At 45.6% G+C, this 70174-nt stretch overlaps 5 protein-coding genes, 1 long non-coding RNA gene and 1 other non-coding gene across 12 annotated transcripts; 4 read left to right on the plus strand and 3 right to left on the minus strand.

Annotated features, from left to right (window-relative positions):
- Positions 1-6349: 6349 nt before the first annotated feature.
- On the plus strand, positions 6350-9316 carry LOC123068507 (EKC/KEOPS complex subunit TPRKB). Its single transcript, XM_044491092.1, has 7 exons — positions 6350-6624; positions 6740-6806; positions 6897-7019; positions 7161-7244; positions 8507-8593; positions 8690-8865; positions 9041-9316. Exons 1-6 carry the CDS (start codon positions 6554-6556, stop codon positions 8774-8776), a joined length of 519 nt encoding a protein of 172 aa, XP_044347027.1. The 5' UTR covers positions 6350-6553; the 3' UTR covers positions 8777-8865; positions 9041-9316.
- Positions 9317-10467: 1151 nt separating this feature from the next.
- On the plus strand, positions 10468-14173 carry LOC123068506 (sulfoquinovosyl transferase SQD2). The gene is made up of 11 exons (XM_044491091.1): positions 10468-10805; positions 11097-11163; positions 11297-11367; positions 11769-11886; positions 11993-12066; positions 12448-12503; positions 12597-12680; positions 12861-12948; positions 13050-13127; positions 13217-13273; positions 13358-14173. The coding sequence occupies exons 1-11, from the start codon at positions 10549-10551 to the stop codon at positions 13866-13868; spliced, it is 1461 nt and encodes a 486-aa protein (XP_044347026.1). The 5' UTR covers positions 10468-10548; the 3' UTR covers positions 13869-14173.
- A 623-nt stretch (positions 14174-14796) lies between these two features.
- On the plus strand, positions 14797-18427 carry LOC123068508 (uncharacterized). 6 transcript variants are annotated; one of them, XR_006431798.1, is made up of 7 exons: positions 14797-14919; positions 14989-15385; positions 15682-15995; positions 16124-16222; positions 16886-16952; positions 17388-17627; positions 18136-18427. It is a non-coding gene; the product is annotated as an uncharacterized lncRNA (long non-coding RNA). The 6 variants fall into 6 exon arrangements; XR_006431800.1 differs by lacking the exon at positions 14797-14919 and having other exon boundaries at positions 14926-15385; positions 18136-18190; positions 18230-18427; XR_006431797.1 differs by lacking the exon at positions 14797-14919 and having other exon boundaries at positions 14926-15385; positions 17388-17466; positions 17587-17627.
- Positions 18428-18619: 192 nt separating this feature from the next.
- LOC123068509 (14-3-3-like protein B) lies at positions 18620-22162 on the minus strand. The gene is made up of 6 exons (XM_044491093.1): positions 21858-22162; positions 20009-20458; positions 19840-19918; positions 19580-19702; positions 19143-19259; positions 18620-19049 (listed from the first exon to the last, which is right to left on the minus strand). Exons 2-6 carry the CDS (start codon positions 20416-20418, stop codon positions 18990-18992), a joined length of 789 nt encoding a protein of 262 aa, XP_044347028.1. The 5' UTR covers positions 20419-20458; positions 21858-22162; the 3' UTR covers positions 18620-18989.
- LOC123068510 (F-box protein GID2) lies at positions 20551-21851 on the minus strand. Its single transcript, XM_044491094.1, has one exon. The coding sequence runs from the start codon at positions 21644-21646 to the stop codon at positions 20987-20989; it is 660 nt and encodes a 219-aa protein (XP_044347029.1). The 5' UTR covers positions 21647-21851; the 3' UTR covers positions 20551-20986.
- A 78-nt stretch (positions 22163-22240) lies between the features above and the next one.
- On the plus strand, positions 22241-22343 carry LOC123072995 (U6 spliceosomal RNA). The gene has a single exon (XR_006435524.1). It is a non-coding gene; the product is annotated as a U6 spliceosomal RNA (small nuclear RNA).
- A 3403-nt stretch (positions 22344-25746) lies between these two features.
- On the minus strand, positions 25747-29108 carry LOC123067264 (mitogen-activated protein kinase kinase 3-like). The gene is made up of 3 exons (XM_044490141.1): positions 29098-29108; positions 28856-28933; positions 25747-26389 (listed from the first exon to the last, which is right to left on the minus strand). Exons 1-3 carry the CDS (start codon positions 29106-29108, stop codon positions 25747-25749), a joined length of 732 nt encoding a protein of 243 aa, XP_044346076.1.
- Positions 29109-70174: the final 41066 nt, after the last annotated feature.

Raw genomic sequence — 70174 nt, forward strand, 5'->3', positions numbered from 1 at the left:
AATCGGGGCAATTGCACCATTTTTGTGGTCGGGATCTTTGAGCAATACGGTTGATCTGTTTGGCATTCATGCAGGTGAAATGTTTCTTCCTTTGGGTCAATGCTCTGGCCAAGACTCTGATGAATGAACTGCAAGAAGAGCATGAAGAATGGTTGCCCATGCCACGGATGGCAGTGGCCGCAGCACGAACTCCGGAAGAAGAGACGGAGGGCGAAGCACGCAATGACAGAGAGCTAGATGTTGAGCTTAGGATGTTGAAGAAGAAGATTAGGAAGTTCGAATATCAAGCACAAATACTCATTTGCAATTACTTTTGGGCTTTGTAGGTATGGTTATCGCACTGAGTGTAATGTTGAAATTGTATGGAAAGGCATGAATTATGGAGGAATTTGTAAGCTTGAAATTGTATGAGAAATTTATCTTGTTTAAATGTTGGTCAAAGTTGTTTAAACGTTGAAAAAAGGGAGAAGAAATGACCAACATTTAAATATGTTGAAAAAAGGGAGAAGAAATGAGAAATTCAGAAACTTTGATCAATGAAATGCAGCTCTCTGCTCTGCCTTTCTGTAAAAAAAAAGGTTTCTCTGTGGGCCAAATTTAGAGCGGAGAGCCGAGTGCCGGCTAGACTAATGGGCCAACTTTCAAGGTGGGCAAATGAGACCTCTTGCGTGTTTTTCTGTTTGATTTAGTTTAGGCAGTAAATCATTTTATTTAATCCTAAAACTTTTTGTGGAAGCTAATTGAATTATTCCAAAGCAAAACAATTAAGTTTAGAATTTTTTTTACAGTTGTTAAATATTTAATACCAATTTAATTACTTCAATACAAATACATTGTGATTTAAATCAAAGACCAAAATGTCATGGAAAATGTGCCTCAGTTCTGGTAGAGGTTTACACCTAGTGCCAAAATTAATGAACATTTTTGAAGGCGCGGACGTCGCCGAGCTGAATGTGTGTTGAACGCGGTGGTGCCGTACGTTCGGTACTCGATCGATTGGATCATGAAGAAAGTTCAACTACATCAACCGCGTTGTCAAACGGTTCCGCTTAGGGTCTACGAGTGTACGTAGACACACTTCCCCCCTCGTTGGTATGCATCTCCATGGATAAATCATTGCATGTGCGTAGAAATTTTTTGTTTTCCATGCAACGTTCCCCAACAGAAGGTTCTCTCCGCTGCAGGTCCATTGGTGGAAGAAATAAAGGTTGCTGAAATCCTTTTCAGAGTTCAAGGTTTCGTGGATTAGGCGTTCTGCTAATGTTGCCGTGCATAAGCTAGGTAGAGTAGGTGTGGGAGATGAACCTTTTGTAAGGTTTGGTTAGGGGCTCCCCCGGACTTTATTCTTGATGTTATGTCGGATGAGATTCTGAACTTTGTTTAATAAATAAAGCGGCAACATTGATCCTGAAAAAAGATGACGGAGTTTCGTCTGCTCTTGTAAATGGCTAAACGTACACATGTATGGGTTAATTTTTATGTTAATCGTTAGATCTAATTAGGAGGGCTAGGTCGTGAGGTGTTATTTTGTGTTGGTTATCCTATGTATATGTTTCCGAGTGCTCTTAGAAGAGAATATGTTTGCTCTTTTAGTAATAATAATAATAATAATAATAATAATAATAATAATAATAATAATAATAATAATAATAATAATAGAGATGTTGAACAAGTATTTTAAAAATGGTAATCAAGCTTTTGAAAAATGTTAGATGTGTATAGAAAAATTGTTGACCATGTATTAGAAATGTTAATCTTTTCTTTTAAAAATGTTAATAAAGCATTTAAAAATATTTAAAATGTTGACCATGTATTTTAAAAATGCTAATCTTGTATTTGAAAAATGTTAATCAAAGATTTTAAAATATTAAAAAATGTGTATAGAAAAAATGTTGACCGTGAATTCAAAAAGTTAAACTTGTATTTAAAAAATGTTAAATATGTACTCCCTCCGTCCCAAAATACTTGTCGAAGAAATGGATAAAAATGGATGTATCTAAAACTAAAATACATCTAGATACATCCATTCCTTCGACAAGTATTTCCGGACGGAGGGAGTATTAGATATATACAAAAAAATATATAGAAAACAAAGAAATACCAAGGGAAAACATAAGCAAAACGGATGAAAAACATGAAAGAAAGAAACAATACCAAAGAAAAATGAAAGAACAGAAGAAGAAAAAATGAAAACCAAGAAAGAAACAAATAAAACCAATGTAAAAAGAAAGAAAAAACAGTAAAACTGAGAAAGAAAAGAACAGGTGAAAAACAAGAAAAAACAAAAAACCTTGAAAAGCAGTGGAAATCTCGTCCCACTGTTGAAAAACAGGTGAAAAGTTGCGGACTAGATGCTCACTCTAGCTAGCTATAGCTGGCTCCAGAAGATCTGAAACCCTCTCTGGTGGATGCTGAACAAGCGATAAAATTGGACGAAGGTAGGAATTTTATGGTAAACAATTGGCTGACCAAATAAAAGTCTCTTGTCCAATCCCTATCCTTCGGATCAAACCTTTGCTTCAGGATATCCCTCCCTAAAATATTGCACTCCATACCGGGAGGGTTTTGTGCCAAGTTCCGCATTATGAATTTTATCCTATGAGAAATACACATCTTTCAAAATTCTCGCACTCAGAGAGTTAGGCTCCTGAATAATCCTCCAAAATTGCTTCAGGGACGACACTTTACGCACGATCTGCAAACGATGTTCCTCTCCAACAGCACTAGCATCAGCTAAAAAAAGAAAAACAAATAACCTCCTGTGTGCACGCTCACTGCTGGCCCTCCACGTTGGATCGTGCAGCTATCGGCTGTAATCTTGTCGTGTGTATAGCAACACCGATAATCCTCCATGTCTGCCTTGCAAGCCGGGCTAGATTGAACATTTCCATGTCTCTAAATTCTAGCCTGCCCTATTTAGGCCATGTCATAACTTTTCCAATAAACCCATGCTGGCTTCCTTTGTCCCTCTGTGGATCCCCGCCAAAATTTCCTAATAATGGAATTTAAGTGTTCACACAGTCCTCTTGGTAGTTTAAAACAGACCATCGAATATACCGGGATTGCTTGAGCGATGGCTTACTGTCTTACTTTTTTATCTTTACCTAATATTAAAAGGAGGATTGTTTCTCCATTTTTGGTCCACATAATTGTTTTTTGATTTTGCATACATCCGTCTGCTTTTCCGTACGTCGTCCTTGTTTCATCTTTTCGTTTTCTATATAATTGCATGTAAAAGAAATTCGTGTTGAGAAAAACATTACGTTTGCAAGGACACGAACCGCGGTTGCTGGGAACAAGGCCACATGCATTAACCAGTTCAACTAACATCAAGATGTTTGAGATAGAGAACGAATATGACATTTTATTTGGTATAGACACGAGTTTATGTCGGGATTTTTTTTTGTAGCCCATCCACTTTTATTGCACGGATTGTTTCTCCACTCTTTTTATACAACGGACTTTTTTATTACATCATACATCTTTTTTAATCGGTCGTTTCGTGCCCTCAGAAAAGTTGTGAAAAAATAAATTCTGCCCGGCCCAGGCCCAACGAAGGCAGCCCATCAGGCAAAAATATGATCACTATCAACCGGAATCGAACTGCCCACCTCGCAAACCGTCGTGAAGGCTACGTCCAACTGAACTACCCGTGGTTTCTGTTTTAAAGGAAGGATCGATTTCATATTAATTGTTTCTCCATTTTTTTGGTCCACATAATTGTTTTTTTGATTTTGCGTACGTCCGTCTGCTTTTCCGTACATCGTCCCCGTTTCATCTTTTCGTTTTCTGTATAATTGCATGTAAAAGAAATTCGTGTTGAGAAAAAAATTATGTTTGCAAGGACTCAAACCGCGGCCGCTGGGAACAAGGCCACATGCATTAACCAGTTCAGTTAACATCAAGATGTTTGAGAGAGAGAAGGAATATGACATTTTATTTGGTATAGATACGAGTTTATGTCGGAATTTGTTTTGTAGCCCATCCACTTTTCTTGCGCGGATTGTTTCTCCACTTTTTTTAACACACTACAGAAGCAAGCGCTCATATACACGCGCATACACTCACCCCTATGAATGCACACACGCACATCCTACCCCTATGAGCACCTTCGAAAGACTGAGCCAGCATATCATTTTGAAATTTACGAAGTCACCGTAGGCACCTCATCGTCGACGGGAACGTCTCCTGCCACTGAATGCGCATCACCGGAAATCCTGAAATAAATCCAGGAATAAATGCGAGCACCAGGATTTGAACCCTGATGGGCTGGGGATACCATAGTCCCTCTAACCATCCAACCACAGGTTGGTCCGCATTTCTCCACTTTATTTGTACAACGGACTTTTTTATTACATCGTACATCTTTTTTAATCGGTCGTTTCGTGCCCTGAGAAAAGTTGTGAAAAAATAAATTTCGCCCGGCCCAGGCCCAACGAAGGCAGCCCATGAGGCAAAAATATGATCACTATCAACCGGAATCGAACTGCCCACCTCGCAAACCACAGGAAGGATTCGATTTCATATTAAATAGTACGGCCTCGCTTCTTTACATCATAGTCCACCAATTTATATATGTGTGTGATCTGAAATCAGCAAGGCGCTCCGAGAATCATGGAAGGAAATTAAGGAAGGGGAGAAAACAGAAAGAATGAAAACGGCGCGAATGATAGAACATAATGGAAACGACAAAAAAGGCGCAACGCACTACAAATGAAAAAGAAAAGGACGGGATTGGATGGGAAAATGAAAAAAAGTAAGCGCTGCAAAAACCCAACGGGAGACAGAAACTGACAGGAAGGACCGCGACGGCGCACACCACACACCTTGCCCATGATGGCGCACACCATGCACCTTGCTACCTTGACTTGAAGCATCTCGGGACCCAGCTCCAGGGCCGACACGGCCTCCACGGGAGGCGATGGAGATGAGCAACTTTGTGTCCGTCCTACAGCACGCATTCTTAGGAGCTATTCGGCGGTCCACCCGCTCTGTAGAATTTAAGAATCTGCAACTCCGTCAGCTTCTGAAGCGGCCTCGTGGAGCGGAGGGACTCTGAACAAGCCCTTAATCTCCCAACCCATGAGAACCCACATTTATTCAATTTACTGATTTTGGCGTGATGCAGACCCTCTAGCTTCAACTTTTTGCATGCTTTCATGGATGTAGATGACATTTTCCAAGCTTAGAATATTTGATGCTTGCTTGCATATATGTGCAAGGGAGATGATGTGGAGAAATATTTCTTCCATCATATTTTTGTATGAAAATAGCAGCGGAGGATTCTTCTCTACTAGAGTATAAGTCAATTGTTTTTTGCCTAATAAGAGAGCAAATTAATTATCCATATATTTGAAAAATCATTAAATCCAGAAAATTTCCATACTATAGAAAAAAACAGTATGTATGTACACTCAGGAGTATATTTATGCAACATACATGTACATGTGTTGTACTAGAAAGTATATATGAATCGCCATTTAATGTTGACAAAAATATCTAGGAGTCCCATGATCATCATTAATAAAAACGGGTAGAAATCCAATCTGACTACCCCACGAACGCTAATGAAAAAGTATATTATAAATAACAGGTAACAGAAGGAAAATCAACAATCTTTCTTCATGTTGTCTGTCCTAGATATAAAATAATACATATATTGCAGTTTCCATCCTAAAATGAAAGGGCTCCTCCTGTCTTACATGTAGATCACTTGGTTTTTAACAAGAAACGTCGAGAGCCCCCAATGCTATTTCATTGCTTTTGGAATAGTATTTGTAACATACATATAGTCATATGAAAAAATCTCAAATAGACCACTTCCATTGAACGTGAATGTCCATCCACACTAAGAAGCCCGAAACAATAATAGTTGCCATGAGGCGTATGCTATCTCCCTCTCTCTGAATTTTGTGAGCAGTATCTCTGGTCAACTAGCAATTTCGGATGACTAAATTTTATCATGTTCTTAACTCTATTTTGTTATATGTTTAGGCAGGTAAAGAAATATTTTATAATATTAGCATTTTCTGCTTGGACAAATTTGAATCTTCTGAACAATTTTAATTTTAACTAAATTTTGCATCACCTATGAATGTGTTTATGCACATAAATATCAAAGTAAACTTGAATATAAATTGATTTTTTTCTCCCTTTGCAACGCACGGGCATTTGTGCTAGTATCTAATAACACAAATTGAGGGATGGCTTACTGGCTTACTCTTTTTCTTTGAGACAAGCTTGCTGTCTTGCTTCTTTTTCGATAAAAGGAATATATTAATATCGCGAAAAAAGCTTACTGTCTTACTACTTGCTCCTAATCTCCTATGATGTTTGTTGCTGGGCCAAGCCCACTTGTAGTGGCCCACTGTGAAAGGCCAGCGTCTGGCTCCTCTGCTCCTCCTCATCCCCTCCGCCGCCGCGCTGCTGCTCAACCAGAACGGAGAGCTTGCAAGATCAGCGTTGCGGTCCACACGCTCGGCCCCGCAAGGTCGCCGCCTCTGTGAAGGCCGCCCCACCGAATAAGAAGAAGGGGAAGAAACCAAACCTCGTCATGAAGAGCTTCCCTGTGGCCGGCGGCCGCAGCGTCTCCCTCGCCCTCTTCTCCGATGTCTCCAACAGCCGGTGCGTCTCCTCCCCCCTCTCCCTTCACCCTTGCTTCAGTAACCCATAAGTTGTGCGTCTGGGGACAGAGTTCTTGCTCGCTCATGATTACTGACGATGCTCGATATGAACACAGGGAGCTCCTAGATCTGATGCAGTCAGGGAAGCTGGAGCCGGAGGCCGCTTTTCTCAATGCATCACTGGTACTGTACCACACTCTACCATTCTTTTGATGCTAAATCCCCAGTCGCTGCAATTGAGGATACCAATTAGTTAAGTCGATGCAATGTCAGGTGCCGGGCGTGTTCCCGGTCCTCGCGGCGGCGCACAAAGCGCTGCTCTCCAAGTCGAGGGAGTCGCTGACCACGAGAACCCTGCACTCGGAGCTTGTCTATAATTGCTCTGGCTCGAAGCATGTGGGTTTCTCTAGTTGTTATTATTTCCTTCTCTTTCAGAGAATTATTGTTACTTTGGATGTACTTGATCTTGCATTACATGATGATGACATTGTTCTACCACAGTTTGCTGACAGTTTGCTTGGTTCTGTGTTTTTTTAGATAACTGAGTCCCTAAAGCGGTGCGGTATCGCTGATGACACGCAGTATATCCTTGCGGCTCGGTTTGATGCTTCAGATGAAGAGGTATAATGTTCAGGATGCACCCCTTGTTCAGTCATGGTTTTGAACCTGTCAGTTTCTTGCGAATAACCCTGCTTGATCAGTTTCTTGCTAATTGCCTGAGCTTGAGTACCACAAATTTGAAGTTTCGAACTTTCTTGCCCTGACGGTTGTAGTGTAAAACTGAAAAATCTTTCAAAACCTAGCTGAAACTTTCTTGCTTTGGACATTTAGTGTTGGTACTCTAATTATGGGCCTTGAATCAAGAGCTTCTTGTGATGACTCAAGATTTCAGTAAATAACTTTTAAGCGTTTTATGTGCATCAGTCTGGTTCCTATTACCAATTATTGGGATATCTGAAGAAAAAAAACATTATACGAAACCGAAATTCTCATGGCAAACTGATATCTTTGATTCCATATCTGGGTAAAAGAAAAATTGTGGGACCATCTTTCAGTTACTACAAAATATGAAGTTCAAAAGGAACAGTTTGAAATGAAAGTGTCTTCTTATATATGTTTGATCATAATATACCAAAATCACCTATCCTAGTAATGTGCATAGCAGTGTGGAAGAACTGCAGAACATGCCTGCAAACATTTTCTGAAGAACTGATGGGGCTCATCTCCCTCTCCTGCTCAATGCAGACCACTCTAGTGTTAGTACTCTAAGTATGGGGCCTTGAGTTAAGAGATTCTTGTAATTGTAATCACTCAAGATTTTAGTAAATAACTTGAAGCGTTTTATGTGCGCCACAATCTGGTTCCTGTTACCAATTATTGGGATATATGAAAAAAAAACATTATATGAAACCAAAAGTATACTTATATCTTTGATTCCATATCTGGGTAAAAAGAAATTGTGGGGCCAATGGGCCATCTCTGAGTTACTACAAAACATGAAGTTCAAAAGGAACATTTGGAGATGCAAGTGTCTTCTCATAGATGTTTGATCATAATATACCAAAATCACCTATCCTAGTAATGTGCATAGCAGTGTGGAAGAACTGCAGAACATGCCTGCAAACATTTTCTGAAGAACCAATACGAAAGAACTGATGGAGCTCATCTCCCTCTCCTGCTCTATGCAGACCACTCTAAATGTGTCAGAAGCACTATGAGATGAATTGAACAAGCAGTGTTACTGTATATGGTGCTCTTGAAATAAAATGTTACTTTCAGCGTGCACCCCCAGCTTCATACCATTTATATTCCTTATATACATCATTATCATTCTGAATGGAGGAATTCGAACAACCATCAAGTGTGAACTGGTTACATTGCAGATGAAAGCTCTGGAAAAGCTCATCAGCGGAACCGAGATTGATCTGTCGGAATTGGAGACAAGAGCAGACCAACCAAAGATTCTGAAGGTTTTTCAGCTGGACACTAGCTATATGACTCTTGAGTATCATAATTATTTTATCTTTCCTTTTCCTTGACTGAATATCCCTTTTCCCTACTGGCAGCAATACAAAATAACTCCACAAGAATTATCAATATCTACACTGCCAGAGGCAATCGTGTGCAGGATTGCTGCTCGAGACGCCCTCTGAGGTCTTAAAAACGATGGCCAGGACGTTCTGCAGCTGTGTGTGTCAAATTCTTTGGACGATCACCGCATCTGCCGCACCTCCTGTCGATGGTCAACAGTGGCGTATCTAGGGGGTGGACAGGGTGGTCCATGGACCACCCTGGAATTTCCCCATAATATATATAGCATAGAGAAAAATATATTTTTATAATAAATAAATATATTTATGTGAATATTTTGCATTGGTGGACCACCCTGGCATGTTGGGCTAGCTACGCCACTGATGGTCAAGCTCGTGGCGGCAGGATGTTTCAACTCATGAACTTAGGAATTGCATTACGGTAACATTCAGTCCTGGATGCTGTAGCGACAACTGAATAATATGTATGGTCACAGGCTCACGGCTTGAGTGTTTCTAAGATCACTTCATCAAGATTTAATGCAAGCAACCTTCAGTTGATATCGCGATGTTGACTCGGATCTGTTGTTTCGGTGACACTGCAGAACATGAGTAAAATCAGCGAAATATGTGTGGCCTGGGTCCATTGGTTTTATGGCTTTATCATGAACATAATGATGCGGTACTACTGGGATGATGTTTGCCTCCATCTTCATGTAATGGTTCACGTGTGTGTGTTCTGTCCAATGATGATGTTCCTGCAAGTTTGCCAGCATATCCTCGACTGTTTCTTTCAAAATTTACATGGATATCCTGCATCCCAAGGATCTGGTCGCTCACTGGCTTGGCTTGGCTGTGTCAGTGTCACTTGGCTGTTGCTAATTCTTCAGCTAGGCAACAAGATCTGATCTCTGCGGCTGAATTCTTCCCACTAGCAGCTCACCACACTTTCAGGCTTCTTTGTAGGCCATGGTAGCAGTTATTGTCAGTTAGTTTTTATTTTATACTATTACTGGCTGCTCCATGGTTGCCAAAAAACCTCCTTGGAATATACCCAGCACAACAATCATAGACCACATGACTGGGTGAAAATGACTCAGATCTGATTTCTCAGCCAAACCAATCCAAGAAAAACAAAAACAAATTTATGCATTATTGTACTAGCCTTGTAAGAGGGCTCACTTGACCAGGTAAATCCATTTTTACACACAAGATTTGGACTTCCGAATTCTGATATTGTTGTGCTCTAGTAGTAGGGGCAGTGCGTATTTCAGAAAAAGAAAGTAGGGGCCAGTTTTCCAAAAAATAAGGAAGTAGGGGCGATGCCCAAAGCTAAAAAATAATCCATTGTTTTCAACCCTACCCTATTTTTAATTCTTGTGCAAGCACAGTTATTTTCTCTGGGTCACTCTCGTGAGTCTTATCGCAAAATTTCGCTCTCTCACTTATCACTGCACTGAAAGCACACTGGCATTATTGACCTCTTCTTCTACACCAATTACTACTACTAAGACTCCAAGCATTTTTTTTTCCAAGTTATTCTCAACACTGCCTGTACATTTAGCTTGGCGGGCAGTGTTAAATAAACAAATCCCAGCTGCACACTTGCACATCACCAGAGATTTATTGGATTATGTGCGAAAGATTTGGGTTTTTGCCACAGCCAATCATGCATCAACCATTCATTTACTATCTCAGGCATCCTTGAAAGATATACTACTAGTATCTCAGAAGAAGAAATTATTAGAGAAAGAGAGAGGCGATCTTGGAGGCAAACGGAAGCATATGCTTTGCAAAGTTCCCTCCAATATCCCCAACGGAATATCCCCTCGAATTCTCCCACTTCTCTTCTCTCTCTCTCTCTCTCTCTCTCTCTCTCTCTCTCTCTACCTCATATGCCCCGCCGTCTTTCTTGCTCCCACACGCAGCACCCATTCCAACACACACACGCAACAATTGCAGCTTGTACCAGCACACAGCCAAGGCAAGATTCTGCTAGGTTTGGTTCTTGGTTTCTTGCGGGGGCGGCGGCAATGGCGATCGGCACCGACGACCTGGAGGAGGCGCCGCCGCTCCTGCTCCTCGACGACGACGAGGCCGCCTACCCGCGCCCCCGCCGCGTCGCGCTCTTCGTCGAGCCGTCGCCATTCGCGTAAGAACTCACCTGCCCACCCTTCCAAGCTTCCTTTGTGAGGGCCCTTGGTTGCTGAAGCTCTGGTCTGATATTTGCGGCGCCCTCCCTTGTTTTCTCATGTTTGTTGGGTCTTTGGGACATGCGAATATTGATGAAAACTGAAGGAAAAAAATCGTGAATTGCATTTTTTTTGAAAAGGAAATTACAAATTGCGTCGACAGAATCCATTTTTTTTTGTTAATGGTAACTGCCGATGGTGATTAAGCTGAGTTTCCATGTATGCTCTCACATTTTAAACTATTTTTGCAGCTACATCTCTGGGTACAAGAATCGGTTCCAGAACTTCATCAAGCATCTGCGCGAAATGGGCGACGAGGTACACATTTGTTTTTGATGTCATTGGTTAAGTACTACTGATCAGTGGTGGGTTTGAGACAACCACAGGGCAGTGGATTAGTAGCATGTGCAGTGGCTTAGTTTGGGACGTTTCTGGTGTGTTTTGCTTGCAGGTCATTGTTGTGACCAACCATGAGGGGGTTCCACAGGAGTTCCACGGTGCTAAGGTTATTGGTTCATGGAGGTAAGTTCTCAAGGGATTTGTTTCTACATTCGTCTTGGGATATAAAATGAGCATCTACGCTACATTTAAAAGCTTCAATCTTTTTTGTACATGACCATGAATTGCTCTGTTAAGATACAACAACATTTGGAATTTCTAGTTCTAGGGGCTCAGGAGATCCTGTTCTTTTACAATCCAAACGTATTACCAAATCAAGTACCGCCTTCTTCTTTTCAAGTACTCCAGTCATATACTTTCTGAACAAGTGCTCCAGCTCAGCTGTATGCATGAACTGATGAATGCTATGATAGTCAATCTGTAAAAGATTGTGAGTGATGTGCTCATTTTGATCGAACCGCATGATCTGCCGTGCCTTTCGGTGTCCTATTTATGCTTACAACCGTTTTTCTCATCATCTCCAGCTTTCCATGTCCACTCTATGGAAAGGTTCCTCTCTCACTGGCACTCAGCCCTAGGATCATCTCAGAGGTTGCAAAGTTCAAGCCTGACATCATTCATGCGTCCTCACCTGGAATCATGGTAGCTTCATGGGCACAATCGTTTCTTTAAAATCGTATGTGTGTTCTCCGGCGATCGGTTAGCTGCTGCTAGGTATATATGATGACACTCTGCTTCCATTTTTCAGGTTTTTGGAGCCCTTGCGATTGCTAAACTGCTCAGTGTCCCCCTGGTGATGTCCTACCACACCCATGTCCCAGTGTAAGCTTAACTTGTTGTCTTCCTTGAAAAGATCGCTTATAATGCTCGTGTACCTGTAAATTAATATTACGAGGTTCTTTATTTTCCGATAGCATATAATAAGTATATCTAGCACATTAAAAAAACAGAATGCAATTCATAATTCCCAGAATAAATTGGTAATGTCGTTGGCTTAGTTACTATTGTGTCGGGAACATAAATAACTGTTTGGTGCCTATAGCAATATCAAGCAATTTATAGGATTTATTTATAACACAGGAGTACATTAACAGTTCAGATTGCCGCCTCTTAAGATAGAAGCCTTTTATCTTAGTTGATAGTGAACCACCAGTTTGATCAGTTTGCCATAGCAGCCGAATGATATCTATATTTCCCCTGCAGATACATTCCAAGATATACATTTAGCTGGCTCGTCGAACCAATGTGGCAAGTCATCCGTAAGCCATCCACTCCTGCTTAATCTGCGATTACTGCAAACAGTCAAATTTTATGTCACAAACACACTAATTTGGTGATGTTCTTCTCCACAGGGTTCCTCCACAGAGCTGCTGACCTAACTTTGGTACCATCTGTTGCTATCATCAAGGATTTTGAAACTGCCCATGTCATTTCAGGTTGGTTAATGATTCTACATGCTAAATTGTACTCCCTCCGTAAACTAATTTAAGAGCGTTTAGATAACTATTTTAGTGATCTAAACCCTCTTATATTAGTTTACAGAGGTAGTAGTACACTGCATGTCCTGATGTTCTTATGGTTCTCATGCTAATGATTTGGTTTATATCATTGTTCAGCTAACCGGATACGCCTTTGGAACAAAGGCGTCGATTCTGCCAGCTTCCATCCCAGGTTCCGCAGCCATGAGATGCGCGTGAGGCTAAGGTGAAATTCCATTTCATTGCTTCCTGAATGAATGGTTATGTACTAGCTAGACCGAGACCAACGACTGTTGGCACTTCTGACATGTTGTGTGTTATTTTCAGTGACAGTGAGCCAGATAAACCATTGATAATTCACGTCGGGCGCTTTGGGCGCGAGAAGAATTTGGACTTTCTGAAAATGTGAGCAATGTTCCTACTTTGCACTAGTGTTTTGTGCCTTGCAGTATGAATGGGTTGCTTGACACTAATTCTGGTTTATGGTTGAGCAGGGTAATGGATCGGTTGCCTGGAGTAAGAATTGCATTCGTCGGAGATGGACCGTATAGGTAATGTCATGGTCACTCCTCCATCTTGTTTCTCAAGCTTGCATACATTAGTCTATTGACATGCTCCCTGAAATTAACTTCCAGGACTGAGTTGGAGAAGATGTTCGAGGGAATGCCGGCGGTGTTCACCGGGATGATGCAAGGGGAGGAGCTCTCGCAGGTGTACGCGAGCGGCGACGTCTTCGTGATGCCCTCGGAGTCGGAGACGCTCGGCCAAGTAGTCCTGGAGTCCATGTCGTCCGGGGTGCCCGTGGTGGCGGTCCGCGCCGGCGGGATCCCCGACATAATCCCGGGGGACGCGGAGGGGAGGACCAGCTTCCTCTTCGCCCCGGGGGACCTCGACGACTGTGTCGGCAAGATTAGGTTACTACTGACGGACGACGAGTTCAGGGGCGACATGGGGAGGACCGCCAGGGCGGAGATGGAGAAGTGTGATTGGAGGGCCGCCTCCAAGACGATCCGCAACGAGTTCTACAGCTCGGCAATCGACTACTGGCGGAAGAAGCAGGCGGACATTGTTCAGCCGCTGCAATGGCTGGCGCAAATGTTCATGCCGGCGCCGAACCGGGTCATCGGCGGCGGCATCAAGCAGTAGTGGTGCATCTTAGCCATGATCTAGGCAGGGCGGGGGCTGGAAGATGGGTGGATAATTCCATGCATTCCTTGTAAATTCTTGGTATATAGTGCAGTGTCAATAGGTGAGAGATAGTTTCTGTTTTTTATCTGTGTGAAATTGGGATACTATGATTGGTTGTACTGTAATAGTGGAAATGTGCTGAACTTTCTGGTGGTGCACAAGATCCATCAGTTTGTGGAAGCAAGCAGAATCCACATCAGCCATGTAATGCCCACATATGTACTCCCTCCATTCACTATTGTAAGATGTTTTAGCTTTTTTCATACTCGAATGTATATAGACACATTTTAATGTGTTTGTTCACTCATTTCAGTATATATGTAGTCTGTACTGAAATATCCAAAACATATTATATTTGTAAACGGAGGGAGCAAGTTGTAAGCTTTGTTGCATGAAGAAAGGAAGGGAAAATGAGGAAACAACAATATATGTGCGTAAACAGCAGAAATAGTGTATGAACCTTTCACTGTCGTTGCTATGGAAACCTTTTTACGACTCACGATGTTCATCGCATCATAAGATTCTGCATAACTGTAGAAAGCTATCTGGTTAACATAATGTAAGCTAGTCGTAAATTTGTTGCGTTCGCCTCCATTTCAAATGCCATGAGTCCAGGCATATAACCAGATAAATAATACTCCCACCAAGAAATCACAACACTTGCATGCCATTCCTTGAATCCGGTCGCAGAACCAGATGTGGGGAAAGGAAATGTGTTTTAAGAGCACCGTGCACGGTTAAGAGTGCATCGAAACTCCCATAACATGGAAACAAGACTTGGCAAGGTGGAAAGGGTTCAGAAGACACCCATCCGGAAAATAAGAAAAGCAGATCTAACATATAAAGCCTCCTAGACTCCTAGTCACAACCGATGCCTCGAACGCACCGCACCACGCGAGGAAAAAAACCACCGCATCGCCCCGCGCGTGAAAAAAAAACAGCCAGGATGCAGCGCACCACGCGAGGAAAAAACCACCGCACCGCGCGAGGGACGCACTCGACGGCCGTGGTGAGCCCCGTGCCCGTCCTCTTTCTCCTCCATCCCCGTTCCCTCATCTAACCCTAAATCTCGCCCCAGCCGTCTCTTTCCTCCCCGCGCCGCCTGCCCCGGATCTGGAGGAAGAGGAGGGAGGCAGGATCTGGAGGAGGAAGAGGAGATCCGGGCATCCCGGCGGTGGCTCGACCGATGCGAGGTGACGACGAGCTAATGAGTGCCTCTTCGACTCCTTCCTCCGTCCTCGCCGCTGCCGCCGCTCCGACTCCTCTCTCCGTGCTCGCCGCCGCTGCCGCCTCTATTTACGTCCTGCGGGATGACGCCGCAGCTCCGTCTGACCGACCCTCATGGAGGCGGTGCTGCCGGCCATGAGCTTGCCGCCCCCCTGCTTCTGGTGACTAGCAGCTAAAGGAAGGAGAGGGGAGCTCGACGGATTGCGTCTCATACAGACCCACACGCCCCCTGACTTCGACAAGACCAGGTGATCTTATTTCCTTCCCCTTTTCACAGTGGTCCAGGCAGAGATGGTACAGTGGAGAAGGCAGATCATGTTTGAGCAGACCAACCTTTCTTTCTATAGAAATTTCCCCCCATATTTATTGTATATCAATAGGAGAGAAATGATGTTGTAGTGAAGTTTTCAGTGTTGTGTATGTCTGGTCTGTAGGAATGATGGTCGAGAAAATGGTCCAGAACATAGTTCTAGATGCTCATACAATTTCAGTGTTGTGTATATGTGGTTGCAGTGCAGTTTTGTTGATCTACATGCATTTTCAGCATTATAGTATTGACCCCTCGTCCGCCCCGGGTGCGGAGGCGAGCTTCCCAGCGACGGTGGCACTGGCTTGAGGCGGGGGAGCGGCTGATGCAGGGTTGGATCGAGGCATGGGAGCGACGGATGCGGGCGTCGACCTGCGAAGAGGCGAGAGGAGCGGTGGTTGCGGCGTTGAGCTGCGAAGAGGTGCCGCTCGGGCGCGAGACCACAGAGGCGGGAGCGGCTGCTTCGGGCCCCGGCCGTCTCATTCACCGATGACGGCCTCCTTGGCCTCAACATCAAGGGCCGCCTTCTCGCAGAGAAGAACTTCAAGCTGGTACAGTAGAATCACTGCCCATTCCCCCAACCATCAGCATTTGCCTTCATGGCCATAACCATCTTGATTTTGTATTACCTGTACCTAAACCTGAACCTTGTCGTTCCTCTATTCCTGCCTGCCTGCAGAAGAGGAAGAGCGGCGCCGTCGAGTTCGCCTAGACCATACTCGACTTCAGAAAGGGCCAAGACGTCAGGATCAAGGCCGGATACGAGCTCTATCGCAAGGTACGACGCAGGCTACACACATTTGTTCTGTTGGTTAAGCCGTCTCGTTCCCTTCCCTTCATGCAATGCGTGCAAAACCCATTGCCGTCGAATATACATGTGTCTCTGCTGCATTTATCTACAGAATTAACATGCTAAATTCTATTGCAAATATATTATTCTGACATGGGTCTACTGGGATTCATTTGCTGCTTCTGTTTTGATTGTTCCCACTAAGATCACCACCGCTTGTGCCTGAATTTCTATCAGTCAGCAGCAACAAACCCTTGTACCAGCACTAAATATTATATGTCCATGCAGTGGGAAAGTGCAGGCCAGTTTCTCTTTTGTAAAGCAAAAAGGTTCAGAGCAGCACACACTTGCTCCTCACCAGTCACATTCGCTCAAGAAACCTTAGCACATATCAGTACATTGGTCCGATTACTTCTGGCACAATATCAGAACATTGGCCAGTTTCTCTTAAAGCAAAAAAAGTATTGCCTTGAATTTGATACCCATTTTTTTCTCTAGCTGGGAACTAAAATGTTCTCTAAGTAGTGAGTGGTAGTCTGTATGAAGATTCTTCTCTCAGTCATCTAGGTTCCATATCCAGTTATTTATTGTTAATACTTAATACTCTGATGTTATTGTACATCATTTCTAATCTTTGTATTTATACTGAAGGTACAAAGCTGAAATGCTTGATGATGCGCCTCGTATATTCGAGGCTGTTTTCCAGTGTACCCTTGAGGTAGGAATTACAACCTTGTTTGATTGTTCGGTCTGGCCAGATGATTACTAAAAATTTCGAAGATTATCTTGAGCCCGCCTCAAGTTTTTTTTTTCTTTACTTCATGCTATTGGCACCCATTGCTTCAAAGCTTTAATTCAGCTTTCCAGACAGGTTTATGATGACTTTTTTAATTGCTACTATCAGCTCCTTCGATGTTATCTATTAATACAGAAACCCAAATTACTTCTCTTGAATTTGATCATTGGACTATTTGTTTCAGCAATTGAAGCTTGTGATGTATTCGATTAACTAAGTATGCTTCCTGCTATTTTTTTTACACTATTGTTAATGCCAAACTGTTGTCATGACTTACTGGTGAAATTTAGAAGTGATATATTTGCACATATATACGGGTATTTAACTTAACATGATCTGCATGTTCTGAATCTGCAGTTCTGCACTATGCTCTGCTGGATGTCGCCTAAGCAGAGGATGCGGCAGTCTCGGCCACATTTGGTTTTCCTAAGCTAATGTGGGGTTTCTTTCCCTTATATTCTTGCAAGATGTGGTAATATGTTTCATGCCGTCTCCTGTTCGATGAAATGCCTGTGAGCTGAAACATTTTGCATTGCATGTTTCTCTGCCTGTGCAGGTTCTTTGTTGGTTCGTTCGACCATGCCGTTAACCAACAAGGTTAGGTCTATTCAGATTGCCTTGGGTTATTACTTCTTGATAATATAGGCCGTGAACTCCTGCATTTGTGCGGCTAGGTTGCCTGTCTATGTGTTTCGGGGTTCACCTTATTATGCTTGTCGTGCTTTGTATGGGTTTTCCTTCAGATCTTGTTAGAAAAAAAATGTGTTCTTGATTACTTATGCTTGTCTTGGTGGTTTTCTTCCTGGGTGATTGTGTGCTCATATGCCATTGGTCGATATCCATGTTTACAGAGGATGCCCACTTTTCTTAGTTTCATACCGATTCTTAATAGTCTTGCAATGCCTGCTCGGGTTAGTTCTTTAAATGAGTAGAGATAATAAATGTATGGGGGTTCCGATATCAAATGTACCACCTGGTTATTGTTTACCCAACTAATACGTGCTGCTTGGTGATAAAGGAAAAACAGCTAGAAAAATAATTAATAAAGTGTACCATCTGCTTATTGTTTTATACACAGTCGCTTGATTCTTTTGTTCCTCTATAGGCCTCTGATCATGTCTGCAGTGTGCGGCTAGGTTGTTCGTCCGTCTGGGTCGTAGGTTCTTTCCTTCCTGCCAACGGCGGGTACAAGACTCGAGCTTCTTTCCTTCCTGCCAACGGCGGGTACAAGACTCGAGCGGTTAATGGGCAAGCACTATATGCACCATTCATCTATGCTAATATAGCCTGTTTTGTAAAGCCAATGTATGCTATCACCAAGTGATCTGAATATTTTCTTTCAAGCATCAAGCTTTCGTGTAATGGAATATAAGTATTTTAAGTTGATTCTAAATCAATCTCATACACATGCTTTGAATGCTTGGCTCACTCGCTTTTTGCGTCATGGTCAAACATGCAGCGATGACTTTGTTTAATATTTATCACTTCATAGCGCCTATATGTGACTATCTACTTTCTTTGCTAATAACATTGTAAATAATTAATCGTAACCTTCTTAGAACATTATGTATCATCACTAAGCATCTATCTACCAGCAATAAATACTTATTTTCATATGTTTCAATATGTGCCCGAATAATATTAATGTACATTCTTTCAATACATGGCTTACTCTCGGCCTTTGCGCCATTGGCGCAACTGGTCATCTAGTGAATACAAAGGCAGGGGGTCACAAACAAGAGCAGCAGAAAATTTCTAAAACCACCAAAAGTAACACAAAGGTTCAACAAGAGGCAATAACCAGTGCAGCCCGATAATCAGGCCGCCGAGCAAGCAAGGCAGCTACAAGCTTCCCTATCACAACACAAATTGGAGCCTCCAATTACCAACAACCACGACGACATTACAATCTACACTGAACAAGCGAGAAAGACAAGTTTCTGGGCACATAGACAGTGTTTACTGTCCATCTCCAGATTCACCCTTGGGAGCATCCTTCATTTCTTCAGCAGCGTCCTCCTGCAGCCAAGTAAAGCGGAATTTTACATATTTAGAATTGACTCTAGAGAAGATAGGATGCAGGTGAAGGTATGCTTGGGATGAATGAAGTACCGAGATGTCCGAAGTCCACAGCGTCAGGTTATCACGCAGAAGCTGCATGATCAAAGTGCTGTCCTTGTACGACTCCTCGCTCAGAGAGTCCAGTTCTGAGATAGCCTCATCAAAAGCCTGACATGAGCAACACAAGAGTAAGGCTACAATATATAGCTCTACTATCTTGGAAAACATAAGCAAGTAGCAGTTCCTAGATCATTATTTCTTTACATCAGTCCTTCAGGTTCAACAACATCCTTTATTTGCCTATCCAACTGTATAACGCATAACACTGGTACCTTGTTAGCTAACACTTGTTATTCAATTATTACTAGTCACAATTATCAAGCACAAATATCAGATAAAACTGTGTTGACTTTGAATCATCTCAGATCCACACGGTTCTATTCAGTCCAGATGTAGATAAGCTCAGCAGGTTATTGTTGAAAACAAACCTGCTTGGCGAGGTCACAAGCACGGTCTGGAGAGTTGAGGATCTCATAATAGAACACCGAGAAGTTGAGTGCCAGCCCAAGCCTAATAGGATGAGTCGGGGGCAGCTCTTTCAGTGCAATCTCCTGAAAGGTTTAACATAAACTCAACTGAGCAAGAGATTCACCACCTAATAATTAAACAGGATAAATCACGCATGAAACGGATTCATTGCCAACAAAGCTCAATGTTAGGACCATGAAATCCACGGCAAGCAACCCACCTGAGCAGCTTTGTATGCCACCATGGTGTTCTCAGCAGCATCCTTCCTCTCAGTTCCACTCTTGAACTCTGCAAGGTACCTATAGAAAACATACATTCAACCAAGGAGTCAATTTAATATGCAATGAAGGAAGCATGCAGGAACTCTATGCCGGTCATTATTGTAATACCTATAGTAATCACCCTTCATCTTCAGGTAGAAGACCTTGGACTCTGGAGCGGTGGATGAGGGGACAAGGTGGGAATCAAGAAGCTTGAGGATACCATCACAGATCTTAGTGAGCTCAACCTCAATCTTTCCACGGTAGTCCTTGATGAGTGTGACACGGTCCTCGTTGCCACGGCTCTCTTCCTTCTGCTCGATGGAGGAAATGATGCGCCACGAGGCACGGCGGGCACCAATAACATTCTTGTAAGCAACTGACAGAAGGTTGCGCTCCTCGACGGTGAGCTCCTCGGAGTCAACTGTCTTGGCCACCTTCTCCATGAACTCGACCATCTCTTCGTACCTCTCAGCCTGCTCTGCAAGCTTAGCCATGTACACATTCTCCTCACGGGAAAGCTTAGCAGGCTGCGCCATCTTCACCGCCTGTGGTTTCTAACAGTCACCAAAGGTCAATCTGGAGTATCGAGAAATTTCAGTTAGCTAAATGTCAGATACCATTTCATTATTACAACAACCACATGGAAGCTTAAATCTAGCCATTGTTACTGAAGTAAATTAGCTTGACACTTCAATCACACGATTTCACATTGCTCAAACCTTTAAGGCGAGAATTTTACACAATAATTCAAACCAACTTAAGCAACAAACTATGTACTGTCAAATCAAAATCAAGCAACCAGAATCCAGAGCTCATAGATTTGGGGCCATTTCTCCCCAAAGTGATTCCATGTGCCATAGGTATGGCACCCCATCTGCCCTGTGACACTTCAACTAAACTCCCACCAACCCATCAGTACCCATACACCTATCCACATTTCCAGGTGAATTTATGACCTATCAGAACCCATACACCTGTCCATATTAGAACAGCATAATCCGACCACCTTGCAGTCCCACTCCCTCTCCGTCATGCCTCTTATCAATCAGCCCGACTTCCTATGCTCTCTCTTGTCCAGACTAGCTGTTAGGCAAACCAGCTGGATCACCCGCACCGCCCACCTCCACCCTTATCACTGCCATCACCCTCATCTTTCTTCTTAGGAGGGGGCTGATTAGGCATGCTCTGAAAGAACCCGATCGAGAACAGCGACAGCGACAGCTGGACCTGGTCCCGGCCCAGCCTGGGAGGAGGCTGCTGCCTTCCCCTTCCCTGTGCAGGCGCAGCAGGAACACCAGCACGGCGCCGCTGGATGGGCCGGATGGAGACGGCGTGCAAGCGTCGGAAGCCGCCCAGCGAGAGCACGACGGCGCGGAGCTGCTGCTCGGAGAAGCCGAGGTCGGCCCACTCGCGCACGCAGGCGGCCTCCCAGAGCCGCTCGTCCTGCGCGAGGGCCCGCCAGCCCCGGCTCACGCACGCCGCCGAGGCCAGCGTCCGCGCCTCCGCCCGCCGCAGCACCTCGAACATCAGGTCCTCCCCCAGATACGGCACATCTCCCCCATCCGGCGCAGGCGGCGGCTGCTGTGGCGGAGGCTGTGAGGAGGAGGAGGAGGAGGTGGACGCCTCGTCGGCCTGGCTCGAGCTCGCGGCGGTCCGCTGCTGCTTCTTGGCCGGCTCGCTGGATCCGCCGCCGCCGCCACCACCAGAACCGGGAGGAGGCGCCCACGGATCGCGGCCGCCCGAGGAACCGGAAGGGCCCTTCATGGCGGGGCGGAGGGATCGATCTACTTGGGCCTCGCCTCGCCGGATTCGCTGCGGGCGAGCGAGCGAGGGGGAGGGATCGAACACCTGCGGACGCGACGGGGCGGATCTAGATCTAGAGCGGCGTGCGAGGTCCCCTAGCGGGAGGGATTTGGCTGGGAGGATCGCTGGGGGAAAGGAAGGGAAGGGAAGGGAAGGGAAAGCTCGTCCGTACCTCGGGACGAACGGCTGCCGGCGGCGGCGGTGGCGGTGGCGCGGCGCGGCTGGGGAGGGGGGATCGGCCGCCTCGGTGGCTGGTAGGTGGGTGGGCGGTCAGGAGGAGGGAGGGGAAAATAATGGTGTGTGTGTGTGTGTGGAGGAAAGCGGCCGCCGCTGCCGCTGATAATGATGGTCTCGTCCTCCGCCAGCCTGGCCGGCTGGGCTGGGCCGTCGGCCGAGCTGGGCCGCGCGAGGGGATGCAGCCCACCCACGCGAGGACACGAGGCTGGGTGGGGGCACCGGGCGCTCGGAGGAACGAAACTCGCTGATGTTTAGTCCCACCTCGGCCAGCGTAGGGGAGACACACCGGTTTATAAGCCTGAGCGCGGCAGCAGACTTGTCCCTTCGGGGACATCCGATAAAATTGGAACGATACAGAGAAGATTAGCATGGCCCCTGCGCAAGAATGACACGCACAAATCGAGAAATGGTCCAAATTTTTTTGAGATTTCGCGCGCCGGTCCCTGAGTTCCTTACAGATAAGTTCCCCGGGGCCTTTCATTCGTGCCCTCGTTTATTTTGGAGCTTACAAATAGGTCCTTTCTTTGGGCGATGATCTCTTTGCCTTGTGCGTGCACTGTGGCCGACTAGTCTTAGTTTGTTACACGTAGGTCCCTGCTCTGTTGCCATTCTTGATTGATTGTACAAGGCCACTTCTGGACTGGACCTCCACTTCTCGTTTCACCATCAGATAGATAGAATCATAGGGGGAAAGTATCTCGTGCACCAGTGCTTGTGGTGTTACCGGTGCACCAGACGTCCATAGCGCGTTAAAAATGTTTAAAAAATCTGAAAAAATTAGCACATTGACACAACGTTGGTTCATGTTGTCGTAAAATTTTAACTCAAAATTTGAAACATTGCTTGAGATACAAAAATCAAAAAATTGGCATTGAATAGCACACAACATAAGTTGGGCTTTAGATTTGGCCCATTAACACATTGATGCCAAATTTGTTGTTTTTATATCTCATGCAATGTTTTGAATTTTGATTTGAATTTTTGCGACAACATAGACCGACGTTGTGCCAATGTGCTACATTTTTATTTGATTTTTTAAAACATTTTTGAACGAGCTATGGGCGTCCGGTGCACCGGTAGCACCATAAGCACCGGTGCACCAGATACTTTCCCGAATCATAGGTGCGCTCTCTCCAGTCATTTCCCGCTTAGGTTTTTTCTGTTAGTTGTTTTTAATTATTTATTTTGTGCATCTTTGGGTGTTGTTGCTTTTGTAATTTTAGTGAAGGTGGCCGTGCCAAGGAGATCCATGGAAATGCATACAAAGTCGAAGAGCATACGTTTTGAGGAGTAGACTGCTGCCACCACGGCACACACCAATACACACCAGTGCTTGTGGTGTTACCGGTGCACCAGACGCCCATAGCCCGTTAAAAAATGTTTTAAAAATCTGAAAAAAATAGCACATTGACACAACGTTGGTTCATGTTGTCGTAAAATTTTAACTCAAAATTTGAAACATTGCTCGAGATACAAAAATCAAAAAATTGGCATTGAATAGCACACAACATAAGTTGGGCTTTAGATTTGGCCCGTTAACACATTGATGCCAAATTTTGTTGTTTTTATATCTCATGCAATGTTTTGAATTTTGATTTGAATTTTTGCGACAACATAGACCGACGTTGTGCCAATGTGCTACATTTTTATTTGATTTTTTAAAACATTTTTGAACGAGCTATGGGCGTCCGGTGCACCGGTAGCACCATAAGCACCGGTGCACCAGATACTTTCCCGAATCATAGGTGCGCTCTCTCCAGTCATTTCCCGCTTAGGTTTTTTCTGTTAGTTGTTTTTAATTATTTATTTTGTGCATCTTTGGGTGTTGTTGCTTTTGTAATTTTAGTGAAGGTGGCCGTGCCAAGGAGATCCATGGAAATGCATACAAAGTCGAAGAGCATACGTTTTGAGGAGTAGACTGCTGCCACCACGGCACACACCAATACACACCAGTGCTTGTGGTGTTACCGGTGCACCAGACGCCCATAGCCCGTTAAAAAATGTTTTAAAAATCTGAAAAAAATAGCACATTGACACAACGTTGGTTCATGTTGTCGTAAAATTTTAACTCAAAATTTGAAACATTGCTCGAGATACAAAAATCAAAAAATTGGCATTGAATAGCACACAACATAAGTTGGGCTTTAGATTTGGCCCGTTAACACATTGATGCCAAATTTTGTTGTTTTTATATCTCATGCAATGTTTTGAATTTTGATTTGAATTTTTGCGACAACATAGACCGACGTTGTGCCAATGTGCTACATTTTTATTTGATTTTTTAAAACATTTTTGAACGAGCTATGGACGTTGTGCCAATGTGCATACGTTTTGAGGAGTAGACTGCTGCCACCACGGCACACACCAATACCGCACAAAATGCACTTGCTGCAAATTGCAAATCAAAAAAAATGGAAAACTGTCTTTTCTTTTCTACAAATGATGCCACAATTGTGATGGTTCTGTGCAATTAACTCGATTAAATTCAGTTGACGAATGTCTCATAAAATCATCGCATGTGCATTACATCCGTTCTTTTAATTTGAAATTTGTAACAATGACCCATATGTTTTTCGTAACATTTAACATTTCAATGGTGTTTGAAAAACGTTCCTTTGATTTGAAATTTGTGACAATGACCCATTTTAATGGTATTTTCAGCAAAAACATTCAAAATGGGTCAGCGTCAGTTAGTTAGGATGCATTTTAGCCATGGGCATTATATACTTTTCAGCAGACAGAGTAAAAAATAAGATCAGGCGACCGAAGCCAAAAAAAATTGATTGTAACTTCTCGGATACTAATTTTCAGTGTTGTTTTTGTGAGCAGCTAAGTTTAAGCTAAACTATCTCAAGAAATCTTACAAATTACAAATCTTGTCGAGACTGGCTGATGTAGAGATCTTGTCTTGATATGTTGTAGCATTTCATGGAAACCCCTAGCTGCATGATGAACTGCTCCTGGAACTGGCCTACCCGAATTCTTGGAATGTCAATCGTGAGCTCGTCAGGGCCGGGCATCCCTTCAGCTTGCAACCCTTCACCAAGTATTAGAAATTAATTGCCCACAATTAATGATCCGGACACACGAATAGTGATTTCTGTTTTCCCATTTGCACCACAATGTATCTTCTCAACAACATGAACAATTTCGAGCCTGCTCTACTTAGAGTAATACCGATGATTTTATTTCCGAGCACGGTAGTATAGTATCTACTTGTGGTGGTTCTGCGCAACTAACTCGATGAAATTCAATCGACAAATATCTCAGAAAATCATCGTATGTGCAGCACATCCGTTCTTTTATTTGAAATTTGTTCTCAAGTAACAATGGCCCATATTTTTGTCGTAACATTTAACATTTGAATGGTGTTTGAAAAACGTTCTTGTGCTCATATTTTTTGCAAATTTTTTTTTTTACAAAATAGGCCAATGTCCATTAGCCACGATACATTTTAGTCCATGCACATTACAGACCTTTCAACAGAGAGAGTAAATAATAAGCTCAGGCAATAGAAGCGAAAAAAAAGTTGATTGTAATTTCTTGAAGACAATTCTCTGTGTTGTTTTTGTGAGCAGCTAAGTTTAAGCTAAACTAGCTAGGCCCAAGAAATCTTACAAATTACAAATCTTGTCAAAACTTGCTGATGTAGAGATGTGGAACCATTTCATCAAGATTAAGGATGAAAATGATGCGGTGAAGGCTGCTAAATGCAAATATTGTGGAATAGGGATTTCAAAAAAAAAGTAATGCAAATATGGCAATCGTGATATGAAGGCTGAACTAGGCCCAAAAGTTCTTGGAGATTACAAATGTTGTGAGGACTAGGACTGGATGATGTAGAGATCTTGTCTTGATATGTAATAGCATTCCATGGAAATCCCTGGCTGCATGATGAACTGCTCCCGGAACTGACCTACCCGAATTCTTGGAATGTCAACCGTGAGCTCGTCCAGGCTGGGCATCCCTTCGGCTTGCAGCCCTTCACCAAGTACTAGAAATTGGTTGCCCACAATGAATGGTCCGAACACACGAACAGTGATCTCTCTTTCCCCATTTGCACCATAATGTATCTTCTCAACAACATGAACAATTCCCCCACCGGGCTGATCACCTTTCAACTTGTTTCTTATAGTTGACAGAGTATCAAATATGACACTTTGCTCGACACACACATTCCCTAAGAAGCTGAAAGATGATTCCTCCATGTACAATGTCTTCATATGATTCCAGGACCCATCAGAGCCATTGAACAGGAGGTAATAATGAACAGCAAGCATCTCAGCTATTTGTTTCAAGCTTTCTGTTGGATCCACAACACCCCCGACGTATGCCGCCAAGTCGACGCCGGCTTCCTCGTACCGCTTGATGAATGGGTGTGACAGAAGTTGCTCACATGTAGGCCTTGCATCAGGCTTGTAAGACGTATGATTTTGGGGGAACTGGCTCAACCCTCTATGGGGTGGCCTATCACATATATATAACGATGATATACAAGTCCTATACCAATACGGTATGGATTACATAGGTGGGCTACAAATACGAAGTCTAACACTCTCCCTCAATCTCAACTCACTCCCGAAGCATCTAGAAGGTTGAGATTGTGCCTACACACATCAAACATGGGAGAAGGTAGAGGCTTGGTGAAGATGTCTGCAAGTTGATCTTTTGAAGAGAAACCTGATTTCTAGTAGCTTCCGTGCAACACGTTTCCTCACAAAATGATAGTCAATCTCAATGTGTTTGGTCCGTGCATGGTACACCGCGTTTGATGACAGAAACGTAGCACCGATATTATTACAGCGGTTTACTACAACGGGCCTTAAGTCGCCTGTGGGCCTTAAGCTTCCTATGAACCGTCATCTTCATGCCTTGTCTTGGGCGTCTCTCTGGTGAGTCCTCTTTGCGTAACCCGGCCCCTCCTGGGCGGCTTACACAAATAGTTATATCCCCAACATTAGGCCCAGATTGATTTGAACCGGTTCATGTCAATCTTAAAATACCTTATGAACCGCCCTGCAGTCTTTTATCTTGCGCGAAGGATTTTAACCCGCCGTGAAGTCATCATCTAACTCCGGGTTAAATCTCTGTGACGTCATCTTCATTAAAACTTTATTTTTTATAACGTCACATCTTCAATGGATCTTTGTCTTTACTGACCATCCCGAGAATCGAGGCGCCAGAGCCGCTGGATAATGAATGTTATCTCCTCATTTTTCGCGCCCGCTCGGTCAGTCTTCCCTTATAAATAGAGCTACCTAGGTCTTCCCTAGTCGTTTTCTTCCTCTCCTCTCTGCCACTCAAGCTCCGCCTGCTGTCACCATCGACTCCCTCATCTTCATCGACTCAGGCCGCTGCATCGACCTGACCTTGACCAGAGATCGACGGCGAACCTCCGCAACTCGTCCGCATCTGTGAGTTCCTTTCGTTCCCTTTCTCAGATCTGCATTAGGTTCTTATCGAGTTCGTTAGTGTTCATCACTGGCCGACACCAAACCCTCGCTAGTTCCTTCCAATGCCCTGTTTAGATCGTGAAAACCACATAGAACTGCTGTGGTATTTGTTTGTGTTGATCTTGCATAAAAATAGATCTCCTTTCCCTTGTTCAGGAACCCTCTTCGAGTGCATGAAGTTCTCTGCCTCGTTTTAGGTGAAAATTTCCTTTTCAGAGCAATATTTTGATCCAGAATAATAACTGTTAGCTGTGAAACTTGCTTTTATCACCCGGAAAATCTCTTCTGGTAAATGCCCTGAAACACAACTGTCGAGATGTCCGGCTTAAATAAATGATACAGAATCTTCACTGCCCCTCATGACCCGGAATTTTTTTGAATTGCACTTGATACTTGTAGCGGCTTAAACATTGTTGCACAGTCATCCTTATATCATTAGGCCCCTCATTAAGCCGCCACTTCAAATAATCAAGACTTTCCTCCCGGGTTAAAATTGAACCGGATCTTCTTATTTTTCCATAGGCCAATTGTTGTGATGGCTCCTAAGGCTACCAAGGCCCCTGTGACTTGCAACTGGGTTCCATCCATAGTTACCAATAGCAAACTAGCTGAATTTGTGAAGTCTGGGCATCTGCCAAAAAAGGTTGTCATGTCTTACCGTGCCCCTGACCCGTCTGAAGAAAAACCTCACCCCAAAGCCGGGGAAGTAATAATTTTTACTGATCATATGAGCCGTGGATTTGCTCCTCCCGGCTCAAAATTCTTCACAGAAGTTTTAAATTTCTTTGACCTTAGACCTCAAGACATCGGACCCAATTCCGTGTCAAATATTTGCAATTTTCAAGTCTTCTGCGAGGTGTACATGGGAGAGGAGCCAAGTCTGCTTTTGTTCAGGGAACTTTTTTATATGAACCGGCAAAATGAACGTGCCAACGGGCCTAGTCTTGAGCTTGGCGGCATCTCAATCCAGCGACGGAGAGACTGTCTTTTCCCTTATGCCGAGCTACCGAGTCACCCAAAATCTTGGAACCAGACATGGTTCTACTGTCAGGACACTTCTCTGGCTGATCAAAAACCTCTGCCCGGCTTTCGCGCCCTGCGCCTTGAATCTAACCATCAGTTACCAGACAAGTTGACAACACTTGAACGCGTGCCTCTCAATTCTACCATTAGGAAGATTAAAGCTCTCTTGGGAAATGGGTTAACCGACATCGATTTGGTCCGAGTCTGGGTCACTTGGCGAATACTTCCATTAAGCCGGCGTCCCAGCTTAATGTGTACTTATACTGGAGAAAAGAATGATCCGCTACGCCATAGCCCTAATGACTTACCAGATGATGTGGTGGATGCTACAACCCAGTCGCTGCTGAAGGAGGGCACCGTGACGAGCAACGCCTTCGGCTTACTCCCATTTTGCAAGAATAACCCGGCCCCTGCGGTAAGTTATCAATCGTAACAAATGTTTACGGATATATTATACCTTTCTTGATACTCATAATTCTTTGACTTTTTCCACAGACCGGTGATGACTTCTGGAAGGTCAAATATGACCATGAAGCTGCCAAACAGGCCAGGACAACCAAGAAAGCTGAAAGGAAAGCCGCCAAGGTAGGAACCTCAAAGAAGAAGAAACCCAGCGCCTCTGACTTACTCAGATTGGAGGATAGCTCTTCGGATGAGGAAGAGGTAATCTTTAATTTTTCTTAAGTCCCTTCTTATCACCTGTCTGACATTTTATCCCTTCAGGAAGATACGGGGAACAATTGAGCAGCCAATGAAGAGGTAACTATAATCTCCTCCGACTCATAGCCTTTGCCAAAGCAAAAGATCCGAAGGGTGACCCGGAAAGTAAGATTTTCACATGCACTTGCTTATCAAGATCCTCAATTTCTTTTGAAGCAACAACAGCTTGAGAACCGGAGGCAAACTCGAGCCACTCAAGACGCCAAACTCTCCTCCGGCTTACCTGATGTAACCAGGAAGCGTCGAACCGAGGTTACCTCCGATTTACATTCTGCTTTTCCTTTGGCGGGTATAATTCGCCAACCTCTCAATTCATCTGACTCCAATTATCAGGATGCTTCTCCGTCTTCCGACGAATCGATGCAATCAAACATGCCGGTTTTTAAAACAGCTCCCGGGTAATGCAACCTTTCTTACTTTAAAATTTTCCATACTTATATGTTGATACTCACCCTTCCACTTTGATTGACAGCCTTCAAGTGAAGCCCAGCAAGAGGGCAAAGAAGAATAAGCCGTCCCAAGACCCGGTGGTCCCCTAATCGACAATTGACTCATCCGTTCCTGACAGCTCCACTCCTCAGCCACCGCCTGAACCGGCTCTTGATATTCCGGTGTCAACCTCTGACCCGCCTACAAAAGACGTTGTCCACAATTCTGATAACCCGGAAATTCATAGCCCGGTCAAGACAACTAATCCATAAGTTGTGTTTCTGAAAAACCAATACGTTGAACCGGGCCAGCCTACTATTCTTGCTCAGTGCACTGCCAAGGAGGAGTTTGCCCAACGTCGGAAAGCTAAACAAGATATCACTGATTATGCTCACCTAAGCATTGGTGATATAGTCTCAGGTTATCTGAACCAAGTGCACAACAGCTGTGACCTGGAAATTGACATGGTGAAGCAAATACATCATAAATCTGAGGTATAACTTTAACTTTCCCTAAACCTTACTTACTGTACCAGCCCCCAAGTCTATCGCTTATGAATGAATATGCTATAGACTTAGAAATCTACTTACTGTTAGTTTGTCCGGTTTAAAGTGAATACTTTTAACCCGTTGATAGCATGAAACTTTGAATTGACACATTAGTCCCCAAGTGTCAAGTATCTTTACTTGTAAAGTGCTTGAGACTTTAATATATGTGACCCGGCAAGAGAAGGTTTACAATTCTTCAGCATACATTAGCCCCCAAGTGTCAAGTATCTTTACTTGTAAGGTGCTTGAGACTTTGAATGTTAACTTATAATCCTGACCAGAACCTGATGTCAATGCAGGTCACCATAAGTCAATTTGAATCGCAGATTGTTGACCTGAAGAGCCAACTGAAGCTTCAAGAGCTAGAAACTCAAAAACCAAACTCCAAGTTTGAATTCAGCATCTCTGAACAAGAGAAATTGAAGAAAAATTTTGAGTCGGAGAAAAAATCTTGGGTTGATGAAAGGGCTTCATTAGTGGCTCGGGCTGAAACGGCAGAAGCATCACTTGCAGAGGCAACAACCGAACTGTCTGACTTAAAGTGGCAGATATCCCAAATGGTCTCAGCCATCTTCGGTAAGTCACTCTAAGCCTTTAAACATTGTAATCTTCCAAGATTTAGTGTGACGAGTATCTCTGGCTTATTGTTATGCTTGTGACCATACAGGCCCTAGGAGTACCAACCTCAAGCAAAACATGCTGGCCAAGCTTAAGGCAGTTTACACCCTTGTGGAGCAGCTGTACTCCGGGTCACAACATGACTTGGCCGTTGTAGCTTTATCAACTCCACATCCCCGCCTTCTGCAAGATGTATTGAAGAGCGTCGCTTTCCTTCCTCAGCGGATCCAAGATTTAAGGCGGGCGTCCTCAAGAGCCGGAGCCGTAGCCGCATTGAGCCGGGCCAAAGCATGGCTCCCAGAACTAGACCCGGCTGACCTTGCCCTTGGATACCCACATCTGAAGGAGGACGGCACTGCCTTTGATGACCATGACTTCAATGCCTGTGTCAAGGCCATACGTCCCATGGCAACCCTTATTGGAAACGACATAGATCTTAGCAAGTATGCATCAGCTTATGACAGTGAAAACCGGAGAATCCCAAACGCTCCGTATGATCAAATCAGCCTGATCCCTCCAATTCGTAAGCATACTTTTGCCCCTGAAGTGGACCCGGCCGGTTTAATAGATGCTGAAGCTGAATTTGAAGCTTTGAGCGGCATTGATTGGGCCTCATCAACTTTCCAGGACAAAACCGCCAACGGAGAAGCGGAGAAGGATGACCCGGATCCCTCAAGCCCGCCGAAGGAGTAAATCGCCAAGTGTTTGGCCAAAAAACAATGCTTCATCAATTTCAGACTCGGGGAGTCTTGTAATAGGGTAGAGAAAACTTCCCCATGCTTGTCATGCCTTTGTGCATGCTTAATACTTTTCGTAAGCTGCCATGGCTATATATTTCTGGCTTTTGCTTCCTTTGTGTTTTAAATTTTACTTGCCTTATTCTGCAATCCTTGGATAATCTTCCCGGCTCATATAATGTTTACCCGGCACTTAACAACCTGGGGTAACAAATATTAAACCGGCAAGACAAAAAACATCTCAAAATGCTTTTCACAAGGTTTCAGGATAATCAAAATACTTTACAGGCTTCTGATTCAGATACGATCAGTAAACCGTTCCAAAGGGGTTAAGCTAAGATTCGGATACGATCATATAGCCCCCAGTGGCTTGGCGATGCCGATCAAGTGGGTATCGACAGCTATGTTCTCTTTGGTTCAAATACGACTTATGTTTGAACAGGAAGCCCCCAAGTGACCATAAGATTTGTTTAATGACGCTGATTCGTATACGATCCACGTCAGACCTAAAGAGGTTAAGCTATGATTCAAATATGATCAAGAAGCCCCCAAGTAGGTTTGGCAAGTATGCCGATCAAGTGGGTATCGACAGCTATGTTCTCTTTGGTTCAGATATGACCTATGTTTGAATAGGAAGCCCCCAAGTGATCATGGCTCGATTCAGATATGATCATAAGCCGGTCCAAAGGGAAAGCCGGATTCAGATATGATCCGGTCCCTGTTGGTTGTTTCCACTACCTGTCAAAAAGACATATACACCTTTTTTGAAGGTGAAAAAAGGACAAAGGTCCTGCTTTATTATTTTATATAATATGTACATTGTCAAAAACATATATATCATAAGAGCCGGGCTCAAGTATAGTAAAACCGAAGATGGGTTATATCCCAACGACCGAATATCACTTAGCAAGGCCGCCTAGACTCCATAGACTATGAAGAAAGGTGTATAACCCACTGGATCGAGGCCACTTACCCTTATGCCTCTGATTGTTACCTTGTGTATTAACATTAGCCACAAGTTCCGGGTTGTCATCCGCTTTACGCTTATTGCTATTTTGTTTCTCCGGGTTGTGCTGCTGGCCCTTTCTACTGTCATTCCGTTTTACTTTCCCTGTCTTTTCACTGTCAGACTCGAGATCCTTAGTACTATCAGAATCAGCATATTTGACCAGAGCCGCCATTAGCGTACCCATATCCTTGCAGTCACGTTTAAGGCGCCCCAATTTCTGCTTTAGCGGCTTGAAGCTGCAATTATTTTCCAATATAAGGGCTGCAGAGCCGGCATCCATCTTATCAGATGAATGAATTATCTCCTTGACCCGGCATACCCAATGGGTGGTAGATTCACCTTCCCCATGCTTACAATTTGTCAAGTCCACGACCGTCATAGATTGCTTACAGGTGTCTTTGAAGTTCCGGATGAAACGGGCCTTTAACTCCTCCCACGAACCAATGGAATTAGGTGGTAAACCTTTTAGCCAAGACCGGGTCGTTCCATATAACATCATGGTGAAGTATTTAGCCATTGCCGCGTCACTGACCTCCAACAGTTCCATGGCCATCTCATAACTCTCGATCCATGCTTCAGGCTGTAAGTCGGCTGTGTAATTCGGCACCTTTCGAGGTCCCTTGAAATCTTTGGGCAGGCTCACATTGCGCAAAGCCGGTACCAAACAAGAAAAGCCACCGGCTCTGGTGGCTATTCCCATGTCAATAGAAGTTGTTGGATATTCCGGCATATCCTGACGTGCCGTCTGTTGAGACGCCAGCTGAGCCGCTCGCTCTTTCTCCCGACGTACTCGATCTTGCACCGGGTTATAGCCTCCATGTTGGTCACGGTGTTGGACGTCGCGTGACAAAACTTCAGATCCTAAGTGCCTACTGTAACTCTGACTCCGGTTCTAACGAGGTGGTGCCATCCAAGGCGGAGGAGCTGAATGAAATCTGTCCTGATTATAAGAATAGATCTCTTGCTGAGCCAAGGCTGTCTGAACGAGTTCCCTGATCCTCCGGGTCTCCACCGCTGTTGGGTCATCGCCATCCACTGGAAGAGCCGCCAGCCGCGCTGATGCTGCGATTAAATTCTCCATGGGGTTGGAAAAGTGTCCCGGCGGTATTGGCACATAACGTGACGGTTCCGTGCTCCTATGAGGAGGCGGCATCTCCCGACGCTGAGCCGGTTCTCCCACTCCGGATGTCATAAATTGATTAGCATCGGGCGGATTACTTGGGCCGACAACGGGTGTAGCAAAAAGAACCCTAGGATCGTAATTCGGAGGTAACCGGGACTGGGTCTTCTGGTGTCTCCTCCTCATTACTTCATTGGACGCGTTTAAACTCATTGTGAGTTGGTAAGCCTCCGACTGCAACCGCTGTGCCCGGGCGTCGAGAGCCGCCCGCTCCGTAGCTAGCCTAGTATCCTCAGCTGCTAAGGCCTCCTTGGCCTGAGCTATCTCCTCACGTATCTGTGCTACCTCCGCGTCATGCTCATCTTTGTTTGCAGGAATAACTGTGGCGGTTAACTGGGTCGTAAGCTTGTCCATGAGGTCTATCAGCACTTGAACCGGCGGGCGCACAGGGCCTCCTGCCCCGACTGCTCCTAACCCGGAAGTGATTGCGGCCACGACTGTAGAGTTTTGTCCGGGTTGAGTCCCAGCCATAAAGACTCCTGCCCAATTTGGCGACTCACAGAGGTCCGGAATACTAAGGCCATCAGAACAGCCCCCGAGCGCACCATCTTGAACTTGATACAAAGAATCTGTTGAACCGGTGGACGAATCACCGTCAGAGGGGACGGCCGTCTCACCACCATCTTCAGGACCTTCAGAAAGCTCTTCTCCATGGACGCAGCCCACAAAGACACGCTTCATGCCGGGTTGAACTCGGGCGGGTTTCGCACGCTGAGCCGTCTCGACGAGGTCGGTGCAGTTGTCCGGTCAGGCCCCGGCTCTCCAATCCGCCCGATGAAGACGTGGATCCCTCCAAAGGGGACCCGGTACCCGTACTCAATTGAGCCAGCGTCGGGGCCCCAGCCTTCGTCGTCGATGTAGATCTTGCCGCGATGACTTTTGGTCATCCGGCCCACTACGTATCCCTTGAGCCCTTCAAAGTTGCCCTTCAAGAACTCGAATCCATCGTGCGCTGGCCCCATGATGGGCGCCAACTGTCGTGGAATTGTCACGTCAAATGTCCTCGTGAAAGGACTTAGTTGTGGAGCCATCGCAACTAGGAAGCTTGAAGGGGTTAATCGGGACAAAGAACATGAGAGGGTTTATACTAGTTCGGCCCCTTATGGTGAAGGTAAGGCCTACGTCTAGTTGGGTTGGTATTGATGTTTCGATGACCAGGGAGCGAGATACGCTATGCCTGGCTCTCGATGAGTTGTTTCTTGCCCTAAGCTGCCAGCGGGTCGTCCCCTTATATACATGGGTCGACGCCCTGCGGCTTACAGAGTCCCGTCCGGCTTATAAACAATGTCCGACTCGGTGACTAGTTAAGTCTACCTTATCATACAAGTAATATTATTACAGCGGTTTACTACAACGGGCCTTAAGTCGCCTGTGGGCCTTAAGCTTCCTATGAATCGTCATCTTCATGCCTTGTCTTGGGCGTCTCTCTGGTGAGTCCTCTTTGCGTAACCTGGCCCCTCCTGGGCGGCTTACACAAATAGTTATATCCCTAACAGATGATACACTGATAAATGATGTTGAATGGAAAGTGCCAAATGGAGACTTGGTTTAGACCGTTTTGTTTTTTAGTGTCAGACAAAGTTGGTATAGGTCTAAGGAGATCCGCACAGACCGCAATGCCCTTGGGCCTATGGTTGGGGTCATCCTTGTGGATTTTTAACCCAGTGTCCAGAAATCCAAGGGCAGTGACAAACTGAGCATAAGATGTTGTGAGTGCAATGTCTGAGGTCATCCATGTGACAGTGTTATCAGGAGCAAAGTAACATGTGGCATAGAACTGATGAATGGCAGCGTGGTTAAAATCATGTTGAAAGGCGAATGGAGCAGCTAGATTGGACGACTCAGTGAGCTCAATGGCTCCCGGATATTTCACCGGATGAGTGCGAATGTGCTCAAGATCAATGCAGACATGGAGTGACAAGCCTTTAGGGATGACAATCGTGGTGAAGATGTCGGCTTGGACATTTGTGCGAAAGCGACTATCCTGAGAATCCCTAACAACAGTAAATTGATCTACATCACGACGCAATTTAAGATATGAAGCTTTGGGGACCTTGTTGAAACGCTTAACATGACGGCCGAGTGGCAGTGGAGGCTCAATTGAGATGTGATGAGCATCACCGTGGGGTTGCACCGGAGGAGGAGGAGGGTGAAAAGTTGGACGACGAGTGCCCGGCTTGGGTGCAGCGACGCGAACACCAATCAACGGGGCCGGTTCCACCTCCTCAAGCTCATCCTCAAAGTCCGACCCCTCCGAGGAGGAATCGCTAGACGAGCTGGGAGGATGAGCGGCACGTTTCCGAGGGCGATCTTGCTCATGGGAGTCGTCAGAGCCACCACGACGAGACGGACGAGCCGACCCTCCAGTGACTTGCTTGCGAGCTGAGTGCTTGGACCGAGGCATCATGACCTAGGGGAGAAAGAAGGCACATGTCAACACCCCTCCATAGATCAGGGTGAATGCATGAGGGGGGGAGGTTATGCCCTACCTTGAAGGGAGGAACACGGAGGAAACGAGCGGCTGGACCAAGGAGAAAACAACCGGAGAGAGCAAGTGGCCGACGGGCTTGAGCAGAGCCAAGCAGGACCGCAGATCCACGGCAGAGAGGAGCCCCGGCGAGTGGCCACACGGCAGGAGCGGCGGCGGCGGTGGGGAAATAGTGGATAGAAGATGTGGACAATTGAGAAACCCTACCGCGTAGTATATATAGTGGCCAGTAAAAACGTCCGGACGGCTGGAGCCTACGGACGACCGGAGTCGAATAGGCGTCCGGACGACCGGGGGGGTACCGACGACCGGAGTCGGGACCAAAAGAAAATATAGGATGACAGAGATGATTTTACGGATGACCGGCGGCCTCGGACGACCGGCCAGATTGTAACAAAAAGTTTATTACGAACATCCGGAGACTTGGACGTCCGGCATTTCGGCGTCTAGGCCAACTAAGGGAACCAGAGAGGATTTCACAGACGTCCGGAGAGGTCGGACGACCGGTCGATGGTAATCAGAGAAGAATTTACGGACGTCCGGATTCCTACGGACGACCGACATTGAAGAACCACATGGACGTCCGGAACCTACGGACGTCCGATGCCAGACGTGTGACAGGAGGCAAGGTGTAAGTGCTGATCATGATGAGAGAAGACAATTTTCGTCCACAGTAAAAATTTATTTATTTAGTAACTAATACCCTACCCCACTCAATCATAGCCATATACTACAAGTGGTGGCTAATGCCACAATGTATGAGTAGACATGACATGACACGGAAAGATTTGAACTTTGAGTGCATAGACACTACTCCATCATGTTAAAGCACCATAGGTCTAGAACCATGGTTACGTTGAGAGTGTTGGTTCTTTTTATGCATTAAGTAGGGTGAGAATATTCATGAGTTGAATGTCTCCCCCTAAGTATATGCCTACATCATGACAAGACATTAGATTCATGCATGAATGGGTACTAGATTTCACATAATGTTGTCAAGCTCCAAGATACCAAGTTCACGCCTAAGTCGACAGAACCTTGCTTCATCTAAAGGTTTGGTGAAGATATCTGCTAGTTGAAAATCTGTGCTAATGTGATCAATGTGAATATCACCCTTTTCAACATGATCTCTCAAGAAATGATACCTAATATCAATGTGTTTGGTGCGGAGATGATCTTTGGGGTTCTCAGCAATATTGATGGCACTTTCATTATCACACAGAAGAGGCACATTTCTATAGGTGATACCGTAATTCTTCAAAGTTTGCCTCATCCATAACAACTGAGTTGCACAACTAGCGGCAACAATGTATTCAGCTTCTGCGGTAGAGAGAGCAATACAATTTTGTTTCTTCGAGGACCAACTTACCAAGGATCGTCCAAGAAACTGACATGCACCAGATGTGGACTTACGATCCACTTTGTCTCCAGCCCAATCCGCATCCGTGTACCCAATGAGATCAAACTTAGCATCCTTGGGGTACCAGAGGCCCAACTTTGGGGTGTAAACAAGGTATCTAAGAATATGCTTAACCGCCTTATGATGACTTTCCATAGGGAAAGCTTGAAATCTAGCACACATGCATACACTGAACATGATGTCTGGTCTAGATGCACAAAGATAAAGCAATGAAGCAATCATAGAGCGGTAAGTAGATGGGTCAAAAGGAGTACCATTTGTGTCTTCAGTGAGAGTAATTTTGGTTGGCATGGGTGTCTTGCATGGACTAGCATCAGACATACCAAACTTTTCTAGAATATCCTTGAGGTACTTTGCTTGAGATAAGTAAATTCCTTCTTGAAATTGTTGAATTTGAAATCCGAGAAAGAACTTCAAATCCGTGTTGAGTGACATTTCAAAATTCTTGGTACTTCTTGCACAAATGAATGTTAGGAGAACCAAAAATGATGTCATCTACATAGATTTGGCATAGGATCAAATCACCCTTGTCCCTCTTAGTAAAAAGAGTGGGATCGATCACCCCTCTCACAAAACCATCATCGAGTAAAAACTTCTTCAAATGATCATACCAAGCACGAGGTGCTTGTTTGAGGCCATACAAAGCCTTATGAAGTTTATACACATAGTCTTTGTGAAAGGGATCAACGAACCCAGGTGGTTGTGACACATATACTTCTTCTTGTAGAGGACCGTTAAGGAAAGCACTCTTCACATCCATTTGATGTAATGTAAAACCATTGAAAGCGGCATAAGCAAGTAAGATGCGAATGGATTCAAGACGGGCAACGGGGGCAAAGGTCTCACCAAAGTCCAAACCTTCAACTTGTGAGTACCCTTGTGCCACTAACCTTGCCTTGTTGCGGATGATTACACCATTTTCATCTTGCTTGTTCTTGAAAATCTATTTTGTTCCAATGACGTTGTGCTCGGTAGATGGCATCTTGACTAATGAACACACTTGGTTGCGTTCAAAACTGTTCAACTCTTCTTGCATAGCAACTAGCCAATTGTTGTCCATCAATGCATCTTGTACCTTGAGTGGCTCAATACTAGACACAAACGAGAAGTGAGCACAAAAGTTTGTCAAATGTTTACGAGTGACTCTACCTTCCGAGATGCTGGTGAGTATTTTGTCAACATCAACACGACCGGCCACTCGAGGCATGATGGAGGTGAGGGTTTCACGAGGTTCAACTTCATGTCCATCATCCACATCTTCAACATATGGATCATTAACGTGTGGAGGAAGATCTTCTTGTTCATATTGCATTTGTCGAGGTTCATCATCAATGATTGGACTTTCTTGTTCTTGCTCTTGATGATGATCTTGTTCTTGATGATTATCATTAAGAGGGACTTGATCATCCTCTTCAACTTGGGCTAAGGGTATCGGTTGAAAAATAGGAGCTTGTGGTGGTATGGATGTTGAAGTAGTTTGATGATGTGTGAGACCTCCATCTTCTTCTTCATCATCATGAGGTTCTTGTTCCATAGGAAGAAATGCACCAACACCCTGGTCAAAATGTCTTGAGAAGAATCTTCTTCACCTACATCACTTAGATAAACTTGCTCTCCATGGGAGCCATTAAATTCATCAAACACCACGTCACAAGTTTCTACAACACATCCATTGGATTTGTTGTAGACTCTATAGGCGTGAGAGTTTGATCCATAGCCAACAAATATACCCTCAATTGTTTTGGATTGAAATTTTCCTAACCGTTCTCTTTTGTTGAGGATGAAACATTTGCACCCAAATACACGAAAGTACTTGACATTTGGCTTGTTTCCAGTTAGAAGCTCATATGGAGTCTTTTCCAATATAGTGCGGAGGAAGAGTCGGTTTGATGCATGGCATGCGGTATTGCCAGCTTCGGCCCAAAAACTATGTGGTGACTTGTATTCATCCAACATGGACCTTGCCATCTCTACAAGTGTACGGTTCTTCCTTTCGGCTACACCATTTTGCTGAGGAGTGTATGGAGCTGAATATTGATGCTCAATCCCTTCATCACTAAGAAATTCTTCCAAGGTATAGTTCTTGAACTCAGAGCCATTGTCACTTCTTATTTCCCGGATTTATTTGTCAAACTTGCGTTGGGCTTGCTTGGCAAAATCAATGAAGGTGATCTTCGTTTTGTCCTTGGACTTGAGGAAGAACACCCATGTATATCTTGAGTAATCATAAACAATGACAAGCCCATACTTTTTCCCACCAAGACTATCCAATGAAGGAGGCCCAAAAAGATCCACATGAAGGAGCTCCAGGGGCCTTGAAGTAGATACTATGTTCTTGGGTGGGTGCTTTGATTGATGTTGCTTCCCGGCTATGCATGCACTACACACACGATCTTTCTCAAAAGAGACATTGGTTAGTCCAAGGATGTGATTCCCCTTTAAGAGATCTTGAAGATTTCTCATGCCGACATGGGCTAGCCGGCGATGCCATAGCCACCCCTTGTCAGCCTTGGCCATTAGACAAGTTGCATGGAATGTGCTCTCTTTCGAGAAATCAACCGTGTAAAGGTTGCCATCCAACTCTCCAACAAAGGCCACTTCGAGAATATCTCTCTTAAAGACTTTCACATCCGTTAGTCCAAAGAGTGTATCATAACCAACAGAAGCCAATTGGCGAACAGAAAGCAAGTGGTATTTAAGGGATTGGACAAGCATAACATTTGGAAGAGACATGTCGTTTGTGATAGCCACCTTGCCCAACCCGAGTACCTGTCCTTTTGACCCTCCACCAAACATAATGCTCATGAATGGTTGAATAGCTTCCATGAAATCGTAGAGCAATTTGCTATCTCCGGTCATATGATTTGTACATCCACTATCAATCACCCATTTCACTCCACCGGAGAAGTTTACCTACACACAATTAGGACTTGGTTAGAGGCACCCATTTTGCAATGGGACCTCTCAAGTTAGTTACAAGGGTCTTAAGGACCCAAATAGCATAGAACCAGAATGCATTTCGAGGACCAACAAATTTTGCAAAAACTTCTCCATCCTTAGTCTTACGAAGTACATAGGAAGGAGGCATGAACTCTTTAGGCTTGTTGAGAGTGGGCATGCCCCTTGTGGCCTTCCCACTCACAACCTTACCTTTCTCCTTGTGCCCTTCTCTTACAAATGTTTCTTTTAGAGGAGTTGTGCACTTTTGAGAGGACGTCTTCTTCTTGCTTGTGCTCGGGTCAAACCCAAGTCCCTCTTTGGCAAACTCCTCATTGTGTTGGCTCAAAATCTCATCAAGATTCTTTTGCCCTTGAGCACATGTCAGGAGACCTTTCTCAATTTGAGCCTTGAGAAAACGATTTTCCTCAAGAATAGATGCTAGATCACTACTAGAGTTAGTAGTACAAGCATCAACATTTATAATAGGGGAAGAGTAAGCCTTGGCTAGAGTTTCAATATAAGTAAGTTTGAGCGTGTCAAAACTCTTTCTAAGAACGGTGAGCTCTCCTTCCTTAGTCTTGAGAGACACGGATAGAAGCCCACAATCCTTAGATAGAGAAGCATGAGACTTCACAAGCTTACTTTTATCATTCATTAACTCTTCGCAAGAGTCAATAGCCTTTTTCAAGGAGGCAAGATCATTAGTGTGAACATCAATATTTGCACCAATTTTTAAGCATAGTTCATCATTTCGTGCTTCCTCATATTGGACTTTCTGCTCAAGGATTTCACACTTTTCCTTTTCCTCGGTGACGAGGGTTTCGAGTTCCTTAATGGTGATGGTGTGCTTACTCACCATCTCCATAAGCATACGAAACATAGTGAGTTTCTTTCCTTTGAGGGAGCACATGAACTTATTAAGTTTATCAATCATAGGATCATCTAGATCACCATCCTCATAGCTATCCTCCGCATCAAGATACTCATCACTAGGAGTAGAAGGTCTGAAAAGAGGAGGATTTGATCGTGGAGTTACCTTTACCTTGTCAGAAGAGCTTTGGTCCTCTCCTTCTTCAACCATGGCCTTTGCCATTAGGCACTTGTGAGCGTTGCCCTTTGTCACAGCCCTAGAATTTGATTGTAAATAGTTGCACAAGCATCCATGCATCATGTCTAAATTTCTTTGAAATTTGAAATGGGGATTGTTGAAACCCTAGCACCAATTGAATTCAACTAGGTTCAATAAAAATATTTTCAATGAACCCAAAATGCCTTTGGAAATGTTCATGATTTTTGATAAAGGTGAAAACCTCTGCCAAAAATGATGAGCATATTTCTTGGCCATTTATGGATTTTTGAATTAACTCATAAAGTATTTGAATTTGGGCATTCGAATGCTATAAATAATTTAAATGCTCAAATAGTTCTGAAACTAAATGTGGGCTGTTGCATATATTTCAGGAGGTGCCCACAATTATTTTCAGGATTTTTAGAAGTGCCCTGGTATTTTTAATAAAGCCCAAACAACTACAGAAAAATAGAAAACAGAAAGAGATAAAAGAGAGAGAAATGAACCTACCTAACTTACCTGTGAAGCCCACCTGGCGGCCCTGTAGCCGGCCCAGCCCACCACCTGGCCCGTGCCAGTCATCACCTACCTCTGCCAGTAGGCAGAGGAGGGAGACAGCGCACGCGCGCCCGCGGCGCCACGCACCTCCCTGCTTCCCTGCGTCACTGAGGCCACCACGACGCCTCGGGCCTTCTCTTCGTTGCCGCCCCGACCCCGCAGACACCTCACACGCCCCCCTACCTCTCTCCCTCGCCATTCCCCATCTCACCGAGCGCAGCCGTCGCCGCCGACTAGAACCACTGCGGCCACAGGCCCTCCCTCGCCTCGCCGACGTGTCCATGGCCTCCGCCTCGACGCCCTTGTCCTCCCCATCGACTAACTCGACGCCGGACGCCTCAAAACACCGTCACCGACCTCCTCTTCTTCATCGTCGGCCGCCGCGGATCCCCATCGTCAACTCGTCGCCATCTGGCCTTCCCCGAGCCCGCTTCGACGTCTGCTGCAACCGCCGTGAGCCACCGAACCTTTTCCCCCTCTCCGTTGTCGCTCTCGTGCACTGTAGCCGCCGCACCTTGCTCGCCCGCATGCACCGCCGCCTGTGACCGCCGCCGACGAGCCTCCGGCCACCTAGCGGTCCGGCCGTCGTGCTCAACTCCCTTCCCGCGCCATGTAGAGCACATAGGTGCCCCGCACGAGCCTCGCCGGCCACCGTAGCGTCGACCCCGAGCTCACCTGAGCTCCAGTGACCGCCAAGGTCGACGCCGGCGACAACTCCAGCCACCCCAGGCCTAACCGCCACCACCACTCGACGAGCGCCAGCGAGAGCTCTCCAACGAGCCCAAGAACGGCCTCGTCCGTGCCCTGTGGGCGATTTCCGAGCCGCGCCGCCGTTTCGGGCCTCGCCGGTGTCGAGTCGCCGGCGAGTTTGACCCGACTGACCTTGTTTGACCACGGGTGGGGCCCAGTTTGACCCCCGGGTCAATGACAGGTGGGTCCTAGCACTGCTAATTAATCTAGGATTAGTACTAGTTTAATTAGTTAGACTAATGACACTGACACACGGGACCCACTAGTCAGTTTGACCTGGGCCGCCCGTTGACTTGCTGACGTCACTAATACGTCATGCTGACGCAGTAATTGTTTCTGGGATTTTAATAAATCAGAAATGATTTATTATTTTCAGAAAATGCCCAAAACTTCTAAAAATCATATAAAATCAACCGTAACTCCAAATGAAACAAATTATATATGAAAAATGATCAAACAAATCCAATCTATCCATCTGTACCATTTTCATGCATGTTAGAACAACTTATGACTACTGTTTAGGACAATTCAATTAAATGGCATGTAATAAATCACATATGGAGTTTGAATTTGAATCTTTGATTCAAACCAACTTCATTTAACCTGCTACTAGTTGCATTAGCTCAAACCACATCATATTGCCATGTCATGATCATGCATCATATTGTGCATTGCATTGATTGTGTTCTTTTCTGTGTTGCCGGTATTTATCCCCTCTCGATAGACGTGATATCAACGATGAGATCGATGACACTGATGAAGAGCTATACTATCTTCGGAAGTGCCAGGCAACCAAAACCCCCTTGTTCATTCCGATACAATCCCACTCTCTCGCTCCTGCTCTCTTTTACTGCATTAGGACAACAACGATTCATCTGTTACTTGCTGTGGTAGTTGAACCCCTTTATCCTCTGCATGACCTGTCATTGCCACAGTAAATAGATGAAACCCACTAGCATGAGTAGGAGTTGTTTGAGCCCTGATGTGCCTACTCATTCATGCTTGTTTGTCATGCCTGCTACTGCTTAGAGTTGAGTCAGGTCTGATTCATCGGGAATGAATCGGAGGTGTGTGAACATGTCCTACTGTGTGTGAACTAAGTGTGTGAACACGATTTGGTAAAGGTAGCGGTGAGAGGCCATGTAGGAGTACATGGTGGGTTGTCTCATTGCAGCCGTCCTCAGGAACTAAGTTCTGTGTTTGTGATCCATGATCAGTTACTACCACTCATTTGGCTCCGGGCGCTCCAAGCTCTCTCGACTTATTAATCAACTCGATCTCTGTCCAGGAGTTGCAACTAGTTTCTGGTGTTTGTAGGTAGTGTTAGTAGTCTACCAAGTGGCACCCGGTACAGGTGGGCTTGGGACAGACTAGGCATAGTGGCCCGGTGTACCAAGTAGCACCCGGATGGTGGGCTTGGGAACCCTGCACACATCGTTTGGGGCCGTGAGCGACACCCCGGCCGGATCTCCTTGCGGATGGAACCCGAATAGGCGATAAACCTAGACGAGAGACTTGAGTGGTTAGTCAGGTCATGGCCGACACCCTCGCTGGGCTTCCGCTTGAAGGTTGCCGAGTACATGTCGTGTAAACGGCGGTAAGTGGTGAGAGCGTGTGTGAAGAAGTACACCCCTGCAGGGTTAATATGATCTATTCGAATAGCCGTGTCCGCGGTAAAGGACTTCTGGGTTGCCTGTACAGTTCATAGACAAGTGAAAGTGGATACTCTAAAATACGCAAGATAAGTGTGAGTGCTATGGATGGCGTTCTCGTAGGGAGACGGGAGCAGATCCATAGTGGTGTATTGATATGGTGAATATGTGGACTCGTGTGCGCCACCTCAAAAGAGTTACTTGCAGTCGTAGTTCAGGATAGCCACCGAGTCAAAGCTGGCTTGCTGCAGTTAAACCCCACCATCCCCTTGTTGATAATGATGCATATGTAGATAGTTCTGATGTAAGTCTTGCTGGGTACATTTGTACTCACGTTTGCCTATTTTATGTTTTTGCAGAGAGATTTCAGTCTCGCTAGTAGTTCCACGTGGACTTCGATGTTTAGCTTGTTACCTCAACTACGATCTTGTGCCCTCGGCAGGATCTGATAGACAGTCAGGCTTCTCAGCCTTTTTCTTTTGTAGATGTCTGTACTCAGACATGTTAAGCTTCCGCTTGTGCTTGACTTGTTTGATCTGAATGTTGGGTCATGAGACCCATGATTGTAATATCTCGCTCCTCGGAGCCTATTGAATAAATACTTGAGTTGTAGAGTCATGTTGTGATGCCATGTTGTGTTTGCACATATCGAGCATATTGTGTGTATGTTATTGAAATGCTTGGTATGTGTGGGATCTGACTATCTAGTTGTTTATCCTTAGTAGCCTCTCTTACCGGGAAATGTCTCCTAGTGTTTCCATTGAGCCATGGTAGCTTGCTACTGCTCCGGAACACTTAGGCTGGCCGGCATGTGTCCTTCTTCGTTCCTGTGTCTGTCCCCTCGGGGAAATGTCACGCGATGAATTCCGGAGTCCTGTTAGCCCGCTACAGCCCGGTTCACCTGAGTCCTGCTAGCCCAGTGCTACAGCCTGGATTCACTCGTTGATGACCGACACGTTCGTTGTTGGGTCATGTATGCCTGTCCCTGTAAGTTAGTGCCACTTTGGGTTCACGACTAGCCATGTCAGCCCGGGTTCTTTGTCATATGGATGCTAGTGGCACTATCATATACGTGAGCCAAAAGGCGCAAACGGTCCCGGGCCAGGTAAGGTGGCACCCGTGGGAATACCGTGCGTGAGGCCGCAAAGTGATATGATGTGTTACATGCTAGATCGGTGTGACTTAGGATCGGGGTCCTGACAGCTTTGGGTTATTAGTAACCTTTGCGATAGTCCTCGAAATTCGTGGTATATCCTTCTTCCAAATACCATGAACTGCTTATGGCAGAAGTTCTCTGCTAAACCAAAAGATCACAACCAGAGTGCTCTTGACGAGTTCTCGATTCTATGTTGAAACTCTGCCAGTTCAACCTTTCTGCATGGGTTATCCGGAAGAAATATGTTGAACTCGTTCGACATGCAAATCCATGCATACACAACTCAGTAAATCGTATGTTCTTTCGAGTTGTCCCTCTTTAGTTGTCTTCTGACCTTCGTCTATCCATTGATAGTCAAGAGTATGTGTGCATCCGTAATCGTTGCCTATTACTCTTGTGGTCCGTCAAGCCATTCTATTCCAGAATGACTAGGAGAAACAAACTCCAGTACCCCATCCATATCCAGGATTGGGTCAAAGTAGTTGTGCTCCGCAGATCAAATACTAATCCAGCTTTTGCTCTGCTCCACCTTGGAGTATTACCATCTTTATATCAAGAATATCATGGGAATTGCACACCATCCTATGAACTCTTGGTACAGTGATACTCTCTCTATCATTATTCATTTCTCGGTTCCCATGTTGTTACAACCGGAATGTCGACAAGTGAATCGTGATGTGTGAAATCAATACTCCTAGCAACCTTGTTGCTTGGTAGTTAAAGGACAATAATTTCATTCTTAGCGTGTTGGTTCTTGAATCATCATTCTAAGACTGATCGTGCTACCTAGTCCTTATTTTCGGTGCACCCTTCGATCAATGAGTTAGGATAGTGCCAATCCCTTGCTCCTTTGATCATATCGCCTTGCCTCGAAAGCAAGATTGTTCTCGAGCTTAATAACATGTCGGTGGTTCGTGATCTTCTGTATATCTTCTCGGAAGTATCACCAGGTCGTCACCTGACCGCTATGTTGAGTTTGTGATCATGTTGGTTTTCCTCCAAACCACCCATTCTCCAAGAATCTGTGTGGGATACCCCTGAGCTAGTTGATTAAGCCAAACAACAACTTGGAGAGTTGGAAGATAAAAGCTTGTATGACTTAGTTCATGTTAAGGGATATCTTTGTGTGTGTGTGTGTGTGTGTTGAAGAAAGATGATATCTTCACCGATTGGTCCCTGTGATGAGTTAATGGACCTATCATCTTATCCAACCTTTGATTTGGGCGTGGGCTATCCTCAAATCAAGTCAAAACCAACGATGTTCGTAATGTTGTCTTATTCGTGGTTGAACCCTCGGGCATACACCATTACATCTTTTGGTCTGACCAATGCTATCACCTTGTTCACCTAGTCGTGGAATTCCATCTTCATGGAAATCTTGATGATTTGTTGTTGAGCCCATCAACATCATTTTATCTTCTCCAAGATCTTGTTGGACAATAAGTTAGTGTTGGAAACTTTTGAAAGCATTTTCTTCATGCTAGCTCATGAAGTATTTGTTTGATGAAAGGAGTGACTTCCTCTTATACACGTGCATTTGGTGAAAGTTGCCGCCGTGAATTTGAGAAAGTTAGTTTTGCTTCCTCTGGAATCATCCCAAGTCAGTCATGCACATGTACGAAGTATTCTGTGGTTTGGAGATTTGCAACCTTCATTCTATATGTATCCCTAGCACACCAAGCCACTGATTGATTTGTTCAAGGAAAAGGAGTTGCTGTGCAAATACTAGTTCATGCACAAGATTCCTATATCCTCAATGATGGTTCCCTACCAGAACTCGGTAGTGTTTTATTGTCAGACTACCATGTGATCATGTTTGTCTAAGACAGCGTGTTCACACATGTGTAGCAGAACCAGCTCATGTTTTGGAGCTTGCTATCGTAGTTCATTTCCCGAGAATCTCGCAATGTCATTTCGTCGATTTGTGTTGCAAACTTTCATTTTTCTTCCTAGACTTGATGAGTCTGGATTATTCTGACACCAACCAGATCTGAATCTCAGGCAGATATGATGGTTGGAACGTTTCCCAAGAACTATAATAATGGTCTCTCTGTAACCCGGTAAAGTGGATGTCGTGGCCAACACACCCAGCCGGAAGACCTCTTGTTGTAGTATCTTGATTGAGGAAGTTGGCCACCTCCCCATAAGGATTTCGTAGGATCTACTCCCTAGTTGTTCCTTATGGATTTTTGTGTTCCCGAAGTCCGACCTTTTACTTGATGTTCTAGATATCAAACCATAATTATCTATGGATTACGCTAGCACATCAAGGAGAACATTAGAAGCGGAGTGCTAAATGTCTCTCGGTCGATCATCCAGATTTTGTTTCCTTGGCCTCGCTAAGGTGAAATCTGAGAAGGTGGTATCTTCGTTTGCATCTGCATCGTCCATCACTATTCATCATGGTGGTATGTTGTGTTGCCAGGATCCTTGACACGGATGTTGGTAAAACCTTGATGAATATGGAAATGCTCAAGTTCTGGAGAGCACGCGCAAGCAAAATCATCCCTTGCGTTGTCTTCAACAAGGTAGTCCACATCATCCATTCTAGTCCAAGTATGTCATTCTACCGAACTCCTCCAAATAATCGTTTGTGATTTGCCTTAAGGTGGTATAAAGAGTTTTAATGATCTTTGAATCAAAGGTAATTCTTTTATCCACTTAAGGGGATATTTCTACGAGTCACCTTCCCTAAGGTGCATCGTTATGGTGTCATGCCAACTTAACTCCTCGCTACGTTGACAACCGCTCACCACCCTCTTAAGTGTGGAATTGTTGTCTACCTAGTGAACCCTCGTCATCTGTTTCACTCCATCCCTCTAGATGTGTGCCTCGTGACTCAACTCGAGAGATGTTGCTATGTCTCATTCCTGGAGTTGATCCTAAGTTGTTCGACCTTCAATAAGATCGATCCTTTTAGATTTTTTCCCTATCCTCTCTTTGTCATGTTGGCTGGAGTTCTCAGAGCAAGACGTCGAGACAAAGATGGTGATCGAATCGACGTTCCTATGAAGCTCAAGTTGGATCATGAAGATTGTGTTAGTTTGGTGTCCCCTCTGTCTTCTTACCTCACGTCTTGAATCTCGGGACGAGATTCTTGCTTAGTGGGGGTGAGTTGTCACAGCCCTAGAATTTGATTGCAAATAGTTGCACAAGCATCCATGCATCATGTTAAATTTCTTTGAAAGTTGAAATGGGGATTGTTGAAACCCTAGCACCAATTGAATTCAACTAGGTTCAATAAAAATATTTTCAATGAACCCAAAATGCCTTTGGAAATGTTCATGATTTTTGATAAAGGTGAAAACCTCTGCCAAAAATGATGAGCATATTTCTTGGCCATTTATGGGTTTTTGAATTAACTCATAAAGTATTTGAATTTGGGCATTCGAATGCTATAAATAATTTAAATGCTCAAATAATTCTGAAACTAAATGTGGGCTGTTGTATATATTTCAGGAGGTGCCCACAATTATTTTCAGGATTTTTAGAAGTGCCCTGGTATTTTTAATAAAGCTCAAACAACTACAGAAAAATAGAAAACAGAAAGATATAAAAGAGAGAGAAAGGAACCTACCTAACTTACCTGTGAAGCCCACCTGGAGGCCCTGTAGCCGGCCCAGCCCACCACCTGGCCCGTGCCAGTCCTCACCTACCTCTGCCAGTAGGCAGAGGAGGGAGACAGCGCACGCGCGCCTGCGGCGCCACGCACCTCCCTGCTTGCCTGCGTCACTGAGGCCACCACGACGCCTCGGGCCTTCTCTTCGTTGCCGCCCTGACCCCGCAGACACCTCACACGCCCCCCTGCCTCTCTCCCTCGCCATTCCCCATCTCACCGAGCGCAGCCGTCGCCGCCGACTAGAACCACCGCGGCCACAGGCCCTCCCTCGCCTCGCCGACGTGTCCATGGCCTCCGCCTCGACGCCCTCGTCCTCCCCGTCGACTCACTCGACGCCGGACGCCTCAAAACGCCGTCACCGACCTCTTCTTCATCGTCGGCTGCAGCGGATCCCCATCGTCGACTCGTCGCCATCCGGCCTTCCCCGAGCCCGCTTTGACGTCTGCTGCAACCGCCGTGAGCCATCGAACCTTTTCCCCCTCTCCGTTCTCGCTCTCGTGCGCCGTAGCCGCCGCACCTTGCTCGCCCGCACGCACCGCCGCCTGTGACCGCCGCCGCCGAGCCTCCGGCCACCTAGCGGTCTGGCCATCGTGCTCAACTCCCTTCCCGCGCCACGTAGAGCACATAGGTGCCCTGCACGAGCCTCCCCGGCCACCGTAGCGTCGACCCCGAGCTCACCCGAGCTCCGGCGACCGCCAAGGTCGACGCCGGCGACAACTCCGGCCACCCCAGGCCCAACCGCCACCACCACTCGACGAGCGCCAGCGAGAGCTCTCCAACGAGCCCAAGAATGACCTCGTTCGTGCCCTGTGGGCGATTTCCAAGCCGCGCCGCCGTCTCGGGCCTCGCCGGCGTCGAGTCGCCGGCGAGTTTGACCCCACTGACCCTGTTTGACCACGGGTGGGGCCCAGTTTGACCCCCGGGTCAATGACAGGTGGGTCCTAGCACTGCTAATTAATCTAGGATTAGTACTAATTTAATTAGTTAGACTAATGACACTGACACGCGGGACCCACTGGTCAGTTTGACCTGGGCCGCCCATTGACCTGCTGATGTCACTAATACGTCATGCTGACGCAGTAATTGTTTCTGGGATTTTAATAAATCAGAAATGATTTATTATTTTCAGAAAATGCCCAAAACTTCTAAAAATCATATAAAATCAACCGTAACTCCAAAATGAAACAAATTATATATGAAAAATGATCAGAAAAATCCAATCTATCCATCTGTACCATTTTCATGCATGTTAGAACAACTTATGACTACTGTTTAGGACAATTCAATTAAATGGCATGTAATAAATCACATATGGAGTTTGAATTTGAATCTTTGATTCAAACCAACTTCATTTAACCTGCTACTAGTTGCATTAGCTCAAACCACATCATATTGCCATGTCATGATCATGCATCATATTGTGCATTGCATTGATTGTGTTCTTTTCTGTGTTGCCGGTATTTGTCCCCTCTCGATAGACGCGATATCGATGATGAGATCGATGACACTGATGAAGAGCTATACTATCTTCGGAAGTGCCAGGCAAGCAAAACCCCCTTGTTCATTCTGATACAATCCCACTCTCTTTCTCCTGCTCTCCTTTACTGCATCAGGACAACAATGATTCATCTGTTACTTGTTGCGGTAGCTGAACCCCTTTATCCTCTGCATGACCTGTCATTGCCACAGTAAATAGATGAAACCCACTAGCATGAGTAGGAGTTGTTTGAGCCCTGATGTGCCTACTCATTCCTGCTTGTTTGTCATGCCTGCTACTGCTTAGAGTTGAGTCAGGTCTGATTCATCGGGAATGAATCGGAGGTGTGTGAACATGTCCTACTGTGTGTGAACTAAGTGTGTGAACACAATTTGGTAAAGGTAGCGGTGAGAGGCCATGTAGGAGTACATGGTGGGTTGTCTCATTCCAGCCGTCCTCAGGAAATGAGTTCTGTGTTTGTGATCCATGATCAGTTACTACCACTCATTGGGCTCCAGGCGCTCCAAGCTCTCTCGACTTATTAATCAACTCGATCTCTGTCCAGGAGTTGCAACTAGTTTCTGGTGTTTGTAGGTAGTGTTAGTAGTCTACCAAGTGGCACCCGGTACAGGTGGGCTTGGGACAGACTAGGCATAGTGGCCCGGTGTACCAAGTAGCACCCGGATGGTGGGCTTGGGAACCCTGCACACATCGTTTGGGGCCGTGAGCGACACCCCGGCCGGATCTCCTTGCGGATGGAACCCGAATAGGCGATAAACCTAGACGAGAGACTTGAGTGGTTAGTCAGGTCGTGGCCGACACCCTCGCTGGGCTTCCGCTTGAAGGTTGCCGAGTACATGTCGTGTAAACGGCGGTAAGTGGTGAGAGAGTGTGTGAAGAAGTACACCCCTGCAGGGTTAATATGATCTATTCGAATAGCCGTGTCCGCGGTAAAGGACTTCTGGGTTGCTTGTACAATTCATAGACAAGTGAAAGTGGATACTCTAAAATACGCAAGATAAGCGTGAGTGCTATGGATGGCGTTCTCGTAGGGAGACGGGAGCGGATCCATAGTGGTGTATTGATATGGTGAATATGTGGACTCGTGTGCGCCACCTCAAAAGAGTTACTTGCACTCGTAGTTCAGGATAGCCACCGAGTCAAAGCTGGCTTGCTGCAGTTAAACCCCACCATCCCCTTGTTGATAATGATGCATATGTAGATAGTTCTGATGTAAGTCTTGCTGGGTACATTTGTACTCACGTTTGCCTATTTTATGTTTTTGCAGAGAGACTTCAGTCTCGCTAGTAGTTCCGCGTGGACTTCGACATTTAGCTTGTTACCTCAGCTACGATCTTGTGCCCTCGGCAGGATCTGATAGACAGTCAGGCTTCTCAGCCTTTTTCTTTTGTAGATGTCTGTACTCAGACATGTTAAGCTTCCGCTTGTGATTGACTTGTTTGCTCTGAATGTTGGGTCATGAGACCCATGATTGTAATATCTCGCTCCTCGGAGCCTATTGAATAAATACTTGAGTTTTAGAGTCATGTTGTGATGCCATGTTGTGTTTGCACATATCGAGCATATTGTGTGTATGTTATTGAAATGCTTGGTATGTGTGGGATCTGACTATCTAGTTGTTTATCCTTAGTAGCCTCTCTTACCGGGAAATGTCTCCTAGTGTTTCCACTGAGCCATGGTAGCTTGCTACTGCTCCGGAACACTTAGGCTGGCCGGCATGGTACCTTCTTCGTTCCCGTGTCTGTCCCCTCGGGGAAATGTCACGCGATGAATTCCGGAGTCCTGTTAGCCCGCTATAGCCCGGTTCACCGGAGTCCTGCTAGCCCAGTGCTACAGCCTGGATTCACTCGCTGATGACCGACACGTTCGTTGTTGGGTCATGTATGCCTGTCCCTATAAGTTAGTGCCACTTTGGGTTCACGAGTAGCCATGTCAGCTCGGGTTCTTTGTCATATGGATGCTAGCGGCACTATCATATACGTGAGCCAAAAGGCGCAAACGGTCCCGGGCCAGGTAAGGTGGCACCCGTGGGAATACCGTGCGTGAGGCCGCAAAGTGATATGATGTGTTACATGCTAGATCGGTGTGACTTAGGATCGGGGTCCTGACACCCTTGTAATCTTCATGTAGTTGTAGGTGACCACGTCACCACTCTTGTTTACTAACCTCAAAGTGTTTTGAGAGTCTTGAGCAACTCCGGCAACACCACTAACATCATCCGGATCAGATTCTTCTTGAGCAACCATTGCCTTTCCATCTCTCTTCTTGAGCTTGGAGTTCAAAGGATTTGGCAACTTCTTCTTGGGAAAGGTCTTGGGAAACCTTGGTTTATCTTCTCTCTTCTCATAAGGGCACTCGTTGGAGAAGTGATTGGTTTCTTCACGGTTGTAGCATTTTCTTACTTTCTTCTTTTGCAATCTTCCCTTGAATTTCCCCGCGCTAAACTTCTTCACAAAAAGAGCCATGTCTTCATACGAAGGGCCCTCGTCGGATTCAATCTCATCACCATCTTCATCATCATCATCATCTTCTTCTTCTTCACTTTGCTCATCTTCACATACTTGCTTGGCCTTCAATGCAAGATTGATCTTTGATGATGGGGAACCATGCATGGCAAGATGTTTTGTGGCATTAGCCTTTGACTCTTCAAATAGTTGGAAGGTGGATATGATGTCATCTGTAGTCATTTCCTTGAAGGTATGGTGTTGTCTTATGTCCCACACCATTTGATGGTGATATGGAGCAAGAGCATGAAGCAACTTATCCACAAGAAACCTCTTAGTCATGTTGAATCCATCTTGTGTCTTGTCACACTCACATGACTCAATATCCGAAGTGAGAGTCATGAGACGCTCATGGAGTTGATTGGGGGTTTCACCTTTTTCCATACAAAAGTTTTGCAATTGCCCCTTGGCAATTTCATATTGAGCACTCCGGAGGGTAGAAGTGCCAGTCTTGGATCGTATAATACTTTCCCATAGTTCCTTGGCACTTGTGATGTGTATGAACGGTCTCCTTTGCTTTTCATCCATACCTCTCCTTATACACATGATTGCCGTGTCATTGAGGTTCTTGTCATATATTTCTCTTGGTGTGGGGTTCTTTGGATCAACCACATGATAGCCATACTCTATGATCTCCAGCATCTCATCGTTTCCATGTCGAAGATGATCCTGCATAGCAACTCTCCACAAAGCAAAATCGGAAGTGGCACTAAGTAAAGGAGGTTTGCCTTGAGGATTATATCTTGGTTTCTCAACCTGAGGTCTTGCATAAAGCCAAGGAACACTGGCGTGTTCATTACTAGGAGGTTGTTGACCAAGTCATGAAGTAGGCACGGTTGGCCTCGAACCCACACCACCTGAGTGTGGTGCAAGCACCGCGTACAACGTGGCTAATCTCAGTTGGACCAAGGCCTCAAGAGAAGCATCATGCTCCTCTTTTTGCTTAGCAAGAGCCCGTTCTAGATCCTCAGACGTAAAGGACATGACTTCAGAAGAAACCTCACCTTTATCCTTAGGATCTACAACCAGGGGAGTCCCATCTGGGTTCATCTCGCTCTAGGGCGGTTAAGCCACAAGAATAGAGCACGAGGCTCTGACACCAATTGAAAGGATCGAGATGGACCTAGAGGGGGGGTGAATAGTTACAATTACAAATTTTAATTATTACTTAGCAATTTTAGGCAATAATGCGGAATATGAAGATGAGCCTAACAATTGCACGTGAGCACAAAGTACTAAGAAAGTAACACAAACACGTAAGTAGGCAAGCACAATATGATGTACGTAAGTGTAAAGAGACAAGTAACCACAAGTAGAGAGTTAGGGTTAGGAATAACCGCAACTCCGGGAGACGAGGATGTATGCCGATGTTCACTTCCTTGGAGGGAAGCTAGTCACTGTTAGAGAGGTGGATGTTACCACGAAGGCACACCAACGCCACAAAGGCTCACCCTATTCTCCCTTTGAGACAACACCACGGAGGCGTTTCTCAACCACTAGTGGTAGACCTTGGGGTGGTCTCCAAACCCTCACAAACTTTTCCGAGGGTAATCACAAAGTTCGATTTCTCTCCGAATGACTCCTACCGCCTAGGAGTCTCCAACCTCCAAGAGTAACAAGAACAATGGGGAAAAGCTCAAAACTTGCTCAAATCACGAATTCCTTTGGTGCAAAGAAGGGGAAGGAGTGGATCTATCACTTGATTGGAGAACTTCTCTCAAATGCTCCTAGAACACTTGGGAATCTAGGATTTGGTGTGGATGAATGAGAGAGAGAGTGAGGAGTGTTCTTGATAGGCTCAAAGTGAATGGTCAGTCCTATCCCGTGGAAGGGAAAGGTATATATATAGGTGGTGGGTAAAAGTGACCGTTTGGAGAAACGTAAGTGTACAGGATGGGCCGGACATTCGGAGAACGTCAGACGTCCGGAGGCACAAATAGGTCCGGACGTCCGACAGTCATCGGATGACCGGCTGCTGTGGAACTGTGAGCCACAACCCAGTGTACAGGATACGGACGTCCGAGCTGGGCCAGACATCCGGAGCACGGACGACCGAAGAGTCCGGACGTCCGTAAAAATGCTTCTGTTGTGAAAGTGCCGGACGTCCGGAGAGTTCTGGACATCCATAAAAATGCTTCTGTAAAGGAACACTGGACGTCCGGAAGTGGCCGGACGTCCGGGCAATCAAGAGGGACCGGACGTCCGTAGAAAACCGGATGTCCGAAGGCAAGGTATAGAAAAAGTGGCTTTTGAGCAAGTTTTTCACTAGATCCAACGATCCCCTCTTAATAGTGCGGGATCCCTATACTCAAGAACAAACCATAAATGAAGTCAATATCTTGTATCTCCATTCTTGAGTTATATGCTTTTTGTCCCTAGTCATGATCCATGCACACGGTCTTTGAGACATAATCCTGAGATATACTTGATAAACATGATTAGTCCCTAGCATATGTGTTGTCATCAACATCAAAATATGATTAAGGGCATGATTGCACTTTCAACATGCTCTTTGTTTTGGAACAAATATTTCAACCATGGTATTATAGGAGCATACCACATCACCTTGGCAGGAATCTTCTTCCTGGGGCGCTCGCCCTCGACATCACCAGGGTCATCACGACTGATCTTATAACACAATGCACCACATACCGGGCAAGCGTTCAAATCCTCATACGCACCGCGGTAAAGGATGCAGTCATTAGGGCATGCATGTATCTTCTGCACCTCTAACCCTAGAGGGAAGACAACCTTCTTTGCTTCATACGTACTCTCGGGCAATTCGTTGTCCTTTGGAAGCATATTCTTTATCATTACCAGCAACTTTCCAAATCCCTTGTCAGATACACCATTATTTGCCTTCCATTGCAGCAATTCCAGTGTGGTGCCCAACTTTTTTTGTCAGCTTCGCAATTCGGGTACAACAATTTCTTGTGATCCTCTAACATGCGCTGCAACTTCTTCCTCTCCAAATCACTTGCACAATTTTTCTTTGCATCGGCAATGGCCCGACCTAGATCATCAGCGGGCTCATCTGATGCCTCTTCTTCAGCTTGTTCCCGCATTGCCGGCTCAGCTTCTTCGTCCATTGTTGTATTATCGTATTCAGGGAACCCATGGCCAGGATAAATGTCGCCGTCCTCTTCTTCTTCATTATCTTCCATCATAACCCCTCTTTCTCCGTGCTTGGTCCAAACATTATAGTAGGGCATGAAACCGAACTCAAATAGGTGGACGTGAATGGTTCTTGACGTAGAGTAATTGTGACCATTCTTACAGCCAGCACATGGTCAAGGCATAAAACCATCCGCCCGCTTGTTTGCCTCAGCGGCAAGCAGAAAAGTATGCACGCCATTAATGAACCCGGGAGAGCATCGGTCATCATACATCCATTGTCGGCTCATATCTTCATTATACACAACACCAAATAGACCAAATTAATACAAGTTCATACATAAAGTTCATATACAACACTTAATTAAATGCAACATACAAATAACTCTCTAGCTAAAGAATTTAAATGCAACAACAAATGCGATCAAGATCGCAACTAAGGTAACAATTGATCCAACAACATAATGATACCAAGCCACACTATCAATGGCATATTTTCTAATATTTCTAATCTTCAACCTCATTTTCTCCATCTTGATCTTGTGATCATCGACGACATCGGCAACATGCAACTCCAGTTCCATCTTCTCCCCCTCAATTCTTTTCAATTTTTCTTTCAAATACCCGTTTTTCTCTTTCACCTAAATTTAACCTCTCGACAATAGGGTCGGTTGGAATTTCCGGTTCACATACCTCCTAGATAAAAATATCTATGTCAACTTGATGGGCATAATTTGTCATAAACATGAAATGCAACAACTAGTTTTAAAAGAGAATATACCACATTCGAATCATGACAAGGACGAGGGCCGACGGGGACGGATATCAAAACCATGGCACTATGTATAACAAACAACATACAGGTAACGAGTAACTATATATCCAAATCACACAAACATCAATTTGGTAATGTAAAACATTCATGAACAAGAGCCTCACCACAAGGTGGTGCCGGCGACGGGACGGTGCGGGCGATCGACGGTGGTTACGACGGAGATTTAGAAGGCACTAAGTAAACCACACCTACATATGCAAACTAAGTGTTGTTTTTGACCTCAAATTCCATATAAATCAAATACTAGCAAATATAATTCCTCCCAAATTAATCACCATACAAAGCATTGCAAGAGCTAATCTAGCAATGAGAGTTGAAAGGACAAGGTTGCTAACCTTTGTGATCATTTGAATGGATGGGGGCCTTCAAATCTTGACAAATTTTGGGCAAAATGTGTGATGAGCTCGAGAAAGAGAGGGGAAGAACAGAGGAAGTGAGGGGAAAGGGGAAGAACAGAGTGGCTCGGGTGGACGAAGGGTTTATGTACGTCGACCTTTAGTACCGGTTCGTGCCACGAACCGGTACTAAAGGTGCTGGACGGCCCCCAGACTGACAACATCCTGCCACCACTCTCTTTAGTACCGGTTCGTGGCACGAACCGGTGCTAAAGGTTCGTCACGAACCGGTACTAATGAGAGCGGCCGGTTAGCCGTTTGAACCGGCACTAATGGACACATTAGTGCCGACCCAAAATCGAACCGGCACTAATGTGTCTCAGATTTGCCCCTTTTTCTACTAGTGAGCTGAATACCTGCAGTTTTGAAGTTGTGCGTGTGTTGGATTTAGAAGGTTGTACTGTTTCAGATCCTGGGTATATGAGGAAGTTATTACACTTGAGGTACCTACGGCTGATACATGCACATGTTAATGAGCTTCCAGTGGAAATAGGAAAGTTGCAATTTCTGCAGACGCTGGACTTGAGACGAGCTCGTGGTATAAAAGAACTACCGTTGAGTATTGTCCGTCTACGGCATTTGATTTGCTTGTACGTTCACGAGGGCATGAAGATGCCATCCGGAATGTGTAACCTCACGTCCCTAGAAGTGCTAGACGGACTGCTGGTAGGCCAGTTATCTTCAGGCAATTTTAATCAAGACACTGCAAAAGAGTTGGGCCAACTGACCAAGTTGAGTGTGCTCCGGTTTAAATGGAGATGTATCAATGACACCACTGATAAAACTTTGGTTGAGTCCCTAAGTAACCTGCACAGAATACAAAATCTAGATATTTGTGCAGATGGCGGTCGACATGTCGATCTCATGCGTGAAGGCTGGGTTCCTCCCCCACAGCTCCATAGATTGCAGTTTCAGGGAACCACCTGCTCATTCCAGACTCTGCCAACATGGATTAATCCTTCAACGCTTCCTTTACTTTCTTACCTGGAAATATGGGTGGAGGAAGTGCGACCGGATGACATTCTGCTCCTCGGGCTGTTGCCCGCTCTGCGCTCTCTCTCCCTGGTGCGCAGTACTACATTCTCAGGGGGGGCTGCAGTGGAAATGTCAGTCGTCGCCGCTGATGCATTCCCATGCGCGACGGAGTGCCGCTTCATCGGTGTCGCCGCAGTGCCATCTATATTTCCACAAGGAGCTATGCCAAGGGTTAAACTCCTCCGCTTTGGCTTCCCCGCCGTGTGGATTTCCCGTGGCGACTTTGATTTCGGCATGGGACACCTCCCTTCTCTGAAGTATGTCCAGGTTGAGCTTCTGTGTGAAAAAGCAACTGACGTCGAGCTGGAGGAAGCAGATGTTGCAGTGAGGGCCGCAGTGGAGGAACATCCCAACGGCGTGCACCTTAATTTGTCCAGTTGGTAATGTTGGCACACCGGGAAAGGTACACCTACTCCACCTCCACGAGTAAAATGCAAGCGTGGTCCTAAATCTTTCTAAGTTGTTCACGCGAGGTATCGCGTGAACAACTTAGAAAGATTTAGGACCCAGATATGCATTTTGAAAGAATTAGGACCCAAGTGACAATTTCAGAAAAGAATTAGGACCACGCTTGCATTTTACTCCCACCTCCACTCAGCACACACCTATTAACATTTCTGTGTTCACAAGTCCCAAATGTTCAATCCTTTCGTCGCCTTTTCTTTTTATTTCAGGGGAGGATGATGGCAAGCCTGCATGTGACGAGGTTCGCCACTCGCCCATGAGCTACCTCTGTTATACATACATTGTTTTTCTTTCACCTACTGTTATGTATTCGGTGTTCATTTATTCTGCCATTGTTTCCAGTTTCAGGTGGAGGGATTGATTCATCAAGCCATGCAATCAGGTACTCCATCAGTCAGTAGCACACTAGCACCAAACTATACGCTATTTAGGAATTTTCCTTTAGCCTATTTTCTGTAGCTAGCTAGTTCGATCAGTCCATTACTACTGTCTAATTTTATTTTATTTTAATTTTATTTTTTTGCCTGCCACAAGATTAAGCATGACGTTTCCCAGATTAGCAAATAATTCACTAGCTATATTCCCTTCTGCGTAGTTGGATGAACTGAGTTCATTTTTCGTTGTACAGCTGAGCATATCCATGCCCTTCTGTACGCTTGGATTGGATGAACTCTGTTTTTCCTTTTGCCCTACCTTCATATTTTAAGTACCAAGAAAATATCAAGAATTTCTCCTTGGTTCTGAACTTTTTATTTCTTGTGGTGCAAACAAATAGCACTACGTGTTGTTACTATCTAGCACAAGATTATGGCATGAAGATCAAGAATCTGCAAATAATGCGCATGCCCTTTCTGTACTTGGATGAACTCTGTTTTCATGTGCAGCATTTAACTGAACCACCTGTTCGCAGGAGCTAACAGATTTCGTCGACATGGATTCAATCGATCGTGCGATAGCTTCCAACCAAGACCGTCAAGAGCATTGTAATTCTGTTGCCGTTTGATCATCTTGTGCAGCCACGTAAGGCTCTCATGCATACTGTCCACTTGTGTCTGAATTTTCCTCTTGCTTGAGGGCAACTAAAGAACAATGAAGTGTGTAGGGCCGACCCCATGCAATTTTCCCATGATGAACTATTAATTATTTTCCTGGTTTGCTCCCAATGATTTTTTTTTTGACAATCACAAGACTTTATTTCTCAGATAATAGCCAAGTCTGTTACAATGAGTTGAGAAATAAAATCAGGAGGGGTAGCATCCCACATAGAACTAGACTTTGAATTAAAACTGGATTTAGCCAGATAATCTGCTATGGAGTTTGCTTCACGTGTGCAGTTGTTGAAAGAAACAGAAGCACAATTTGCCTTCAATTCATTGCACTCCATGACAATCGCTGCTTCCGGGTCCAGATAACTTTCAAATTTTTCCACCGCTTCTAACGCCAATTGGCTACCAGACTCCACAATCACCTTGGAGCATCCAATATGGGCAGCTAAGTATAAACCATTCCGTATAGCAAGAATCTCTGCTGAAACAGCACTGTCAATATGTGGAAGAAACCATGATGCAGCAGCCAAGAACTGGCCACTATCATCCCTTGCAATAGCACCCGTCGCCCCGGAGAGAATATCCTCGTGAAAAGAGGCGTCCACATTGATCTTCACCTTCCCCCTGGTTGGTTTCTTCCACATTTGATCTCTCTTTCTAATTGGTTGGTTGGGTGTTGCTGCTCGTACATAGTTCGTCGCTAGGACCTTAATTGAAATAGCTGAATGGTGTGCATCTGAAATCGTTTCCCCCTTTGCAAACTGGCGACGTTGCCACCAAATATACCACGCAACCACCGTAATCAACTGAGCCGCTGGAAGATCACCAATTGACGAGTGGTTTCGCAATAAAATCTCCATGGTAACTGATCCCGAGCGGTCCTCCAGTGCTGCTTGGTTGATCACCTCATTCAGGCCTAATTCTTTCCATACTTCCATAGCACGACAACACAAGAATAAGCAATGCTGAATATCTTCAAACCCAACTTTGCAAACCGGGCATTGACCAGATACCGGTATATGACGTTTCGCGAGGACTCCATAGCATGGCAGAATGCCCCTGAGCACCTTCCAAGCGAAATGCTTAATCTTGCCAGGAACTCGGAGTTTCCACGAATGTTTCCAAATGCCATTTATTACAGACCCTCCTTGTCCATCAGCAGGAGAAACGCGCGAGCCAAACTGATGATTGAACTCTGCATGGTATGCTGAACGGACTGAGAAGGTTCCTGACCGTGTAAGCTGCCATGCCACAAAATCGTCAACAATACTCACATTAAGTGGGATCCTTAGTATCCTTTCCATATCGACTGGATTAAACACGGACTGCAATAAGGCTTCATCCCATGTGCCCGAGTGCGGGTCTATGAGCTCTTCAACTTTGGACAACATAACCCGCCCCCTCGGCGTTATAACTTTGCGCGAGGCACTTGACGGTATCCATGGGTCCAGCCAAATATTGATATTAGAACCTGTCCCAACTCTCCAAATAAACCCCCTCTTAAATGTTTGAATTCCTGATACTATACTCTGCCAAGTATAAGAAGAGCATTTCTTAGGGCCAGCATTAAGAATGTTACCATCGGGGTAATACTTTGCACTGAGAACACGCGCACACAAAGAGTCCGGATCTTGGATCAGTCGCCAACACTTCTTTGCTAACATAGCAAGATTAAAGCTGTGTAAGTCTCTGAATCCCATTCCACCTTCCTTCTACGGGATGCACATTTTCCACCATGCATACCAATGCATTTTTTTCCTATCTTCATCATCACCCCACCAAAAGCTTGACATTTCATCTGCTATTGACTTGAATATACTCTTTGGTAGCTTGAACACAGACATGACATAGGATGGTATTGCTTGAGCTACCGATTTCAAGAGAATTTCTTTGCCTTGCATAGACAAAACCTTTTCTTTCCACCCTTTCAGTCTCTAGCACACTCGATCAATGAGGTGTTGGAAGCAATCGTTGCGATCCACCCCAACCATAGTTGGGAGACCAAGATATGTGTCTGAAAGGGCCTCCGTTAATATATCAAGTTCTCCACAAATACCTTCTCTAATAAGGACACTAGTATTAGGGCTGAAGAAAATACTCGACTTGGAAGTACTTACCAATTGTCCAGAGCTACTACAATAAGTATCAAGCACCCTCTTCAGGGTCACCACATTCTGAAGAACAGCTCTCATAAGGATGAGAGAATCATCCGCAAAGAGTAAAGGAGATATTGATGGGGCATTCCTACACACTTTCACTCCCTCTATACCTCATGTTTCCTCTTCATGGGCTAGCATACTTGACAATCCCTCCGAGCAAAGTAAGAACAGGTAGGGGGACAAGGGGTCTCCCTCTCTTAGTCCATGAGAAGGGAGGAACTCATCAGTTTCAGTATTATTAAATCTGACTCTGTAGCTTACCGAAGAAACACATTCCATGATGAGCTCAATCCACTGCGCCTGGAAACCCATCTTTTTCATAATCTCTCTCAGAAATCCCCATTCAACTCTGTCATAAGCTTTCATCATGTCCAGCTTTACTGCGCAATAGCCATTAGTGCCATGAGTTTTCTTCTTGATGGCGTGAAAGCACTCATAGGCAACCAACACATTGTCAGTTATTAGACGCCCAGGCACAAACACACTCTGTGTTGGGGCTATAATGTCAGGAAGAATCTTTTTCAACCTATTAGCAATCATCTTGGAGATGATTTTATACACCACATTGCATAGGCTGATTGGTCTATATTGTGTAATTACCTCAGGATTTTGTACCTTTGGAATCAACACGTTTGTTGCATTCCACCCCTCTGGGATTTTCTTGCTGTCTATTGCTTCCAGTACTTCCTTGGTTAGTTCATCACCCAGGATGTGCCAGAATCTCTTAAAGAAAATTGCATGTAGACCATCTGGCCCTGGGGCCTTCATATCACCGATATGAAATAGAGCTTTGCGCACATCTTCCTTGGTATAGGGAGCAACTAGTAAACCATTCATATCATTAGTTACTATAGACTTTACCGATGCAAGAAGATTAACATCTACCTGTTCTGCACCAGACTGGAAAAGATTTTTGAAGTAATCCGAGATAAGAGGCCTGAGATTATCATTCCCCTCAACCCATCCATTCTCATTCACACGCAGTTTTTTGATTAGATTTCTCCTTCTTCTAGCCGAGGCAAAATGATTGAAGTATTTGGTGTTTCGATCACCCTGGCAAAGCCAGTTAACTCTTCCACGTTGTGACCAATAGATTTCATCTTGCTCGAGCAGATTTTCAATCAACACCGACATTTCTTTCTGCTTAACACCCACATCCGGGGTAAAGGGAATATTCATCAATCGTTCCAACTCTCTTTGGGCCTTTTTTAGTCTCGCACAAGGCGCCTTGAGAATCTTCCTGTCCCAATCGTGTAGATCGTTATGGACATCAGCCAACTTCTCTGCAGCCGTAGGACAGAGCCCTTGGTTCACTGCCTTCAGCCAGGCAGTTTAAACTATTTCTTCCACAGTTTCCTCCTCGAGCCACCTCGCCTTGAACTTACGTGGGGCAATTACAGTAGGTTCTGCCACCCCTTCTAGATAATCTGTATCAAGGCAAATCGGCCTATGGTCCGACTTACCCATCTCCAAGTTACTGAGTCTAGCTAACGGGTGCATTAACAGCCATGTCTCATTAGAGACAGCTCGGTCCAGTCTCTCTCGCAGCCCTCCACAAAACCATGTAAACTTGTCTCCGTTGAAGCCTAGATCCTCAAGTGAACAATCAGTTAGGGCATCCTGGAAGGCCTGGAGGCAAGGCTGGCTTCTGGGAGCCCCACCCTCTTTTTCATCCGAGTAAAGAATCTCGTTGAAGTCCTCTATTACAACCCACGGCAATCTCGACTGGGCATGCAAATCCCTCAGTGGCTGAATGGTACGGCGTTTACAGCTCCAGATAGGCTCACCGTAGATGCTCGTCAGTTTCCACATATCACCATTAGCATTCTCCACCGACACATCTATGAAATCTAATGTGCTGGCCCGGAAGTAGATCCTAACCTCCTTCTTTCAGGCCAACAGCGAGCCTCCTTTTCTTCCATCTGGACTTGGTGCAACCAACATCTCGTCCATCTACAACTTGATCTTAAGAACTTCAGCCTTGTCATTATCCAAATGTGTTTCCGACAGAAAAAACACATCCGGTCTGTGCCGCCTCTGGATCTCCAGAAGCGACCGAACTGTCGGGGCACCGAGGATCCCTCGACAATTCCAACTTAGTATTTTCATTGCGGGCAGCGATCCTCCTCGAAGGAGGTCGCCGATGAACTGTTTTCAGTACCCAGACTGCAAGGACTCGCCAAGGGAACAGCCAGAACTGCAGTAACTAGAACCGGTCATTGCCAACGAACGCCGGGACAGGAAACCGATCACTGCACCAGGCAGCGTCGGCACAGAAAAGCTTGAGCAACTCCAAGGTTGTCTTCAACTCCAATCAACAACCAAATTCCCTTAAGCACCATCGGGGAAAGCTGTATGCAAACGAAGCAATGGAACCTCATGGCGTACAAAGCCAAATACACACCAGGCGATCAACTCATGAAGCCTGCACCGGCACGGGACTAGCCGAAACCTAGCAAGGCCGAAACCCTAGCCAAGAACGAGAGACTAGCCACGGCGCCTCCGGCGCCGTCTTCGGAAAGAGACGCCGGCACACGCGCCGCCGCCAAGGAGGCGGCCGGCGGCGGCTCGGAAAAACCCTAGTGGCCTGGGTTCTTTTTTTCGCCCGGCAAAACCCTAGTCTTCAACTGCTCCCAATGGTTTGTTTGTAACAGCATTCTGACTTCCGGAGTTGCAAATTGAAATGTCGCTTTCGGTTTGTACAATTATTCTGAAGTTATACCTTCTAATCCCTCCGTACAAAAATATAAAAGTGTTTAGATCTAAACGCTCTTGTATTTTTTTACAAAGGGAGTATTCATCAGGTTGGCTCGATCAAATTAAGGGTATGTCAGCAGCATTGTGAATGCACGGGTTCGTGGCTAGTTAAGACATACATCCACCATTGAGAGCACCATCTATTTACTCCCCCATTCTTAAGCGTAAGTGCGTAACGCGTCCCCGCTATGCATACGCTTCACGCCATCTTTCATGGTATTCAGAGCCTATCTCCTCTAAGCACATCTCTCGTAGCCATGGCCTCCTCAAGCTCCACTGTCGCTGCGCCCGCCCTCATCCCCATAGCCGACCGACTCCATCGCTCCAACTTTCGGGTGTGGCGTGCGCAAGCCATGGCGGCCATCCGTGGAGCGCAGCTCGTCTCCTACCTCAATCCAGAGAGGGAGCAGCCAGCGCAGAAGCTCCTCAACAAGGACGGCAAGCCCACGGACGTGCCCAACCCTGCATACGACATCGACAAGGCTCGAGTATTCTCAGGTGCTGAGCTTCATCTTCAACTCCATCTCAGCCCCTGTTATGGTTCAGGTTGCACACGGCGGCCGAAGCATGGGCCGTCATCACGGAGATCTTTATCTCCCCAACCCACGAACACGTCGTCAACACCAGAATCGCCCTCTCCACCACCAAAATTACCAAATGAAAAAAAAATCTCAATTCCAGTACACAGCTAAACAACAAATAAACAGTCGATTTAATTATTCTTGCAGCACTACAATTTTTACAGAATCACATACCTTGCCGACGCTGTGCCCCGAACGCTGTATGGCTTATGCCATCATTTCCCCATTCTCCTTCCTAAGACTCCATGCTGAGGGGTCGGCAGCGGGCGAGGCGCCGTGGTCACCGCCGCCGGCGGGTGCTGGAGCGTGAGGGCATCGCTGGAGCACATGCCCGACCGGCCAGGGAGCGGCGGCAGGGGAGGCCAGCAGGCGGAGGGGAGACAGAGAAGGCGCGATGGGGATTCCGGATCCGAGCGCAGGCAGAGGGGGAGGAGGTCTAAAAATGCTGAACATGTTTAGATTATTGTTTTAACTTGTGCAGCCACATATTTGAGGCGTAATTTTAGGTCATACATAATTTTTACTAAGATGTAATTTCAAACGTATGTTATTTGAAATTTTTATATTATACATATGTAAGATGGAGGTCCACTAGCACATATACCCGTGCGTTGCAACGGAAGAAAAAATAATTCTTAAATATCTTTCCTGACGGCTGGTCGTCAAGGTCGTCAATCTTGGTGACAAAAACATATTGTATATGTCAATGAAATTAGGGGAGGGACGACCTCAACAATCCAATCCACCCCTTCCTTCGGCGGCGGCGCCGAATTCCACCAATTCTCACGTCAGATCGGTACAGATTCGCTGTTCCCCGACTGTGCCTAGTGATTCGTGGTCGGCGCATCCCGATCTCGCGAGTGCATGGCGGGTCCTGGAAGTTCGAGCGGTGATGGAGGAACGAAGGGAGATGCTGTAGTGGAGGTAGCGAAAGAAGTGTTGGGTTCGAGCGGAGGACTGGTGCAACCAGGCCGGGAGGCGGCTGATGGAGTCGTAGAGGAAGAAGAAGCAAAAGTTGGGGAGTCTGATCGGGAGGATGCGGATGAGGAGGATTGGGATCACTACGGGCCTGATCCAAATCTGGAAGATGCCTTCGAAGGACTCAACTTACATGGCGAAGAGGAGGAAGATCTTGACCTATCAGAGGAAGTGGATGAATTGATTAGAGAAGTCCGGTGGTTAGCGTTGTTTAGGGTTCACACTATGAGGCCGTTTAGCCATGCAGCGTTGTTAAATTCCATGAGGAACGCCTGGGCGAGCATGCAGGGGGTGACCTTCAACATCAAAGGTCCCAACCTGTTTCTTGCGCAGTTCCACTGCCTAGGGGACTGGAAGCGAGTAATGGAGGAAGGTCCGTGGCAATTCCGGCGCGATCCGGTGGTGATGGTTGAGTATGACGGCTTTACTAACGTCTCAGATTATGCCTTGAACATGTATCCGCTGTGGGCTAGGATAAAAGGGCTACTGGATGGCTTGACAAGGAAGAAGGAACTCGCTGAAAAGGTTGCAAAGAAGGTGGGGGATCCACCGTTTACGGTGGTGGTGAATGAAGGAAGGACAAACCCATCCAGTTACTTGAGGGTTAGGGTTTATGTCAATGTCCTGAACCCTCTAGTGAGGTTTGTGCCTATTACCTTAAAGGTGAGGAAGAAATATCCGGTGTTTTATGATAAACTACCGGACTTTTGCTTTTTTGTGGTCGCTTGGGCCAGGAATGCGGTGATGGAACGCATGAGCGTAGCAAGTGCGAATGGAGTGAATCCCTACACTGGGTCGGAGAAGGGACGGCTGGAGGTGGACGTGGAGGTAGGGGAAGCTGGAATGACGGAGGTAGGGGAGGTGGCAGTAGTAGTGAAGGCAACCGAGCAGGAAGGAATGGTGGTGGAGCTTGAGGGGGGAGAGGAGGGAGAGTGCAACATGCAACAAGAAGGGGAAGTGATTTAAAGGGTCGTGATGCTCTGGTCGATATGGACTTGGTCCACTACAATATGATGGTGACTGATGGAGACCGGAACGCGAGGAAGAGGTTAGTCTCGGAGGATGGAACGATCAATATTAGAGGATAGCCAGTTCCAAATCTCGCGGGTAAGGTGACCGGGACAGTGTTGTTTATTGAGAATGGAGGGACAAACAATGGATCGTCTCCTACAGATCCAAATTCCACGCCAGGCAAACAACCAATTGTGAAAAGGAGGAAGCAGAGAGAAGGGGATTGGGAAGTGAGGTTTCAAAGTATATGGACACTACGTCTGAGGCGGCCTCCGAGAGGGAGGACCGCCGGGCCCAATGAATTGCCTAAGTTGGAACTGCTGGGGAGGGGGGAATACCCGGACAGTTGGAGAACTTGCGACCTTAGCAAGATCGCATTCCCCCAGGGTCATTTTTTGTGTGAAACAAGGCAGAAGGAGAGTAAGATGAAGAGCATTAGGGGTCGACTAGGTTTGAGAGGTTTTACATGGGTTGATAGCGACAGAATGAGTGGCGGACTCGCAATGTTTTGGCATGAGTCATATGATGTGGAAGTGCTTGGCAAGGAGGAAAGATACATTGATGTGACAATCAGAACACGGGTTGATGCGGAGACATGGAGGCTCACGTGTGTGTACGGAGAACCCCACGTGGAAAACAGACACTTGATGTGGACAAAGCTACAAGAGCTAAAATCAGTTAATGACCTCCCATGGCTAGTGATGGGCGACTTTAATGAAGCGCTATGGAGGTTTGAGCACGTGTCGTCTACACCACGACCGGAGGGGCAGATGCAGGCTTTTAGAGATGTGCTGGAGATATGCTAATTGGTCGATCTGGGCTTCTGTGGTGTCCCTTTCACATATGATAACAAGAGGTATGGAGCAGCCAATGTTAAGGTCTGGCTAGACAGGGCTGTTGCAACTGCAACTTGGAGACACCTTTTTGCTTTTTCGTCTGTACATCATGTTCCTTCCCCATGCTCGGACCATGTGGAATTGTTGCTTAAGGGTGTGCCAGAGACGAGAAGGATGGATGCCCGGGCACGCATGTATGAAGTGTTCTGGGAGCGTGATGACGAGCTGCCGGATGTAATGAAAGACGCATGGGCTGCGGTAGGACAGGTGCGGAACATGGCTCAGTTGCAGGAGGCGCTAGGGAAGACTATGAATGCACTTCGTCTTTGGAGCAGGAAATTTGGAAACGTTGCAAGGGAATTAGCTAAATCCCGAACGCAATTGGAAGAGCTTATGAACATGAATGCGGATCAGTAGGATATCAAACGAGTGACTGATAAGATGAATGAGCTGCTATATCAAGAAGAAATGCTATGGATACAGAGGTCCGTATTACTTGGCTAAAGGAAGGTGATAGGAATACTAAGTTCTTTCAAGGCAAAGCTGTATGGAGGACAAGGAAAAACAAAATCAGGAAGCTGGTGGATAGCATTGGCGTAGTCCATTCGGATTTTGCCACGATGAGTGAAATGGTTAATGATTATTTCAAAGGAATTTTCTCTGTTGATCCGGGTCTAAATGCTGCTCCGTTTCTAGACCTACTAGAACCAAAGATTTCGGATGCAGCAAATGACAGGCTTTGTGCGCCATTTACGGATAAAGAAATCGCAGATGCAATGTTTCAAATAGGGCCTCTCAAGGCACCAGGTCCGGACGGTTTTCCGGCAAGATTCTTTCAGCGTAATTGGATCATTTTGAAGGAGAGTGTTGTGACTGCTGTACAAGAGTTTTTCAGATCCGGTGTTATGCCAGCAGGAGCAAATGACACTTTGATTGTGTTGATTCCAAAAATCTCAAACCCAAAGAGTGTGCGGGATTATAGACCTATAAGTTTATGTAATATAACTTATAAGGTGATATCTAAATGCTTGGTTAACCGGCTAAGGCCAATTCTTGATGAGATTGTGTCTCCTAAACAAAGTGCGTTTGTACCGGGGAGATTAATATGTTTGGGAACGTAGTAATTTCAAAAAAATTCCTATGCACACGCAAGATCATGGTGATGCATAGCAACGAGAGGGGAGAGTGTTGTCCCCGTATCCTCGTAGACCGAAAGTGGAAGCGTTAGAACAACGCGGTTGATGTAGTCGTACGTCTTAACGATCCGAACGATCCAAGTACCGAACGTACGGCACCTCTGAGTTCAGCACACGTTCAGCTCGATGACGACCCTCGAACTCCGATCCAGCCGAGGTTTGAGGGAGAGTTTCGTCAGCACGACGGCGTGGTGACGGTGATGATGTTGCTACCGACGCAGGGCTTCGCCTAAGCACCTCTACGATATGATCGAGGTGGAATATGGTGGAGGGGGGCACCGCACACGGCTAAGAGATCAATGATCAATTGTTGTGTCTAGAGGTGCCCCCTTGCCCCCGTATATAAAGGAGGGAGGGAGAGGACGGTCCTAGAGGAGGGCGCGCCAAGTGTGGGGAGTCCTACTAGGACTCCCAAGTCCTAGTAGGATTCCCCTTTCCTTTCCGGAGTAAGAGAGAAGGAAAGAGGGGGAGAG

This window comes from Triticum aestivum, chromosome 3B (assembly GCF_018294505.1).
Source record: "Triticum aestivum cultivar Chinese Spring chromosome 3B, IWGSC CS RefSeq v2.1, whole genome shotgun sequence".
NCBI classification, from domain to species: domain Eukaryota; kingdom Viridiplantae; phylum Streptophyta; class Magnoliopsida; order Poales; family Poaceae; genus Triticum; species Triticum aestivum.

Excerpts from the sequence above, each read along its gene's own strand:
- LOC123068509 (XM_044491093.1), bottom strand. The coding sequence starts at position 20,418 with ATGGCGCAGCCTGCTAAGCTTTCCCGTGAGGAGAATGTGTACATGGCT. Across the intron at positions 19,919-20,008 it reads ATGAAGGGTGATTACTATAG|GTACCTTGCAGAGTTCAAGA; the intron begins GTATTACAATAA and ends TGTTTTCTATAG. Across the intron at positions 19,050-19,142 it reads TGTGGACTTCGGACATCTCG|GAGGACGCTGCTGAAGAAAT; the intron begins GTACTTCATTCA and ends ACTTGGCTGCAG.
- LOC123068510 (XM_044491094.1), bottom strand. The coding sequence starts at position 21,646 with ATGAAGGGCCCTTCCGGTTCCTCGGGCGGCCGCGATCCGTGGGCGCCT.
- LOC123068507 (XM_044491092.1), top strand. The coding sequence starts at position 6,554 with ATGAAGAGCTTCCCTGTGGCCGGCGGCCGCAGCGTCTCCCTCGCCCTC. Across the intron at positions 6,807-6,896 it reads CTTTTCTCAATGCATCACTG|GTGCCGGGCGTGTTCCCGGT; the intron begins GTACTGTACCAC and ends ATGCAATGTCAG. Across the intron at positions 7,020-7,160 it reads ATTGCTCTGGCTCGAAGCAT|ATAACTGAGTCCCTAAAGCG; the intron begins GTGGGTTTCTCT and ends GTGTTTTTTTAG.
- LOC123067264 (XM_044490141.1), bottom strand. Across the intron at positions 26,390-28,855 it reads AATTATGAGTATCAAGAAAG|GCCACCCCATAGAGGGTTGA; the intron begins GTATAATATATC and ends TATATGTGATAG.
- LOC123068506 (XM_044491091.1), top strand. The coding sequence starts at position 10,549 with ATGCCCCGCCGTCTTTCTTGCTCCCACACGCAGCACCCATTCCAACAC. Across the intron at positions 12,504-12,596 it reads ACCAATGTGGCAAGTCATCC|GGTTCCTCCACAGAGCTGCT; the intron begins GTAAGCCATCCA and ends TCTTCTCCACAG. Across the intron at positions 12,681-12,860 it reads AACTGCCCATGTCATTTCAG|CTAACCGGATACGCCTTTGG; the intron begins GTTGGTTAATGA and ends ATCATTGTTCAG.